Source organism: Zea mays, chromosome 1 (genome assembly GCF_902167145.1).
Source record: "Zea mays cultivar B73 chromosome 1, Zm-B73-REFERENCE-NAM-5.0, whole genome shotgun sequence".
NCBI lineage: Eukaryota > Viridiplantae > Streptophyta > Magnoliopsida > Poales > Poaceae > Zea > Zea mays.
Window position 1 is genome coordinate 304,197,045 of NC_050096.1, and position 71,578 is coordinate 304,268,622.

Below are 71,578 nucleotides of genomic sequence, written 5' to 3' on the forward strand. Positions count from 1 at the left end.
GCCACTGCCTTTGGCTGCTCTAGGGCTAGATAACCTTTCTGATGTCGAGGAGGCGTCCTTAGCCCATCTCGACGAAATCCTTATGGAGTTTGAGGATGCTTTAGTAAGCGATGCTCAGGCGTAATGTAATCTGTAGTTTCTAGTATGCTGTAACGAACTTGCTTGATGAATGAAATAAAGATGTTGCAAAAATGACATATGCATAGTAGTGATCCCTTTTTCCTCTGGCAGATGGCCTCGGATAGGACAACGCCTATAGCCTCAGGAAATGGGGCAAGGATCCACCTAGGCATCGAGGGAGAAGATAGGGGGAAGGAAGCGAAACCTGCCTCCCTGCACCTCCAGAAATGCCGCTAGACTTGGCCCAAGTGCTAGCCAACCAGACCCGACTCATTGAAGTCCTCACCAGAAGCCTAGATAATCAGCGTCCGAACGGAGGAAGACCTCAAGATAGAATGGGAGAATTCTTAAGGCTCAAGCCTCCCACGTTCGCAGGATCAAGCAACCTGCTCGATGCTGATGATTGGCTGCATACAGTAAAGAGGAAGCTGGAGGCAACCGGGTGCCCTGAAGATCAACGTGTTCAGCTGGCTGTCCACCAACTCTCTGGGATGGCCCTATCCTGGTGGGACACCTTCAGCGCTGCCGTAGGGAATGCCTCATGGGCAGGATTCAAAGCTGCATTCCGTGAGCATCATGTGCCCGTAGGGATCGTCTAGCTCAAGAAAGAGGAATTCCACGAACTGACCCAAGGAGGGCGAACTGTCAGTGAGTACATCCACAAGTTCACTGAGTTAGCCTGTTATGCACCGGAGGATGTGAACACGGAGGTCAAGAAGATGGCCCATTTCCTAAAAGGGCTAAGGCCAGAACTCAAGACTATCCTTGCCAGCCAAGACTTTCGCAGTTTCTCCCACCTGTCAAACAAAGCCATTCAAGTGGTAAGAGACTGGGAAGAAGAAAGAAGTCACCTCAAGAGGAAGTTTCAATTTCTCAGATCTCAACATCAGGAAAGGCACCAGTGAAGTCACCTCAAGAGGAAGTTTCAATTTCTCAGATCCCACCCAAGGGGCAGAACTTCAACAAGCCAGCAGGGTCTGCTCCATCATGTTACAACCAGCCAAGCCAGAATTCTTTCCACACTCAGTCAGTAGCAAGCAACCATCCTCCGGCCAATGCTTGTTGGCACTGTGGTGATCCCAGCCACTTCAAGAACAACTACCCACAGCTGAAGCCCGCGGCATCAGCCTTCTCCAACTCGGTGAATGGCCTCAAGAACGTTCCAGCGCCAGCATCCAAGGCACCTTCCACCAACAGCCAGGTGAGCAAGCAGCAGTTCCACAACAGGGCCTGAGTGAATCACATCGACGCCCAGGAAGCTCAGCAGGCACCTAGAGTAGTACTCGGTGAGTTTTTGGTAGAATTTACCCCTGCCGCAATACTTTTTGATTCTAGAGCATCTCATTCTTTCATAGCCACTAGTTTTGTGGAAAAGCATGGCATTCCAACCGCACCGTTAAAAGTTCCCTTGATCACCCGAACCCCAGGATCAGACCTTATATGCCACCTTAAGTGTTCCCAAGTCAGAATTCTTTTAAATGGGGTAGTGTTCCTGGCAGACCTAGCAGTAATACCTTCACAGGGAATTGATGTAATCCTAGGAATGGACTGGTTATCCCGGCACAATGGCATCATTGGGTGCACAGACAAAACGGTTCTTCTCACCGATCACCAAGGAAAGTCAGTTTCATGTCAATCCCGACCAGCAACTCAAGACCCGATGATGTTCAGTTTAGTAGCAGAAGGCATATCTGTGGTTGAAGAATTCATGGATGTATTCCCAGAGGAATTACCAGGAATGCCTCCAAAAAGGGAAGTGGAATTCTACATTGACCTTCTCCCCGGAACAGCACCAATTGCAAAAAGACCGTACCGAATGGCACCTACAGAGTTAGCAGAACTAAAGATGCAAATTACAGAACTTCAGCAGAAAGGCTTCATTCATCCCAGCTCATCACCATGGGGAGCTCCAGTCTTATTTGTCACCAAGAAGGACAGAAGCATGAGGATGTGTATTGACTATAGGTCTTTAAATGAAGTCACAATCAAGAACAAGTATCCCTTGCCTCGGATCGATGACCTCTTCGATCAACTCCAAGGAGCCCAATATTTCTCAAAGATCAACCTGAGATCAGGGTACCATCAGCTAAGAGTCAAGGAAGGAGATATTCAGAAGACTGCTTTTGTTACTCGCTATGGTCAGTATGAATTCACAGTAATGCCGTTCGGCCTGACCAACGCACCCGCTTTCTTCATGAACCTCATGAACAAGATATTCATGAAAGAGTTGGATAAGTTTGTCGTAGTCTTTATTGACGACATTCTAGTCTACTCAAAGGACCAAGAAGAGCATAAGCATCATCTCCGAGTCGTCCTTGGAAGGCTCAGAGCACATCAACTCTATGCCAAGTTAAGTAAATGTGAATTTTGGCTAGAAAAGATTGCCTTCCTCGGGCACATCTTGACAGCAAAAGGAATAGAAGTGGATCCTTCTAAAGTGGAAGCAGTATCCAAATGGAAGCAACCTACCAACGTCAGTGAAATCCGAAGCTTTCTGGGTATGGCAGGATATTACCGTCGCTTCATCAAGGGATTTTTCAGCATTGCCAAGCCAATGTCAGAGCTTCTCAAGAAAGGTAATAAATTCTTTTGGACCCCGAAATGTGAAGAAAGTTTCCAAGAGATAAAGAAAAAGCTTACAACCTCACCTGTGTTGGCATTACCAGATATCCACCATGGTTTTGTAATTTTCTGTGATGCATCAAGGCAAGGCTTAGGATGTGTACTTATGCAGAATGAGAAAGTTATTGCTTATGCATCCTGGCTACTCAAGCCACATGAGCAAAATTACCCGACACATGATTTGGAGCTAGCAGCCATAGTGTATGCCCTAAAAATATGGAGGCACTACCTAATCGGAAACAAGTGCGATGTATTCACGGACCACAAAAGTCTGAAGTACATCTTCACTCAGCTAGATCTCAACCTCCGTTAGCGAAGATGGTTAGAGCTGATCAAAGACTACAACCTCGAAGTGCATTATCACCCAGAAAAAGCAAATGTAGTGGTCGATGCCCTCAGCAGGAAGCCTTTCGGGATAAAAGCAATAGGTTTTCTTGAAGACTGGAAGCAAGAATCCGCTCAGCTTAATGCATGCTTAGGAGAAAGTAGCAGTTTGGAAGTCCAACCCTTGCTAGAAGACTGCATCTGCAAAGCTCAGCTACTAGATGCAGAAGTGATAAAGCTTGTAGAAAGAGCCAGCAAGGAGCAGCCCTCAGGCTTCAAAACAGATGAAAAAGTAGCTCTGGTTCAAAAATCACTTGTGCATACCAAAGGGGGAAACCCAAAAAACTCTGCTGAATGAAGCCCACAGTTCGGCTTACTCCATTCATCCAGGAACTACCAAGATGTACCTAGACCTCAAAACCAGGTACTGGTAGAAAGGGATGAAAAAGGACATAGCTCAGCATGTAGCCCAATGTGACACCTACCAGCGAACCAAGGCAGAACATCAGAAACCTGTAGGACTTTTGCAACCTCTCCCAATACCTGAATGGAAGTGGGAAGAGATAGGCATGGACTTCGTGGTCGGACTACCCTGATCCCCAAAAGGGAATGACTCCATCTGGGTCATAATTGACCGATTCTCCAAGGTGGCTCACTTTATTCCAGTAAAGACTACCTACGGAGGAGTCGCACTTGCTCAACTATACCTTAAGGAAATAGTCAGATTGCATGGCATTCCATGAAGAATAGTATCAGACAGAGGAACGCAGTTCACCTCAAAATTCTGGATGAGTCTGCAGCAAGCCATGGGCACCAAGCTTGATTTCAGCACTACATATCACCCTCAGTCAGATGGACAAACAGAAAGAGTCAACAAGGTCCTTGAAGACCTGTTGAGAGCATGTGCTCTGACCTTTGGTAGAAATTGGGAATCCAGTTTGCCGTATGCAGAATTCTCCTACAATAACAGCTATCAGGCCAGCATCAAGATGTCACCCTTTGAAGCTCTATATGGGAGAAGATGCCAAACCCCACTGATGTGGTCTAATGTAGGAGAAAAGGCCTTGGAAGGACCTTACTTCATCAAGGAGGCAGAAGAGAAAGTTGCTATGATCTGCAAGAGATTACTCGAAGCCCAGAGTCGGCAAAAGAGTTATGCTGACAACAGAAGAAGGGAGCTCAGTTTCCAGGAAGGAGATTTCGTCTACCTCAAGGTCTCTCCAATGCGAGGTGATACGACCACGCCATTAAGCAACACATTACAACCCCCAAGTTATACTACATCAACTCAAGTACAACCAACATCGTCACCAACCCGAGTCTTTGATGGACCAATTACACGTAGCCGAGCTAAGAAGCTACAGCAAGAGGTGCACGCGCTAGTCTTTGATGGACCAATTACACGTAGCCGAGCTAAGAAGCTACAGCAAAAGGTTCACCAAGAGGAAGGACAAAACATATCAAAGGCGAATCAGCAAGAAGAGCTACGTCCGAGTCAGTCCAGCGCTACAGAACCGTCCAGAAGAAACAGTCATAACTTTTGATTCCCAAAAGCTATGAAGGCCCATAAGTACTTTTTGGAAAGCTCTTGAAGTCTAGTTTCCAATGCTTCTACAGCCGACTTAACCACATCTACCAGAAAGGCAGCCGACCTACTTTAGTGCTGACTGGTCAGAAGGTCAACAGTCTGCTTGATGACCAAGTTTTCATATTAAACTGCATCATTCTACGAAGTTTCATTAAGCATGCTATATATGGTGAGAAAGCTTATCAAGTTAGCTTTCCAATGCAACCAGCCCCACGTCATTTGAAGATTCCTAGAAGAAGTTATTGTCAAAATACTGAAGGCTGCGCAGAAGTCAAACAGCCACACGGAAATCAGCTCTGCAGATCTCCCGAAGAGGCTCCTTCACATTAGCACGTGAAAATACTTTTGTTTTGTGTTTATACCTCGCTAAGGCTGGTTGTTACTAGTATAAATATCCCCCTATGTCTATGATGTAAGGCAGCTTATGATAATCTAAAACAGAACCCCTTTGTTCAGTTGTGTGCTAACAAATATTGAGAGTGATCTCTACCCCTTTGCTCTTGTGAATTCCTTCGCGGGATTGCAGAAGCGGCGGCTTCATCCGCTCCCAATTGGTGCTCCTACTCCCTTCGAGGTCTCCTCGATTGATTGTAGGCTGTGTTGGTTGGTTCTTTGAGAGTGTGGTTGGGCGAATCCTCGATTCAGGCTGCCGGTTAAAGACGGTGGTTGGCTTCGAGTTTTATTTGTCAGGTTGCACTAGTTATCGCTGCTTGCAGCAAGTTATCTTGGCTTCTTTGAAGCTAGTTATCTGAAGATTGATCCTACGTCGTGAAGATCGGGCATCGTGACGCATCACGAGGTGTCAAAAGATTTCAAGCAAAAGGAAAGCTAGCCCCGCGATATGTCGGCCCCTACCCTATTATTGGTAAGGTAGGACCAACAGCTTATCATCTCCAGTTGCCAGAATCAATGTCAGACATCCATAATGTATTTCATGTATCCCAGCTCCGGAAATGCCTAAAAGTACCAGAGAGCCATATCGCAAAAGAGTTAATCCAGATTCAGGAAGATCTGCAATATCGGGAGAAGCCAGTGAAGATTCTTGACTCAGCTGTTCGAAAGACCCGAAACTCAGAAGTTAGGCTCTGTGAAGTCCAGTGGAGCAGAGATGGTGAAGAAGAGGCAACCTGGGAAAGTGAGGACTCTTTGAGGAAGGAATATCCTTACCTTTTCTCCAACCCAGCCTGAATCTTGAGGGCGAGATTCCTTTAAGTGGGGTAGGTCTGTAACGCCCTGGTTTTAGCTCCAGGTTTGAAAACCCTAAAACCCCTTAACCCCCCCCCCCCCTTATTTGTTTTAAAACTTTTGAGCATTCTATTTCTCATATGCATCGACCATGTTTGCTAGAAGCACATCACATGAGTAGCCTCACCTAGCATTTTGTTATACTCCTAGAAAACCTTTTATATGTATTTATTTGCATAAAGGAAATAAAAATGGGAAAAGAAATTAGAAAAAGAAAAGAAAAAGAGAAAACCACCCCCCTGACTGGGCCGATTCCCGGCCCATACCCGCGGCCTCCCTCTCCCCGCGCGCGCTCTCTCCCTCCCCTCTCGGCCCACCTCCGGCCTGCCCTCTCGCGCCCGCCAGCCCGCGTGCGCGCTCCCTCGCTGCCGCCCGACCCCACCCGCCAGCCCGCACTCCCCCCCCCTTGCTCTCGCGCCCGCGCACCACTAACAGCCTGCCCCGCCAGTCAGCCACCCCGTCTCCCACGCCCGCGCAGCTTCAGCGCGATCACCGCCGGCCGCCGTCCTCCCTTCTCCTTCCGCCTTTACTCGCCCGCACAGTGAAGTTGGGCACCGCCCCGTCCTCCACCCGCTGTGACCGTGTACCCGCACGCCACCGTCTGCCCCGCGAGGTCTCGTCGTCGCCGTTGTACGCCATTACCGCCGCCACTGTGAACCTCACCGGCGCCCGCCTAACCTCGCCGCTTCCCTCCCCTCGGGCGCCTATAAAAGGGCCGCCCCGAGCTCCTCTACTCCCTGCACCGGCCTCGGACTCTCTCCCCCCCCCTCCCCAAGCTCAATTGAGTAGCGCCGCCGCCTCGTCCTCCTCTCTGGTGAGCTCTCCCCTCCCCTCTTCAGTGGTCCATTGCCAAATCAAGGTGCTCAGTGAATTTCACTAGGTCCCCGTGAACTCAGAGCGCCACTCCCTCACCCCGATCATGCTCGGAACCTCGCCGGCGATCACACACCCACGCGGAGCTCCGCCACCCCGCCGTGGGCAGACCATTCCAAGCCGCCACCGGCCAAATTGACCTCACCGCTATACTCGCCTGCCCCTGCTCATGCTAGCCCACCCCTCCGACCCACGAGAACCGAAGCCACGGCGAAGAACCGCCGCAGAACCTCGTCGGCGGCCGGTTTCTCCCCCGACCCCGACCGGTTCACCCCCTCCCGCGGCTCGTCACCGCTCGCCCGCGCCGTCTCCCCCCCCATGGGCCGTTTGGGCCGGCTCAGCCGCGCGCCCGCGCTCGCCCTCGGCTGGGCCGAAATCCCTCCCCCGGCCCGCTTAAACCGAGAAATCCTTTTCTTTTTCTATTTCTATTTTCCTTTTTCCCATTTTTCATATATATGTATATATGTTGATATTTTATGTACCAAAAATAGTTCAAACACTTTCTAAGACCCATAACATGATAATATTAAGAATTTGACACACTTTACTTAGCACGACCAATGCTTGATGTACTGTTTGTTGCCTCTTTTGCTAGAAGAAGCGGGGACCGATGATCCGGAACCCGTAGCTCCGGAAGAAGGGCAGGAGCCCGACCTCCCGGAAGTCGAACTCTCGTGCCTCGAAAGCTTTGACAAAGGCAAGTTCATCCTACCCTTGATGCATAAAATACCTGTTCTTTCTACCACTACCTAAGCCGGGTTACGGGATAGATTTTATGCATTGCGAGCTGAGAGTCAACCTGCATTAACGATTACCTTTTGCTACAAAAGAAAAGCGGGTTTGGGTTATGTTTTAAAAAAAAGATGTTTTCAAAATGTGTATGATGAAGGGTTATCACCCTCATCACCTTTTGAGGGGGATGATCAAGGACTTCCCTGGTTTGGGGAAGGGCCTTAAGGTGTTGGCTCAGCCAGGTTAGGTGTGAGCACGAAGGATTGTCCCTTTCGCATAAGGACCGATTTGTCATCCTTCACTACTTGTACTCTTATCAAGTACAACCACTCGAGACTGTGTGGGCCGTCACTTAATCTGAACTTGCTCGGTCTGCACCCCAGGGTTATGGTGGCTGGGGAGCACTGGGAGGACAAGGAGGGGGAAAGTGTGTCCTGGTTTGGGCATGGTGGTGGCCTTGTTCCTTTCGGTATAACCGATAAGGTAAAGTCGTGCAAGGAAGGAAAGAGCTTCGGTGTCGGATCTCATGGCAGTGAGATCGCAGAGCCAGACTAGTGGGTAAAGTGTACACCTTTGCACAGAGTTTGAAACCTATTCAAATAGTCTGTGTCCACTGGTATGGACGAGTCTGGTGTGGTATGACAATTAGTATTTTCAAAACCAAAGGGATGGGAATGTGTGTGTGTGTATGTGTTTTGGAAAGAAAAGATGAGGCCACGGGAGCGGGAAGCTCAGTGGCGGTTGAGTTAAAAAGTACTCCCCTCTCCTCTATTCTGGGACTATACCAAGATGATACCCCTTTTTCTGAAAAAAAAGAGCGACTTGCAACTCCACTATATCCAGCATGTACCTTATAGGTCCATCTCTCTTTACGGGTTAGAATGGGCTTGAGGAATACGTAAGTATTCACCCAGCTCTTTTTATGTTTTTCAGCAGCTGAAGACTTTTTTTCTGCAATGTTCGACTAGAAGGGGGCTGCGTCTGCACCCAGTCTGCCTGTGGCTTGGGCTGGTTCTCGCTCCACTGTTTTCCTAGCTCCCTAGAGCTGATTTTGGTACTGTAATAACCTATGTCTTGTAAACTCTGAACTATCTAATGAAATAAATGTGTGTACTAGCCTTCTGGGACTAGTAATTGTATCACATTTGAGTCCCAAAGGATTGGGGCGCTTCAGCCGAGGACTATCACAGCCGCCGAGGACAAATTGTTCCTTCCACAGCACAAATTGTTCCTACCACTGCCACCGAGGACTACAGCTACAACTTCGGTTAGTACTGCTCTGATTGACTTTACGATTTTGGTTAGTACTGCTATTCTATCGTGATGGTGTAGAAGAGATATGCAACTCTGGATTGATGCTTCTAATACTAGATCTATTATACTAAGTATTTTCTCTGGTTTTATAAATTTTGTAGAAACCACTTCTCTCTAGCCATCTACAGATCAAAGGATTCTGAGCATGATGCATTTGGCATAATTCCCATGACTATAGTCCATTCTTATAATGGGATTATCTGATTTCTCAAATTTTGACCCATTAGTGTGTAATAATATTTCTGTTAATGTGATTTGGACAGTGAGAAATCCCACCTGAACAATTTATACCATTAAGGATTAGCCTCTACTAAATCATAATCATTATATTTCAGCCAAAATATAATAAATAGATTTTTCTAACAACTTCCATTTTTCTCCAATTTTAGTTTGCAAAGCAGTTTTTACAATGAGTCCAGTTTAATAGCACTAATAATAATATTGGTTGCTTCATGTGCTTTTTTCTGCATTCCATTTTGTCCATCTTTCAGTTTACAGAGTAGCTTTTATAATGGTTACAGTTTAATATTGATAATACTACAATGAATTCCCTGTTGCACTTCTTCTTGTGTAAATTACGCTCCCTTAGTTATTGATTTACTAAAGTATTTCTTACAGTTTTGTCAAAACAAATAAAACTCTTTCTATTTTATCCTCCCTGCTGTGCTAAAACTGTATCAGTTTTTAGTTAAAACTCTCTCTATTTTGCCTTCTCTACCATATTCAAACCCCCCATCCAACAAAGCGACACGACCAAACAGTCAGACATAGAATGGGGTGATCTGTCACATCGGCACCTTAGTAGCAGTTTAACTGACACTGATGATAGTTGTGCATTACACAAAACTGACACTGAATAGAATTGTCCCCCAAACTAAGAGTCGCACAACAACATGGGTACTGTTGCTGATATGGCAAGTATGAGTAATGGTGGTGAACTGGTATGCTACCGAATTTTATAGTTTGTTTGAGAGTTTTATGGTTCTTAAGTGTTCACCTGCATCCTCTTCCTCATTTGTACAAAAGGCCGTGTACCCTCGCTATGACACCGTGTTCTTACTTTCTCAAAATGGCTCAAGTAAAAAAGGGAACACTGAGTGCAAAATTCCGTACCAATTTACCAATTCACAATCATGTGATCAATTGCTACAGGTTATTCAATGAATAAATGTCTATGTTCAGGTATTAGCATATGGACGCCCTGGTCCTGTGTGAGTTGGAATTGATTATGTAACATTTTTTTTTGTTTTTCTGCTGCTACTAATCTAACGACAAATCCCTTATCATCTTTTTTTGTGTGTGTGTGTGTGTGGGGGGGGGGGGGGCAGAAGAAAAAATGATTATGCTAAGGCTGTGTCCAGCAAGGGACGGTAAACCGTCCGGTACCCTTAATATAGGGTTCAGACACGTCCTCAACGCGCCCAGCAACGTACTCTATATCGCACTCTAAATTTTAGAGGACGCCACACGCACCCTAGATGTGGAGAATTCCAGACGTCCGGTATCCGGGCTCAGGGTCGGGCTCGCGCGGTGGTGAAAAATCCGGAGCCGCTGTTGTGCCGTCGCTGGCGACTTCCATCCAAGTCGGCGAGGGGGGCTCGCGGCGCTGCTCCTCGGCGGCGTCGCCCAAGCTGGGCTCGAAGAGGCCGTGCTCGAGCGGGTCCGGAGGCGGACCGCTCTCGGTGGCTGGAGGCAAGGAGGTCGGCGCCGACGACTCAAAGATCCAAGGAGCGGGTGGTTCCGTGGGTGTTCGTCGTCGTCGAACCGCCATCGCCAAGAGGCTGAGAAGATCGACGGCGCCGACGAAGGAAGCTGGGGAGAAACGCAAGCGCATCTCGACGCCACCTTCTTCATCGTCTTCCATTAGGTCGGGTGGTCCAGATCCGAAGAAAAAAAGGTAAACATTGAAGATCGATTTTGCTTTCTATGATTCTAGTACTTGAAATGGTACAACTCGTCCAGATCTAGGGTTACGGATTTAGGGTTATACATTCGATGGATGTAGGATTCCTTGACCATTATGTTTTGTGTTCATAAATTTGGTTCCCATTACAGAAAATTTTATTGTGGTACAAGAATTCTCTGTTGTAGTCATCGATGTGTATTTACAAATACATGGGGACTGTTTTACACAGACTGAATCATGAGCACTATGCTATCTCTTGATAATTGATGTTCACATTAACCAAATATCTTTGTGGTACAAGCTTTGTTGATATACGAATCGAAGTGTATTCATAATGACTTGGCCAATTCTTTTGACACACTCAATGATGATTTTGTCTTCATAATTCATGTTCATTACTCATGTGCTGATTTCAACTGCCTACTGCCAATACTAGCTCAACTAAAGCACGATACATAAAATTATCACCTACATATATTAACACAACCATATGTTTTATGTAGACCATGGATTCGGGGAACGCAAAGCTCCGAAGAGCACTGGCTCATTTAATCAGAGTAGTGGAGCAGCGTTGTGCCGACATCGTCGATGTCGTCCACGGTGCCTTCCAACCAGTTAGCGGACCAGTCCTCAATGAAATGAATCGTGCTTTAGTTCAGATCGAGGACCTCGCCAAGGACCTTGATCACCTAGCTCTGGAAAAAGACTGGGAGATGGAGCACATGGCCCCTTCTCCAATTGCCTCATCATCAGAAACAGAGGATGAGCTTCTGCTTGATTATGATTCAGAGTTGAATCCTGACGATATCGTCGGCTACGACGATGGACGCGACTACTCCACCGACGACACCTATCCCTACTAGATTAGCATGCACCTAAGGAATATGTGTATGTGTTAGGTTTATGTGAGTCCAAGTAGTCTTTTGTATGTGAACACAACAGATGTGTGTCACAAGTGTGTGGTTTAGTTTATGTCATGTTTATGATGTCGACAACTATCCGCACGCGATGTTGATGACATTTTTATGTTAACGTGGTCTGTTAAATGTTATGAACTTTGCAATATATCTAGTCTGCACCACTTCTGAGTTTCTTGTGCCTGTCCTGTTAACATTGACATGGTTCTGCTTTCATTTCACATGGTTCTTATTATGTGACTACCTTGAATGTACAGCATGGGTACGGACTGGAACCAAGTTATGGCACAATATGGCAGTTTCCTATCCGAGGATGATGGCACTCAGTTTGACAACACTGCACTTCCTCCTCCGCCTGATATACCAGCCCAGGCCTCACCAGCAGCACCTCCAGTGAAGAAGCCTCCTCAACTCACAAAGCTAGCCAATTTTACGTCTGAAGAGGATATGAGGGTTTGTCAAGCATGGTTGGCTGTCAGTTGTGATCCGATTGTGAACACTGGTCAGAAGCGTCAAGGATTTTGGAATCGGATTACAGAGGCATACAACTCTCGTAGAGGATCAATGCCAAAGAGGTCTACGAAATCTCTCATGAGCAGGTGGGACAGTATCAAAACTCAATGTTCTACCTTTGCTGGATACATGATGGTTGTGCTTCGACAAAACCCAAGTGGCATGACTGATGCAGATAAGGTACGTACATGTTCGTAAATGTTCAGAAGAAGCTACCAACCTTTTGTAAGTAAATGTTCGACAAAACCAACTCATTTTCTTTTGCAGACTTCGCTTGCGGCTACTCGTTTTGCTGCTGTCGAAAAGAAGCCCTTCCATTTCTTACATTGCTGGTCCATATTGAAGGATCAACCTAAATGGATGGACCAGCACATGAGCACCCAAACTCCTCCACCCAACCCAATTGGTACCCAATCAAATACTATTGACTGTGATGCTGCTGAAGAATCAGCTCCATCAAGCTTTACTTCGAAAAGGCCGCTTGGTCGTGATTCAGCCAAGGAAAAGGCAAAGAAGCAAAGATCAGAGAACACATCATCCACTGATTCGGAGTACCTAACACGGATGGGTGAGCTCTCTTTGGAACGGTTATCTGTCTACAAATCAGTAGCTTCAACTGAGGAGAAGAAGTTGGAGTTCATGAAAAAACAGGAGAGGCAGAAACTGATATTGGAGAGGAAGAAGCTAAATTTAGAGAAGATGAAGATGGAACGACAAAAGGTGAAGGAGGACACGGAACAGGAGGTTCTCATATTGAGCATGGATTTGACAAAATGTAACCCCCTTCTTCGCCAGTACTACGAGGCAAAACAACAGGAGATTCTGGCAAGGGTTACTGGAAGCTCGTCGTCAAGCAAGTGAAAGTTCATTCTAGTGCTTGAGGAAGTACTCTTATTTGTTTTCGAGAACAATTTTATGTTTCTACACTCGACAATTTTATGTTCTGTGATATTAGAACTCAGTCATGTTGCTTAATAATAGTAGACTTCTTATATCATTCGTGAATTATAGCATTACACATTGGCCAGCTTCGGTTTAGTAGAAACATTCATCTGTTTCTATTATTCATATTTTTGCATTACACATAGTAGAAACATAAACTTCATCATACTTAACACATACTAGCTTCGGAATAACGGAACCGACGACATGACAAACTTCATACTTAACTCATACTACCTTCGGATTAACAGAACTGACGACATAACACACTAGACATGACAATGACAAACATACTTAACACATGGCAGACATAAACTTCATACTTAAGCAGCTCCGGATCCAAGCCGCGCCCAGTGGTGGTGGATTAGATCAACCTGCAACTGATTATATTTGACTGGATCATGTAGTTGGTCGTACCTATTGTTGATGTACTCATTGCGCTCCGAAATGGAACCATGACTAGTATCCGCCAAAACTCCGATGTTGTCGAAGCTTGTGTTCAAAGACGAAGGTCCTTCATCTTCTACGATCATGTTGTGCAATATGATGCATGTTTTCATGATATCTCCAATGTGTTGTGGAGACCAACCATATGCAGGACCACGAACTATGGCCCATCGCTTCTGTAGTACTCCAAATGTTCGTTCAATGTCTTTTCTAGAAGACTCTTGAACAGTGGCAAAATGTTGGGTCCTCACATCATACGGATGACGGATTGTCTTGACAAACGCTGGCCAGTCCGGATAAATACCATCTGCTAGGTAATATCCCATGTTGTAGGTGTGTTCATTGACGGAGAAACTCACTGGTGGACTATCACCATTAAGATGCGAATCGAACAGGTTTGAACGCTGAAGAACATTGATGTCGTTACAGCTACCGGGCATGTCGAAGTATGCATGCCAAATCCATAAGTCATATGAGGCAACAGCTTCGAGGATCATTGTAGGGTGTTTACCGCGACCGGTAAACATCCCCTTCCATGCAGTTGGGCAGTTACGCCACTCCCAATGCATGCAATCGACACTACCAAGCATACCAGGGAAGCCGCGTGATTCTCCAACTTGGAGAAGCCTAGCGATATCAGCAGGAGTAGGTTTCCTAAGATAGTACCCCCCAAAAGCAGTTTGTATGGCAGTGCAAAAGTGTTTCAAAGCCTCATGTGCTGTAGATTCTCCAATTCGTACGTACTCGTCAACGGCATCCGCAGGAACACCGTATGCAAGGATACGTACGGCAGCAACAACTTTCTGAAGGGCAGATAGGCCTAGCTCACCGGCACAGTTTGGACGTTGAACGAAGTACGGATCCACTTGTTGCACAGCAAGAACGAGACGCTCGAACACATGGCGACGCATGCGAAACCTATATTGCAAACTTTTTTTTAGTACAATTATCAAGTACGTAATATGGACGTTAATAGATGTGCGTATGAATAAACATACCTCCTCCGAAATTGTGCATCCGTGTAAACCGGTTGGGCGCAAAAGTAGTCGGCTCGGATTCTTGCATCACCACTGATATGGTCACGATGGATTCGAACACGACCGGGAATGGAACCAGCGTACCGACGCTCGTTAAGTGCACGACGCCTACGATGTTGGTACGTCGCAACCTCGAGCTCATGGTCTTCATCTTCCATGTCTTGTGCCATCCTAAGAAAATATTGGAATCTACGAACCGGTCCATTGTTGTGGATGAGTGTATGCCAAGTGTGAGTGAAGTGTTGAAGTAGTGATTATTTATAGAAGGGATAGGCTTCGGAGAGAAGCCATGCTCTTATCGTGCAGCCGAAGCTAGACAATGGCTTGTTGAAGAAGTGTCGTGGCTTACGGTGGAAGCATGTGAATTCGTAAACATTTTTTCGTACGATTCAAATATTGTGTGACGTTTTTTGCACAATAATTACACACAACGTAAAATGCAATGTTATTTATTTTGTACATTTCGAAATTATTAATGAACCATAGTTTTTAGATTATTATTTGTAATATTATTGATTACAAATTTTTTAGCATCCTTTGAGTACCATTAAATGGGTACAAAACAAAGAAAACAGAAAAACAAAAGGAAAAACGAATTCTGTTAACACTGTAGCTTTAGGGGATCGAATTTAGGGGACGTTGCTGGAGACACAGAAGATATAGAGGACAGAATCTTTTAGAGTGTCCTGTAAAGTACATGGAATATTCCTTTAGGGGACGAAATTTAGGGGACGCTGCTGGAGACAACCTAATGTAGTAAAGATTTGTGCATTCTTAAATGCATGTGATACTATCTTAGTGCTAAACATCACTTGTGCAGGTGTGGGCACGAGTTCTGCTACTCCTCTAGCCATTGTTTGGAGCAGTTTTCCTAAAGCTTCTTTTAGGTATATTCTTAGTCTTTTTCAAAACAACGCCATAACCTACTAATGGTTGTTTATCACTAGATTCTTTTGTTCTCACAATTCCTTGTTGTTTACTAAAAGTTATACTACATGGAATTAAAACATGCAGTGTGTCAAATATAAAAAGTGGTGCCCTAAACCCTATACACTGATGAATCTTTGATATTGATGCCTTATCAGCGCTTATGTAATACCAGTTAGGGTCATAAGGAGGGATCCCCTTGAACCTCACACTCTTAACAATGTCAACCCACTCAGGGAGCTCCATCTAACAGAGAAGACATAGAATGTTTATTGTACTCAATACTCAGGAGTTGGAGTAGTTGTTTGGTTTAGTTAATCTTAAATGGACTAAAATAGTTGTTTGGTTTAGGTAATCTTAAAGCGTCTGAATTACATTCTTTTTATAACACATGTTCTTATTCTATATATCATTGAAGCAAACTGTTCTTAGTGTATTATTGCATTAATCTTTTGCTGTCAACACCTCATATTTTTTCCAATTAATATGATATATTGCTTAAATTGGATGGAACACTTCTTAGGCGATATACATAGTAGTAACATAGAGAATACAAGTAGAAGCTGTTTCAAATGGTAAGAACACCAAATATCATGTTAAAACTCTGGAAATGAACAGCTCTTCACAAGATATTGCTTGAGAATAAAACGATCAGAGATCCTAAATTGTTTTGTAATCAGATCTATTCCTACATACTAAATCTCTAATACTTTTAAGTACAATCTATTTATTTCCAGAGTAATGTACTTCGTAAACCTTTGTAAATTAGTATGTTTTCTTTTGTTTACTATTATATGCTAAGTAGTAGATCGTACCACTCTAGGCTCACCCATTCTTGGATCCACTGAAGCATTTTAGAGGTGATTTATCTAGAACAACCTTTGGTCTTCCCATCAATGAGGTCAGTCATCCTCTATACAATTTCATTCTATCTTATTGTATGGTTTATTAATCCATGGTCATTGAATATTTGAATGCATGTTCTACTATCAAAGGTTTAGCATGTCTTATTATGCCATGATTCATTATCAAATGTAATTTGACATTATCTTTGCTTAGTATATGTTCATTATTTATCACTAATCAGTAAATGGTTGATAAGTAAATACATGAATAATAATGAAGATAAAAGATAAAATTAAAATTAATATATGACATAGGTTAATTAATATAATGCCGAACTTGTGTATTGGGGGTATTTATTGGGGTATAAATTTCATATGCATGCTTCCGGTATATAGAGGTTGATGCTAATTTTTAGATAAAATGATAGTGGGAAGGCTTAGCTGGTAGTATACTTTGAGTACGGTGCACTTGCATCCATTCACAACTCTCTTTCTCATCTGCTTCTCTTCCTGCTTCTTTTCTGGATCTACCACAGCAAAGTAACATATCACACCTATAAAATTAAATAATAACTCAGCAAATTTATGAAGAGAAACACAACTTTCTTCTCCAACACAATAAGTCCTAAAGTAGGAAAGATACAATCAAGGACATTTTTTGACAAATCAAGTAGTGCACAGTCAAGTTATATTATATTCCATAGTCTATGAATAAGCATAAAAATTAATCCGTGAAGACCAAAGAGAAAGGGTATCAACAAACATGCCTGGCAATACTTTCAAACACATCGATCAATGCAACTGTTCTCACCCATATTGAGAACAACTTCTTTATACCTGAAATAAAACGAATACACAGGAGAAAAAAATCATTGCTTAATCTAACACATGGTAGATCCTTCTTGACTATCAATTAGCAGCATGCCATGAGAAGTTTCAAGCTTGAGGTGTAATGTATTGCAGCTTAGTTAAATTATTTGATGATTATCCATATTTAACATCATGGAACATTATGTCCATATATATACAAAGAAAAAAATAAACAACTTTCATTGTTAATTAAAGATACATGTCCAACAATTATGATCTATGTTCTTTTTAGCAAAAGCTGACCAAGAAAATGCTAAACCATACACTTGTTTACTGAATTTTCCTGCGATGCCCGTCATCGCTGAGTCCATAAAATGCTTCGAGCACCTGGCCCCTTTTTGCCAACTTGTTTGTAGATGTGCTGCTGAGCAACTTGTTTGTGCTACGGTCATACTTAGCTGAATACACTACATAGTGGGTTAGTGCCTCAATGGCAGCGACTGTTCTTAAAATCTGCCTACACATGTTTCATGGCAAAACTCCATCACAGTGAACCAATTGCATCATCAGTAACTCAATGAGAATGGCATCCCATCAGCAACAAACAACTCTAGAGTAGACATGCAATTCTAAATCCAATGTTGCATGAAAAACTTATAAAATGGTATAAGCACACCCCATCTTGAACCTAAAACTGTGCAATAATCTCAAAAGGCAGAGCATTTCCACATGGACCATTTCATAGTGCGCCAAATCACTCACTAAATGTCTAGCCCAACCAGTGGAAAAGCAAACAACTCATACTTGGTGCAATCCAAGGGAATAAACAAAGTGACCTGCATATCACACCGGCCCCCCGGCAACAATAAACAAAAACAAAATCGGGTGTTCCATCACCCCTACGACTTCAGGTTGTTCCATCACCTCTACTCAGTGGGCAAAAATAAATGAAAACAAAGCTAATTTGTAGTTAGATTACATGTGTTCCATTTAAATTTTAATTTTAAACACTGTTAAAGGATACAAGGTTTTGATGGAACCGGTCATATTGAACCGCGAAAGAGCCACAGCGGACCGCCTAAAAAGGATACCTATGTAAGTTACATTAATAGTTACACAAGATTTGTCTATCAAAGTTATGACTGATATTTAGTCGCATGTTTAATATAGCTTCAGGTTGTTCGATGACTACCGGGATGAAGATTTTTATGGGCTATCGCGGAAGTACAGTATTGTCGCTCGAGCAGAAGTTAAATTCCCGATTGAACCACGTTATCGTGACAGGCAACATTTTGTTTTGTCTGACATCAATGTAAGACAACATTTCTTAAAGTTTCATTTACAAAATTATATGATCTTCATACCACCGCCTCTTTTCCTACTGAAATACTATTAGGGAGCCAAGATTGAGGCCATGACAACTCGGTATGAGATAGTCAAACACTTCAACAGTTTGCTCCATGAAAAGCATGTGTATAAGATGCATAACGTAGAGTTTGGTCTTGATCCAGGTGAATTTCATTTTCGACATATGAGTGGTCCCATGGAATTGTATCTCACCCAACAAACTCTCATGGAGCCATACACTGTTCTAATTCAAATGCCGCCATTCCCAAAACATATATTCTTGAACCTTGCTGATATTGCCGAGTTGCCAAATAGGACTTTAGTTGGTAAGAATATATCGATCTCCTAAAATTATTAAAACATCCCTTATGCAAAATTCAGTATTAATCCATTTTTCATTATGATTTTTGTAGACATTATGGTTATTGTAGTCCACTTGGATACAATTCATCGCACAATGTGGGGCCCATTCAGGAAGATTGTTATAATAGATGCTAGGTATATTCCATTAATTATCGATATGATGTAAAATCTATATAGTACTAACCTATTCTTCACAAAATCAATGTCTTAGGTGGTCTTTACATACCATTAAAGTTTGGGACGACTTACTAAACAAAAATACACTTCGCTGGGCGTTGGCTAAGGAGGATTATGGCATAATAATTGGGACTATGTTTCGGCTATTCAGAAGACAAGGTACAGCATATGTTTACGCCTTGCAAACACATCCATCACTATTTTTTGCTTTATAATGATTCGTAATGGAGATTTAAATGTGCAATTCTAGAGTGCCTCAAGTCTTCGGATCAAACAGCAATACACTTCAATCCGTTCCATCACAACACCCATTATTTTGAATGTAAGTATTTTAAAAAATTACTTACATTGAAATTATTATAATTGTTCTCATTATATCATGAACTACGTATACATGTGACTAAATGTGGCATTCAATGCAGCAATTCAAAAAGCTTTGGTGGCACGGAACAATCGTCAGTTTGCTGTTAGATTTCTTGAAGAACAAAGGCATAGTAGATAGAGTCTAGAATTTCTGTAAATCTGTATTCTATGATAGAATACATGTTGTAGTGTTCTTGATTAAACTTACATGTGTCAAGATTTGTAAAACATTTTGTTCTATTAGGAATTGAATAAATAAGTGGATCATTAAATCTTTTAGTTATCTTTTGTGCAAATTGTCAAGCCCGTACGTTCTCCATTTAGACACCATTGATTTAATGGTGTGTCATGTTTGACATTAAAACCATAACTTCGCTTTTCATGCATACACTAGGTATGTGCCCAATGGAGGAGGGACACCGGAATTATTAGGCACCGGGCTTGGGCACGACCGGCCCAGCCTTTCAGTTGGATCTGCACAAGTGTTATTGTTTGATCATGTTTATGATGAGGGTCGAATGATGGCGGGTATCGTTTGGGGCTCCCTTTCTGCCAGTCGCATGATTGGATTTGTATTTGTGGGTCACTTTTTACGTTTTCGTGCAAAAGCAACAGGATCTGATAAGATTTTGGTCATACATGGCTGATCTAATATACACTAACTAAACTGAACCGCCTCATGCCTTTGTAATTGATGATTTATCCAAAATTTGATGTGCTACATAACCATGCCGGCAAGCCTCCCGATTAAAGGAATATAGATGCTCAAGTGCAGCTAATAAAAATATTAATAGAGCAATCCTCATCTGTCTAAAACTCACATTCCAAATTCCACGTGTTCTTTAGGCTAGCAAAGCGTGGCCTAAAAATGGTAGGAACAGGAATCACTTTCAGATGCTTACCGCTAGCTACACTTAAGATTATATCCTACCCACAGAATTTATTGGCCACGCGTTTGCTGCTTTCTATAATCAATGGGTGCATCCCTAGGATCTGCTAGGATATAAGGTAAGTAACATAAGATTTATTATGCAGGAAACAAGGTTATAGTAGTGCCACAATTAGAATCCTTGATACTGAAAACAAATAACCTAGCCTATCAGAATCGCAAAGAAACTTTCAAATGCATTGACTTGGATAATTTATTCCATTCTATTTACTACATTCGAAAATAGACTAAAAAACTAACCAAAATTGTTCACTTGTCTTCTCTCTCTAGGTCTTCTCACTTTACTCTCAGTTCTCCACATGATTACAAACTGCGTTTAGGTTTATAGCGCAATGCAGTCAAACCACAAATATTCACTCTACTACACTTTCAATCAAAATGGTTGCGGCATAACAGTACACTGGATCTCGTATACATTACATTAAAACAGGATCAAGATGACATGTGTAATTGGCTAACTGCATAATCATGGCTAACTACCTATTAATTGAGACTACACCCTCTTGTAGTGTTGTTTATATGCTCATGTTAACCATCTCGAATATATCAGTGTTATGGATCAGATGGGACATAATTGCAGATTGATCAGTTAACCATCTTGAATATATCAGTGTCTACTAGATTATCTGTTAACAAAGTGCCTAGCTCTTGCCTCACGACTATTAAAGATTGCCCAGTGCACATTTAGTTAAGTGGCTGAGTGATCCTTGTTATTTAGGACCCCTATCTTAGCCTGGTTAACAATGACCATTTTATTCTTGCTTGATGGTCAATCTGGTTAACTGGTTGATTGCATAAAATTCATCCGAACAATTCACTAATGTTATCTTCTTATATAATTCCATGTATTTGTCGGCCCTCTTGCAGTGTTGTTTATATGCTCATGTTTTCTAGATAACTGTTCTTGTTACTGATCAGATGGGACATAATGCTGGTCGCAAACCATTCACAGATATCTCAAACACCAGCATTAGAGGTAAAAGTCGGTACATTAGAGTCGATTGATGATTGAAACATAGTAAGTAGGGGAACACTAATACACAAACTTACATTATAGGTGAACAAAATGAATCGAACTTGCTTGGACCAATTGTCGATGCTAAGGAACGTAAGAGGAAAAGAGATAAGGAAAGATATGTCGTGATATCCATTGAACAAAAGAATGATAAAATTAGGATCCGTCTGAAGCACGTCAATGAAAATTTAAATTCCTAATTGTTATACCTACATGTCCCTACTATACAAAGTTGACATGTAGCCTTTTGTATATGGTTAATATATGAAGAAGACATTAATACGAACCAGACACATGAGGCGGTTAACATTGAAATAAGTGGAGATGTGCATCTTGGTTTAGGTAGATGATCATTTTACCAATAATTTCAATATATCCTTTTGTTGATTAGTGAGTATGTATTAATCCTATTTTTGGTTTTCATCGTGATTCGCAGTTAGCTTCCCAGATAAATGTATAGCACCATTGATTTCACAAATTTCGCAACACATGACATTGCAGGTATAACAATTCTTGCACGTGCGTTGTTTCATTGAACCACTGCTGCCTTTTGTCTATTATGTTAGCTCTTTACGTATGCTAAATAGATTTCTAGCCATGCAAATCATTGTACCACTATTGATTTGGCTAATGACTAGGATGATACCATGGAAGGTTCTAATAAAAACACTTCATCGACTGGTAATTCTATCGAACGAAAGAGGCAATGGAATAGAGAAAGGCGTGCAACAATGTCGGTTGAACAAAGGAACGAGTTCAATAAGAAGCATCGTGAAGCGTGTCAACGAAAGAAGGGACAAAATGTGATGACCAATGTGTCAGGAGGTGATGAAACCCGTCAAATTTAAATTAATATGTCTGTACATAAACCTACAATTGGAAAGTAATTGTGTTCATATTTTGTAGATGGAGACAAAAAAGTAAATGTGCATCCAGATGATGATAGAGAGCAGCTGCATAGAAATGGGACATTCTAGGCAAATGACATTGTCACAACGAGAGACCTTCTGACACCAGGTACATGATTGTTCACTTGACTAAATAAGCAAAAACATCATATTCCAAGCAATTTAAGCGAAGACATGCCTTATTCCAGGTAGTGTGCATGAAACTGTTCGTGGCATTGGGGAACCGGACCTAGGCATGAGGGACTATAGGCGTGAATGCCTTAGGTTGTAAAATCAGACACCAAGGTGGAAAGAGGGAAAGTTAGAGTACATAAGAAAACGTAGAGCACTGCAGGCTGACACTTTGAATCAGGGGTCCATTGCCCTGGATGACCCAACATATACCTCTAAGGTTGTACGCCCTACAGCAGATGCAACGAAACTTGATGGATCCGCAGTTACCGTCTGCGACTGGGTTATCTCTGAATTCATCGGGACACCTTTCCTGCCATCTTCAACACAGACCGAGGATGTCAGTTCACCCGATATGTCTACTGGGCCACTGAGACATGAGCAGCACAATAAGAATCCCACCAGTCAGCAGCGGGGCCAGTAAGGCGACCCGATGCATATAAGACCTTCTCCCTGCCAGTGCATTGGGCAATGTTGAGCATCTTCTCCACTGACTTCAGCCAATCATCAGCCTAGAGTGGATCTAGGGAGCTGGAAAAAGTGGGTGGCTTATGGCTCATGAACTCGCGATGCTTATCCCTGGATGGTGGCGGTGGTGGTGGATGCTGCTGATTGTTGTTGAGCTGAGCTTGCATGTTGGCTATTGCGTTAGCCATATGCTGTAGCAGGTGGGTCTAGGCGATGAAGAAGGCTTCTGCCCCAGCAGGTGGTGGATTTGGGGGATCCATCTGCGGTTCGGAACTAGTGGCCGCTCTCCTTCGACGGATGCGTGCAGGTAGATCGACACCTCCTCCCTTCCTGGTATTGACCATCTGGGTTAGAGACATAAGGTAAGATAGATTTGTAGATAAGACAAATGGGTAAATACGGAACATTTGACTTTTAGGTTACGATCTTTTGGGTCACAATAGCTCAATAGATTAGAGTGCCACCTACCCATCGTTACTACACTGCATCTATGTTGGTACATGCTAGAATGCACCTACTATACTAGGTTTTATTGTGGATATATCCCCACAGATATTTCACTCAATCAAAGATCCAAATCAAACAGGTATCATAAGAACAAGCATTAAAGCACATAAATATCTATATAAGGATTAGGTGTCCTATTCTTAAGGATCAGTTTGGGTGCAGGATTCCAAAGTGTGAAATCTCTCTTGTCTTTTGAGTAGAAGAGGTAAGAGTAGTCAGAGTAGAGCAGTGAAAGATGAGACAGGATCAAGGAAAGTATAGAAAGAACCAGAGTAGCAAAGGTAAGTAGGCAAGGATTGTCCAGGTCTGTCTAGGTTACGTCCTACAGTCAACATCGCCTCTGATACCACTTCTGTCACACCCGGATTTAAGGGCAAACCCGGGCGCGTCTCATATGTGCGCCAAACAAGATCAACACATACAATGACTCAGTGTATAGAGACGAATGTCATAATCTTTATTACTTAACGAAAATGCCTTAGAAAATAACTGATAATAAATAAATCGAGCTAAATCGAACTAATATTATTCCTCGGCGCCATCAAGCTGACTCGGAAACAACACCTAGATCTCGTCGAACTCGTCGTAGTAATCCTCCTCCGGTGGGACCTGCTCTTCACCTGTGGGGGGGGGGGTTTATTGCAAGGGTGAGCTCACAGATGTTCATCGCTCAGCAAGTGTGGGGAATAATGTGCATGAGCTCACTTACGGTGGGGCTCATGTGTAGTGTAAGGCTGATCAACAAATAATGGTTAGGGCTTAGCATTGCTTTTAGAGTTGGTCAAAATTTTATTAGCAATTACTAAGTATAAGTGAATACCATCCCAATTAAATAATTGAGCACAATTAATGATAAATCTCACAATGCGATGCAAATGACAGATTAAGTTTAATTTCATAAATTATTCATGTGAGGGTCCGAGCCGCTCATGACCGTGAGCACGGCTGATATACCAGTTTTACACTCTGCAGAGGTTGCGCATCTTTACCCATAAGTCGTGATCCCTTATTTGCCTCGGGTTGCGCAGACCCTTAAACACTGCCAAGGTGAGTAGGCAAGGGCACACTACGAGGCCTTTACAAAGTTCCACTAGAGGAGAGAACCCGCTACGGATTCCGGGCCGAAGGCGATATAGGAATCCCTCGTCCGAAAAGCTAAAAAGACAGTCCGACCCAAGGACCTCCCTATACCCGCACAACTCCACCCCTCTTGCCCCTTTCGGGAAAGGATTAACTCACACTAGCTTTCCTAATTATTCAGCCAAGGGTGTCCCATTAAACCCTTGTGGTAGCACTATTTTCCTGGGTGGTTCTTCATGTTCCAATTAAACAAAGTTATCTTATCATGAACAATAATAATCCAGCAATATTAAATTATATTGGAACATGATCAAAATTCAAATATAATATTAATCCCAAAACCAGGTAGAGCATAGCAAGACTACCCAATAATTCATTTGTATGCAAGGTGTGGGGTAAACAAAACTAGGGTAACCTACTAGGGTAACAAATGATATTGATAGGGGTATGGCTAGCGCTGACTCTGTTGGTAGCAGAGTTATTGTGCCCCCTTCCTTTACTGGAAGCAGGAGATATTATGTGTTGAACTACCAGGACACAATGACTATCTATAGAGTATACGGTCCTCCTGATCTCTTTGTGACCTTCACATGCAACACCAAGTGGCAAGAAATATCAGATGCACTATGTTTCAAGCCCGGACAACAGCCATGTGATCGATCTGAATTAGTTGTGCATATCTTCCATATGAAAGTTTCCGAATTCATGCCCGATATTCGAGAGGGGGCGACCTTTGGCCTTGTTGAAAGGGAAATAGGGTCAAACCTTTTCCTAAATGATTTTGGTGGTTGAATTTCCCAACACAAATTATTGGACTAACTAGTTTGCTCTAGATTATGAGTTCTACATGTGCCAAAAGTTCAACACAAACCAATAAAAAGTCCAAGAAAGGGTTCAAATAAAAAGAGCAAAAGACAACCGAAGGCTGCCCTGGTCTGGCGCACCGGACAGTGTCCGGTGCACCAGGGTGGATTAACTCAAACTTGCTAGCTTCGAAAATTCGGGGAGCCACTCCGCTATAATTCACCGGACTGTCCGATGTAACACCGGACTGTCCAGTGTGCCAGCGGAGCAACGGCTATCAGTGCCAACAGTCATCTGCAAAGGAACAGTGAAACGCTACAGTGCGCGCCTGCGCGCGCAGAAGTCAGAGCAGGCGTCAGAAGGCGCACCGGACAGTGAACAGTGACTGTCCGTTGCACCACCGGACTGTCCGGTGGCCCCACATGTCAGAGCTCCAACGGTCAAACCCTAACGGTTGGATGACGTGGCTGGCGCACCGGACTGTCCGGTGCGCCATACGACAACAGCCCCTCCAAACGGCCACTTTGGTGGTTGGGGCTATAAATACCCCCCAACCACCACACTTCAAGGCATCGAAGTTTTCAGCCAACATATTCAATACAAGAGCTATAGCATTCAATTCAAGACACAATTAGAGTGAATCAAAATCTCTCCAAGTCCCAATTCCACTCAAAGCAATAGTGACTAGAAGAGAGAGTTTTGCCGTGTTCTTTTGAGCTCTTGCGCATGGATCTCTTTTCTTCTTCCTCATTCTTGTTCCTGCAACATTTGTAATCAAAACAAGAGACACCAATTGTGTGGTGGTCCTTGTGGGGACTTAGTGTCCCGATTGATTGAGAAGAGAAGCTCACTCGATCTAAGTGACCGTTTGAGAGAGGGAAAGGGTTGAAAGAGACCCGGTCTTTGTGACCACCTCAACGGGGAGTAGGTTTGCAAGAACCGAACCTCGGTAAAACAAATCACCGTGTCATCCGCCTTATTTGCTTGTGATTTGTTTTCGCCCTCTCTTTCGGACTTGATTATATTTCTAACGCTAACCTCGGCTTATAGTTGTGCTTAAAGTTTATAAATTTCAGATTTGCCTATTCACCCCCCTCTAGGCGACTTTCAATTGGTATCAGAGCCCGGTACTTCATTAGAGCTTAACCGCTCGAAGTAATGTCGGGAGATCACGCCAAGAAGGAGGTCATGACCGGCGAGAAGCCTGCTACAAGCCACAGGAAGGCTCCATCAAGGGAGTCTGGCTCCAAAGGAAAGGGAGAATCACACTCTCACAACAAGTCGCATCGGAGTGGCGACAAGAAGAAGAAGATGAAGAAGGTGGTCTACTATGAGACCGACTCTTCGTCGCCATCTACCTCCAGCTCCGACGCGCCGTCCGTAACTTCTAAGCTCCATGAGCGCAAGAAGTTTAGTAAGATCCACCTACGCTATCCTCGCATTTCCAAACGTACTCCTTTACTTTCCGTCCCATTAGGCAAACGACCCATTTTTTATGGTGAAGATTATAATATGTGGAGTGACAAAATGAGGCACCATCTAACCTCACTCCACACTAGCATTTGGGATGTTGTTGAGTTTGGAGTACAGGTACCATCCGTAGGGGATGAAGACTATGACTCGGACGAGGTTGCCCAAATCCGGCACTTCAACTCTCAAGCCACCACTATACTCCTCGCCTCTCTAAGTCAAGAGGAGTATAATAAGGTGCAAGGGTTGAAGAGCGCCAAAGAGATTTGGGACGTGCTCAAGACCGCGCACGAAGGAGACAAGGTGACCAAAATCATCAAGAGGGAAACGATCGAGGGGGAGCTCGGTCATTTTATGCTCAACCAAGGAGAAGACCCGCAAGCCATGTACAATTGGCTAAAGACCTTGGTGAACCAAGTGCGCAACCTCGGGAGCACCAAATGGGATGACCATGAAATGGTCAAGGTTATTCTTAGATCACCCGTATTTCTTAACCCTACTCAAGTTCAATTAATTCATAGTGATCCTAGATATAAACTAATGTCTCCCGAGGAAGTGATAGGAAAATTTGTGAGCTTTGAATTAATGATCAAAGGCTCCAAGAAAATCATCGAGCAAGGCGCCACCTCAACACCCGAGGTGCAACCCGTTGCATTCAAGGCAATGGAAGAAGAAAAGAAGGATTCTACACCAAGTAGGATCCCCATCGACACCTCCAAGCTCGACAACGAGGAAATGGTGCTCATCATCAAGAGCTTCTGCCAAATCCTCAAGCAAAGGAGGGGGAAAGACTACAAGCCCTGCTCCAAGAAAGTTTGCTACAAGTGTGGTAAGCCCGGTCACTTTATAGCAAAATGTCCTATTTCTAGTGACAGTGACAGGGGCGACGACAAGAGGGGGAAGAAGAAGGAGAAGAAGAGGTACTACAAGAAGAAGGGTGGTGATGCCCATGTTTGCCGGGAGTGGGACTCCGACGAGAGCTCCACCGACTCCTCCAACGATGAGGATGCCGCCAACATCGCCATCAACAAGGGCCTCCTCTTCCCCAACGTTGGCCACAAGTGCCTCATGGCAAAGGACAACAAGAAGAAGAAGGTAAAATCTAAATCCTCCACTAAGTATGCAACATCTAGTGATGAGGCTAGCTCTAGTGATGATGAGGATGATTTGTTTACTCTTTTTGCCAATCTTAACATGCAACAAAAAGAGAAATTAAATGAATTAATTAGTGCTATTCATGAGAAGGATGAACTGTTGGATAGCCAAGAGGACTTCCTTATTAAGGAAAACAAAAAGCATGTTAAGGTTAAAAATGCTTATGCTCAGGAGGTAGAGAAAAATGAAAAATTGACTAGTGAGCTTAGCACTTGCCATGACACTATTTCTAGCCTTAGAAATGAAAATGCCAAATTAATTGCTAAGGTTGAGAAATCAAATGTTTGTGATGATTCAATTGTTAATCTTAGAAATGATAATGCTAGTTTGATTGCTAAGATCGACATGTTGAATGAATCACTTGCTAGCCTTAAGATTGAGAATGAAAAATTAATTGCTAAGGCTAAAGATCTAAATGTTTGCAATGATGTTATTACCAATCTTAGGGATAAGAATGCTATTTTACATGCTAAGATTGTTGAATTAAATGATTGCAAACCCTCTACATCTAGTGTTGATCATGTTTCTATTTGTACTAGATGTAGAGATATTAATGTTGATGCTATTCATGATCACCTTGCTATGATTAAACAACCAAATGATCATATAGCTAAACTAGATGCTAAAATTGCTGAGCATGAACTAGAAAATGAGAAATTTAAATTTGCTCGTAGCATGCTTTATAGTGGGAGACACCCTGGCATTAAGGATGGCATTGGCTTCCAACAGGGAGACAATGTCAAGCTTAATGCCCCTCCTAAAAGATTGTCTAATTTTGTTAATGGCAAGGCTCCCATGCCTTAGGATAACAAGGGCTATATTTTATATTTTGCTGGTTATCCTGAGGATAAGATTAGGAGAATTCATGCTAAGAAAACTCATTTTGTTTCTCACTATGCTTTTATTTATAAGAATGAGGCTTCTAGCTCTAGGCGTTCTACTCATGTTAAAATGCCTAAAAAGAAATCTCCTATTGCATCAAATGATCATAACATTTCATTTAAGACTTTTGATGCATCTTATGTACTCACTAACAAATCAGGCAAAGTAGTTGCCAAATATGTTGGAGGCAAACACAAGGGGTCAAAGACTTGTGTTTGGGTACCCAAGGTGCTTGTTTCTAATGTCAAAGGACTCAAGACCGTTTGGGTACCTAAGAACAAGGCCTAAATTTGTTTTGTAGGTTTATGCATCCGGGGGCTCAAGTTGGATCATCGATAGCGGGTGCACAAACCACATGACTGGGGAGAAAAAGATGTTCTCCTCCTATGAGAAAAACCAAGATCCCCAAAGAGCTATCACATTCGGGGATGGAAATCAAGGTTTGGTCAAAGGACTTGGTAAAATTGCTATATCTCCTGACCATTCTATTTCCAATGTTTTTTTTGTAGATTCATTAGATTACAACTTGCTTTCAGTTTCTCAATTATGTAAAATGGGTTACAACTGTCTTTTTACAGATATAGGTGTTACTGTCTTTAGAAGAAGTGATGATTTAGTAGCATTTAAGGGAGTGTTAGAAGGTCAGCTATACTTAGTTGATTTTAATAGAGCTGAACTCGACACTTGCTTAATTGCTAAGACTAACATGGGTTGGCTGTGGCATCGCCGACTAGCCCACGTTGGGATGAAGAATCTTCATAAGCTTCTAAAGGGAGAACACATTTTGTGACTAACCAATGTTCATTTTGAGAAAGACAGGATTTGTAGCGCATGTCAAGCAGGGAAGCAAGTTGGTGTTCATCATCCACACAAGAACATCATGACGACCGACAGACCGCTTGAGCTACTCCACATGGATCTATTCGGCCCAATAGCTTACATAAGCATCGGCGGGAGTAAGTATTGTCTTGTAATTGTGGATGATTATTCTCGCTTCACTTGGGTATTCTTTTTGCAGGAAAAATCTCAAACCCAAGAAACCTTAAAGGGATTCTTGAGACGGGCTCAAAATGAGTTCGGCTTAAGGATCAAAAAGATTAGAAGCGACAATGGGACGGAGTTCAAGAACTCTCAAATTGAAGGCTTTTCTTGAGGAGGAGGGCATCAAGCATGAGTTCTCTTCTCCCTACACGCCACAACAAAATGGTGTAGTGGAGAGGAAGAATAGAACTCTATTGGACATGGCAAGGACCATGCTTGATGAGTACAAGACTTCGGATCGGTTTTGGGCCGAGGCGGTCAACACCGCTTGCTACGCCATCAACCGGTTATATCTCCACCGAATCCTCAAGAAGACATCATATGAACTCCTCACCGGTAAAAAGACCAATGTTTCATATTTTAGAGTCTTTGGTAGCAAATGCTTTATTCTTGTTAAAAGAGGTAGAAAATCTAAATTTGCTCCTAAGGCTGTAGAAGGCTTTTTACTTGGTTATGATTCAAACACAAGGGCATATAGAGTCTTTAACAAGTCTACTGGACTAGTTGAAGTTTCTTGTGACATTGTGTTTGATGAGACTAACGGCTCTCAAGTAGAGCAAGTTGATCTTGATGAGCTAGATGATGAAGAGGCTCCATGCGTCGCGCTAAGGAACATGCTTATTTGGGATGTGTGTCCTAAGGAATCCGAAGAGCCTCCACAAGCACAAGATCAACCATCTTCCTCTATGCAAGCATCTCCACCAACCCAAGATGAGGATCAAGCTCAAGATGATGAAAATGAAGATCAAGAAGATGAGCCACCTCAAGAAGAGAACAACGATCAAGAGGGAGATGCCAATGATCAAGACAAGGAAGATGAACAAAATCAAAGACCGCCACACCCAAGAGTCCATCAGGCGATTCAAAGAGATCATCCTGTGAACACCATCCTCGGCGATATTCATAAGGGGGTAACCACTCGATCTCGAGTCACTCATTTTTGTGAACATTACTCTTTTGTTTCCTCTATTGAGCCACACAGGGTAGAGGAAGCACTTCAAGATTTGGATTGGGTGCTGGCGATGCAAGAGGAGCTCAACAACTTCACGAGGAATGAGGTATGGCATTTAGTTCCACATCCTAACCAAAATGTTGTAGGAACCAAGTGGGTCTTCCGCAACAAGCAAGATGAGCATGGTGTGGTGACAAGGAACAAAGCCCGACTTGTGGCCAAGGGTTATTCACAAGTCGAAGGTTTGGATTTTGGTGAAACCTATGCACCCGTAGCTAGGCTTGAGTCAATTCGTATATTACTTGCCTATGCAACTTACCATGGCTTTAATCTTTATCAAATAAACGTGAAGAGTGCCTTCCTCAACGGACCAATCAAGGAAGAGGTCTATGTTGAGCAACCTCCAGGCTTTGAAGATAGTGAGTATCCTAACCATGTTTATAAACTCTCTAAGGCGCTTTATGGGCTCAAGCAAGCCCCAAGAGCATGGTATGAATGTCTAAGAGATTTTCTTATCACTAATGGCTTCAAAGTCGGAAAAGCCGATCCTACTCTCTTTACTAAAACTATTGCAAATGATTTGTTTGTGTGCCAAATTTATGTTGATGATATCATATTTGGGTCTACTAACAAATCTACTTGTGAAGAGTTTAGTAGGATCATGGTTCAAAAATTCGAGATGTCTATGATGGGGGAGTTGAAGTATTTTTTAGAATTTCAAGTCAAGCAACTCCAAGAGGGCACCTTCATCAGCCAAACGAAGTACATTCAAGACATACTCACCAAGTTTGGAATGAAGGATGCCAAGCCCATCAAGACACCCATGGGAACCAATGGGCATCTCAACCTTGACACTGGAGGTAAATCCGTAGATCAAAAGGTATACCGGTCGATGATAGGATCTTTACTATACTTATGTGCATCTCGACCAGATATTATGCTTTCTGTATGCATGTGTGCAAGGTTCCAAGCCAATCCTAAGGAAGTTCACCTTAGGGTCGTGAAACGAATCTTGAGATATTTAGTTCATACACCTAAGTTTGGTCTTTGGTACCCCAAGGGATCCTCGTTTGATTTATTAGGATATTCAGATGCTGATTGGGCAGGGTGTAAAATTGATAGGAAGAGCACATCAAGGACTTGTCAGTTTCTGGGAAGATCCCTGGTGTCTTGGGCTTCAAAGAAACAAAACTCAGTAGCTCTTTCTACCGCTGAAGCCGAGTACATTGTCGTAGGCCATTGTTGCGTGCAATTGCTTTGGATGAGGAAAACCCTTAGGAACTATGGCTACAAATTTAGCAAAGTCCCTCTCCTATGTGATAATGAGAGTGCAATCCGCATGGCGGATAATCCCGTTGAGCACAGCCGCACTAAGCACATAGCCATTCGGTATCACTTTTTGAGAGATCACCAACAAAGGGGGGATATCGAGATAACCTATATTAACACCAAAGATCAATTAGCCGATATCTTTACCAAGCCACTAGATGAGAAAACCTTTACCAAACTTAGAAATGAGCTAAACATTCTTGATTCTCGGAATTTTGATTGATACTTTGCACACATAGCTCATTTATATACCTTTGATCATATTTCTTTTATATGACTAATGACTTTTCAAGTGTAATCTTATGCTTAGTCATAGAATTGAAAGGGAAATAGAGTATTCGCCAAAGACGACGCTTCCACTCAACTCCATCGGTATTATCTACTCTTTGCCGGTATTCCGCATAGTTCTCCACTTTGGTATAATCTTCACTCATATCTATTTGTTTGCCATTGGGGAGAAAGTAAAAGGGCTTATATTTCACTCACAAGTATCCGTTTTTGGCGATTCATGCCGAAGGGGGAGAAAGTATTAGCCCAAAGCAAAAGGACCGCACCACCACCAAATTTTAAAAAAATGAAGTTTTCAAATTAGTATCTTAATGTGTCTTCAAAAGGGGGAGAAAGTTCTAGTATCTTCAAAAAATTGTAAAACCCTCTTGAACACTAAGAGGAGAATTTCATTGAGGGGAAGTTTTGTTTAAGTCAAAGGAAAAGCATTTGAAACAGGGGGAGAAAATTTCAAATCTTGAAAATGCTTCTTTTAATCTTATTCATATACCTTTGATTATTTGCAAAAAGTTTTGAAAAGAATTTTACAAAGAATTTGCAAAACAAAACTTGTGGCGCAAGCATGGTCCAAAATTTTAAATAAGAAAACCATCCATGCATATCTAGTAGAAATAAATATTGGTTTCATTCCAAGCAACCTTTGCACTTACCTTATGCAAACTAGTTCAATTCTGTACTTTTATATTTGCTTTGGTTTGTGTTGGCATCAATCATCAAAAAGGGGGAGATTGAAAGAGAAATAGGGTCAAACCTTTTCCTAAATGATTTTGGTGGTTGAATTGTCCAACACAAATTATTGGACTAACTAGTTTGCTCTAGATTATGAGTTCTACAGGTGCCAAAGGTTCAACACAAACCAATAAAAAGTCCAAGAAAGGGTTCAAATAAAAAGAGCAAAAGACAACCGAAGGCTGCCCTGGTCTGGCGCACCGGACTGTCCGGTGTGCCACCGAACAGTGTCCGATGCACCAGGGTGGATCAACTCAAACTTGCTAGCTTCGGGAATTCGGGGAGCCACTTCGCTATAATTCACCGGACTGTCCGGTGTAACACCGGACTGTCCGGTGTGCCAGCGGAGCAACGGCTATCAGCGCCAACGGTCGTCTGCAAAGGAACAGTGAAACGCTACAGTGCGTGCCTGCGCGTGCAGAAGTCAGAGCAGGCATCAGAAGGCGCACCGGACAGTGAACAGTGACTGTTCGGTGCACCACCGGACTGTCCGGTGGCCCCACATGTCAGAGCTCCAATGGTCGAACCCTAACGGTTGGGTGACGTGGCTGGCGCACCGGACAGTGTCCGGTGCGCCATACGACAACAGCCCCTCCCAACGGCCACTTTGGTGGTTGGGGCTATAAATACCCCCCAACCACCACACTTCAAGGCATCCAAGTTTTCAGCCAACACATTCAATACAAGAGCTATAACATTCAATTCAAGACACAATTAGAGTGAATCAAAATCTCTCCAAGTCCCAATTCCACTCAAAGCAATAGTGACTAGAAGAGAGAGTTTTGCCGTATTCTTTTGAGCTCTTGCGCTTGGATCGCTTTTCTTCTTCCTCATTCTTGTTCCCGCAACATTTGTAATCAAAACAAGAGACACCAATTGTGTGGTGGTCCTTGTGGGGACTTAGTGTCCCGATTGATTGAGAAGAGAAGCTCACTTGGTCTAAGTGACCGTTTGAGAGAGGGAAAGGGTTGAAAGAGACCCGGTCTTTGTGACCACCTCAACGGGGAGTAGGTTTGCAAGAACCAAACCTCGGTAAAACAAATCACCGTGTCATCCGCCTTATTTGCTTGTGATTTGTTTTCGCCCTCTCTTTCGGACTTGATTATATTTCTAACGCTAACCCCGACTTGTAGTTGTGCTTAAAGTTTATAAATTTCAGATTTGCCTATTCACCCCTCCTCTAGGTGACTTTCACTTGTGCGTGCTGGTGAGATAACATCGTTGCTTTCCTTACCCTTCCAGTCTATTTGCTAATCTGTTGTGGCTCACCATTCATTTTGCCAACTCTATGCAGTGTTGTACATTATTGAATTCCAGAAACGTGGTCTGCCGCATACACATTGTCTTGTGTGGCTAGTAGGCAACAAATCGGAGTTCAGTGCTTCAAACGTTGATGACATCTGTTGGGGACTTGTTCTCAAATGCTAAGAGTTAAGAACAAGGCAACATAAAAAGTGTTAAATGTTAAAATCCTTTGTCCTTCAAAACATTATCTCCCTTCGGATATAATGAATTCTGGACGAAGGTTATGAAGAACAAACCTTCTTAAACACAATAGATGTTGAAGAAGAATTCATACACAAGATATGAAAAAGCAATATAAACACTTTAAATGTTATTACCAACTTATTTTTATTAGCGTGACTGTATCGATAATAACAAATTATAAATGTACCTTCGGCTCGAAAGAAAGCAGGGGTACAAACGTGACGCGAAAGTAAATGCCAAGTCAGCGTGAACAGTACAGGAGTACTGTTCATCTATTTATAGGCACGGGACACAGCCCATGTAAAATTACACACATGCCCTTTACATTTGCTAATAACGCTATAGCAATCCATTGGGGTCCAAATAGCATTTTCCCTTTTAAGTCGGTTTCTTTTTCTGCTATCACGCCGAAGCTCCCCTGCGCATAGCTTCGGCTCTGCGCCATCCTTCATACTCTTTGTGCATCTTCATGCTATGGTTTTGATTTGTGTCCGAAGGTACCTGTTTACACATTATACTCCAGAGACATAGTTAAATCATGTTTTTGAGGACCTTCGGAAGCTGAAGGCCCCCAACAGTAGCCCCTCGCAATATTAATTTGTTAAAGTAATAAATTCAGATTGCGACATGGACGAAGGCCTTAAGCCGAAGGTCCGAAAAAACACCTTCCCTTTGCTAGAATAGCAACAGTCATTGACAAGCGGGACCCTCCAGATTTTAACGCACTAGGCGTATAAATAAGAGCTCACCACGAGTTCATTTGGCACGCTTTCTCGCCATCTGCTTCTTACCCATCCAACTTTTAACCCTTGCATACCAACACTTGCTTGGCTTTTTAAATTTTTAGGCTTCGGTTTCGAGAGCACTTTCTCAGCATTTTCAAAGATGTCTGAAGATAAGAAAGCTGTCGCTGAATCGAAGCTGAGTCTTTCCGAGGAGATGAATCTCGGCTTTCTTGAATCAATAGCAAAGAAAAATACAGAGAAGATTACTAGGGAGATCTTAGAGGGTTTATCTGAAGACACTGGTGATAGTGACAGCTATGATGTAGAAAGTGGCGGTGAAGATTCCGAAGATCGACCCTGGCGACCAAGTCATGCAATTTTTGGAAAATCAAGCATAAAGCAAAGCCATCTTGTCAATATGAGGGGTAGATATTTTCGGGATTTATCTATTGTGAGGGCTGACGAAGGAGAGAAAACTTGTCCAACTCCCGAGGAGAATGAAGTCGTGATATTCCGAAGTTTCTTCAAGGCTGGACTTCGGTTTCCTTTGAGCAACTTTGTGGTAGAAGTTTTGAAGATATTTGAAATCTGCCTTCATCAAATTACTCCCAAAGCAATCATAAGGATGGGAATCTTCGTATGGGCCGTGAAGAGCCAAGGTTTGGAGCCAAATGCAAAAAGTTTCTGCAGTATGCATGAGTTATTATATGAGACGAAACCATGGGGTAAAGAGCAATATCATAACAATTTTGGCTATTACAGCTTCATTGCCCGCTCTGGGTCAAGTTGTCCCGTGCCAACTTTTTGGAAGAGATGGCCCGGAGACTGGATGAAGGAATGGTTCTATGTGAAAAACAACTTGAAAACGCGAGAAGATATTAAAGATATCATCATGCGCCCCATCTGGCAGCGTTTTGGCCTTCGGAAACCGAAGGTGGATATTGACGAAGTCGCCGAAGAATGTCGGAGAGCCTTCGGGGTAGTTTGCTCTTTCATTGGGACGAGGGATTTGATCCAGGAACACATTGCCTTCAGAGTGTGGCCACTTGTAGAAGATTGGGAAATGCCAAAGGAAACCATCAGTAAACCTGACGAAGGTGGACTAGTTAGGTTAAGATACACCTTCAGATATGGAGATAAGTTTGTCGAGCCAGATGATGACTGGTTAAAATGTATTGAGGCCATAAGCGATGAACTGCTTGGACCATACTCGAAGGCAGAAGATACTGCACTGTCTGCGGCCTTCGGAGGCCGGAAGAAGAAAAGACTCAATCGAGTATTTGATGCCATTGGGTTCGTCTATCCTGACTATCATTACCCAACATGGGGTCAAAAAAAGAAAGATACAGCTTCTGTGAAGGAAGTTGCTTCAACCGCTCCTAGTGAGCCAGCGCCAAAGAGGAAAAAGATGAAGGTTCTTACACACCGGCCACACTATATTGAACCGGCCACAGTGCCTGAGTTTGTCGGTGAGACCTCTTCGGCCACCGAAGCCAAGGAGCCGACTCCCCTGTCAAATATTGAAGAGCCGGCCAAAATGTTGAAGATGGAAAAAATAAAAGAAGTGAGAGCTGAAGAAACAAAGACATCGGAAATTTTAAGTCCTTCAGCAAGAGTTGAGGTGCCAATGCCAATGCCGATGACACAAAAAGACCTTACTACAACCCCCAAAAGGAAAAGAATGGTTAATGTGCTAGATGTACTGGAAACGATAAAATCTTCAAGCTACTCCGAAGATAGCTGCCGAAGTTTCAAAGACACAAACTGAGGCCGAAGCTGTCAAAAGTCAAGAGGAAACTAAAACTAGGCTTTCAGAGCCTACCAAGAGGGAATTCTTGGAAATTGAAAAAGAAACGGAAAAAGAATCTGCAGAAGAAGCTTTATCTGAAAAAATCGCCACACCTATTCCCGAAGCATCTTCTGAAGCTTCTGACTATGTATTACGTCATGCTTCGGGTAAAAATTTGAGCGAAAAAGAAAAAAGAGAAGCTCAATTCTATGCGCAAAAATTGAAATATCCAAAAGGGGCGCTGATATTCAACGGCAGCGGAGAAGAAGACTTCTTGTATTGTCTCCCTGACAGCAAGGAAATTTCTGTCTGTCGGGAGATGAGCAAGAGCTTCGGATTCCCAACATTAGAAGACGGGCTCTCGGTGTTGTCAAAGGACGAGCTGGCCGACAGCTTAGCGTACAATAGTTTAAAGGTGAAAAAATGAGATCTTTGTATTATTCCTTGAAACCAAAATTTTTCATTTGCTTAAACTTATTAACGCATTTTTTACAGGGCCTTATACTTAGCAATGCCCTCAGGGCACAAAAAGATGCCGAAGATGAAGGGTGTACCATAGCCTTGAGCAACCTTCGTTCCGAGGTAATTGAACTAAGGAACGAAGGTCTCGAAAAAGATAAAATATTACATTCGTTGATGAATAAAATAAAAGAAGACGAAGCTGCTTTCAAAGCTCAAGCTGAGGCTCAGAAGCGCGAACTTGAGGGTCTTCGGAAACAGCTAGCCAGAGCTAAAGAAGAATGCACGGTTGAAGAAACAAAACGAGAAATTAGTGAACAATGGGCAAATCATTTAGAAAAAAACGTTGAAGAGCTTCGTGCATCCAAGAAAAGGTGTTATGAAAAATCTATAGAATGTGTTAAGAAAATAAGAACCAGCTTCGCCAGCGTTGGCGCGTTCTCAAGTTAATAAAATTTCATGAGGGGCGACCCCGAAGGTCCAATTGGGTGGATCAGCCACGAAGCTGAAGCTTTTGAAGAAGTCTTGAATAGCCGCGGAGACATATGCGCCTTCTCGGGTGCTAGGGGGATTGCTACTGTTTTGGAGAAAAAAGGCTGCGATCACGTGAAAGCCTTGGCACAGACCGAAACCGATTTATCTTCTGAAGACATAAAAGACCCTTCGGCCGAGGCAAGTTTGGTTGGTGGAAAATTTTTCACCGATATCTGGGAAAATGGTGGCCGGGAGATGGCTCAAGAAATTATACGAAGAAGCGAAAAAGGTATTCATGACGCTAGAAAAGTAGCAGAGGCCACTGAGAAAAGTTCGGATCTCGAAGGGCGAATAGGTATTAACTACTAGTTTTTGGGTTTTTGCTGTAACTTTTTGATTTCGAACTTGCCTACACTTTGTAACATAGCCGCACCTTCTCCTCCCTCAGAGCCCGCCGAGCCATTAGCGGACCCCAACGTAAAGGGGGATGACGAGATTAGAAAAATGGCCGAAGCTATCATGGACAAAGTTGTTGATCAACTACTAAACGAAGCTGCAAAAGTAGTTCTAAGGGAAGATTAGATGTTATTGTGAAAACATTTGGAATGTAATATTTGTTGAACAATATGTGTAATATTTTGTAACTTTGAATGTAATATGTAAGCTATTTATGGTTCAATTCTTTACGATGCATGAAACTTTACATACATACCGTTTTTGAGCCTTCGGCGAAAAAACACCTTCCCTTCTTTTCATGCTTCGTAAATGATATCCGTATCTTCATAGAAAACATCCAATCTTCGTAAAATCAGTAACCAATAGATCTTTTCATTTCAGAGTTTGACGAAGGTATGCTTCTTCAATAATTATTTTTGTGCCTTGGGACTGTTTCTTCGAAACAATCTCCGAATATTAACATTGAACCCCCTTCTTGCGTCATTGATGCAATATGATGTATGATGTTATGCTATGCACATGATGTGATGTTATGCAAAATGACATTTGCCGAAGGTCGACGTTTATTTTTCACTGTAAGCCTCCCTTAGGAGCTTCTTCGCCTTTTACTTCAACGGAATCAGCGTTTATTTTTCGCTGTAAGCCTCCCTTAGGAGCTTCTTCGCCTTTTACTTCAGCGGAATCAACGTTTATTTTTCGTTGTAAGCCTCCCTTAGGAGCTTCTTCGCCTTTTACTTCAGCGGAATCAGCGTTTATTTTTCGCTGTAAGCTCTGCATTCCCTTCGGAACGACTTTTGAGCAGAAAACTTACGCTGCTCTCCCTTAGGAACGACTTTTTGTTATTCCAGAGGTTCTCCCTGTAACCATAAGTTCTTATGCTTCGTAAACTTTTTAGACTCCGTTATTCTGTGGAGAAAGTATATTTGTACTATGGCAAAAGCGAAGCTATTACAAGAAATTGAAAACGACAAAAAACACTTAGGCTTTCAATAATTGTTCCTTAAAGAAAATGATACTGAATGCAAAAACTGCTGCCGAAGTAGGATATTTGTTAGTAAATGTGCTTTGATTTTGGCATAGTACTATTGACTGTGCGAGCTTAGGACTCTTCTCTGAAGTCTCGTTGGTGTTGAGTATGCTGACTCCCTTCTGGCTGCTGGCCTCGTTGCATTGGTGGTGGGGGCGGAGGCTGTTGTCAAGATGCCTAAGATTGACTTGCCGAAGCAACAGAAGCAGCAGGGTGGTTGCCCACATACTCTGGGATATAAGGCGAGTGGTACGAAGCAGTATGCATAACTTGCTTCGGCTGGGTCTGTTGGGCTGCAGCTTCTGCTATTTCCTTTTGTTTCTGGATAGTGACATGGCACATCCTGGTGGTGTGGCCCTTGTCCTCACCACAGAATAGGCAATAAATTTTCCTGGGCTGATCCCCAAATCTTCCTCCGAAGCCCCTGGCACCTCTGCCCCTTGGAGCTGGAGGCCGAGGATAGGTCTGCTGCTGCCCCAAAGACTGGGAGGAATATTGCGGCCTCTGCTGCTGGCTTCCCCTGTCATCATTCTGAGCGGAATGAATCGATCTGACATGTCTAGGATGAATTCTTCCTCTGAAGCCCCTGGCTATTTCAGAGAACCTGTAAGCTTCCTCCCTTCTTTGCCGAAAGTCATTGTCAGCGCGGATGTATTCATCCATCTTCTGAAGCAATTTCTCCAAAGTATGAGGGGGCTTCCTGGCAAAGTATTGAGCTGAAGGTCCCGACCGAAGCCCCTTAATCATGGCCTCAATGACAATTTCATTGGGCACTGTTGGCGCTTGTGCCCTCAGGCGTAAGAACCTTCGCACATACGCCTGGAGATATTCTTCGTGGTCTTGGGTGCACTGGAATAAGGCTTGAGCGGTGACCGGCTTCGTTTGAAACCCTTGGAAACTGGTGATCAGCATATCCTTCAGCTTCTACCATGATGTGATTGTTCCTAGCCGAAGGGAGGAGTACCAGGTTTGTGCAACATTCTTGACGGTCATGACGAAAAACTTCGCCATGACTGCAGTATTGCCACCATAGGAAGATATCGTTGCTTCGTAGCTCATCAGAAACTGCTTTGGATCTGAGTGTCCGTCATACATGAGGAGTTGAGGTGGCTTGTAAGACGGAGGCCAAAATGTTGGGGACTTGTTCTCAAATGCTAAGAGTTAAGAACAAGGCAACATAAAAAGTGTTAAATGTTAAAATCCTTCGTCCTTCGAAACATTATCTCCCTTCGGATATAATGAATTCTGGACGAAGGTTATGAAGAACAAACCTTCTTAAACACAATAGATGATGAAGAATAATTCATACACAAGATATGAAAAAGCAATATAAACACTTTAAATGTTATTACCAACTTATTTTATTAGCGTGACTGTATCGACAATAACAAATTATAAATGTACCTTCGGCTCGAAAGAAAGCAGGGGTACAAACGTGACGTGAAAGTAAATGCCAAGTCAGCGTGAACAGTACAGGAGTACTGTTCATCTATTTATAGGCACGGGACGTAGCCCATGTAAAATTACACCCATGCCCTTTACATTTGCTAATAACATTATAGCAATCCATCGGGGTCCAAATAGCCTTTTCCCTTTTAAGTCGGTTTCTTTTTCTGCTATCACGCCGAAGCTCCCCTGCGCATAGCTTCGGCTCTGCGCCATCCTTCATACTCTTTGTGCATCTTCATGCTATGGTTTTGATTTGTGTCCGAAGGTACCTGTTTACACATTATACTCTAGAGACATAGTTAAATCATGTTTTTGGGGGCCTTCGCCAACTGTTGGGACCATGCTTCGTCGCCGAAGGTCCTGCAGGAAGAAACACCTTCGGCAAATCTGTTTATACGTGATACCGAAGCTACCGCTCATGAAGCTTCGACACTATAGCGTATCCAAAGACGAAGGATCGAACCGACTTAAAGATGGAATGACTTTTTAGTCCATAAGAGTCTGAGTTATAATTGTGATCTTCTATAAGGGGCATGATTGTAATTTCTTACAGGCTGCGTCCTGTGCCTATAAATAGGTGAACAGTACTCCTTTACTGTTCACGGAATCCTGTAATTGCTAACGCAGTATTATGGAATTATTGTTTTCTGCCAAAACGAAGGTATAAATGTACCTAAATATTATGTTTTAATATTCGAGTTCACATTATAAAATAAATAAATAATGTTATTTATTCTTGGTATTCTGTAACGTTTTGTACTTTATATTGCATTATTTTATCTTTGATCACGAAGATGCAATCTTCGTGATATATTATTCATATCCTTTGTCCGAAGCTCATTAAATCCTTCGGGAAATAATGCTTTAGCGGACGAAGGGCTTTAATATCTAACATTCTATGTTGCCTTGTTCCTAACTCATAGCATTTGAGAACAAGTCACCAACATTGGCGCCCACCTCCGGTGAACTCACTTCCACTTTTTGACCTGATGGCTTCGTTCAAGAACCAAGCTCGAACAGCTTCGGCTCCGAAGCTGATTCTTCCGATAACAGGCGGTTCATGCTCAGAGCCGGCTAACAAGAAACAGAAGAAGGAGGCACAAAAAAGAGTACAACATGTAGGGGTACAAGGACCCTTCATCAAGTCAAGATGGTCTCACATCCCAATTACCTTCTCTCAAGAGGATCTTCAGCTCAAGGATTACCCACACAATGATGCTATGGTTATCTCTTGTGTGATCAAAGGATTTCTGGTCCACAATGTTTTGGTTGATACAGGCAGTGCAGCGGATATTATATTTGCTAAGGCCTTCAGACAAATGCAAGAGCCCAAAGACAAGATTCATGATGCTACGCACCCTCTTTGTGGCTTCGGAGGAAGACAGATTGTAGCGCTTGGTAAGATTACCATGCCAGTGACCTTCGGGTTCGTCAACAATACAAGGACTGAGCAAGTTGTGTTTGACATTGTCGACATGGAGTATTCCTACAATGCTATCATTGGTCGCGAAACACTCAATGCTTTCGAAGCAATTCTTCATCCAGCATATCTTTGCATGAAGATACCTTCGAATCAGGGACCTATTGCTATTCATGGGAGTCAGGAAGCTGCCAGAAAGGCCGAGGGGAATTGGACTGATTCAAAGGCAATCGACAATATAGATGAAGCCGAAGCTTGTGAGCAGTACAAGTACAGAAGGGAGAAGGCTGCTTCGGCCGATCAGCCGAAACCCATGCTTTTATGCGAAGATATCGCAGAGCAGAAGGTGCTGCTGGGATCTCAATTGTCTGAGGAACAAGAGAAAACCCTGATAAGATTCCTGTTCAACAACAAAGATGTCTTTGCATGGTCGGCTAACGATCTCTGTGGCGTCAACAGGGATGTTATTGAACACTCGCTCAATGTTGATCCATCCTTCATACCCAGAAAGCAGAGGCTTCGGAAGATGTCTGATGACAAGGCCGAAGGTGCTCGAAGTGAAGTAAAAAGACTCCTCAGCGCCAGAGTCATCAGAGAAGTAAAGTATCCAGAATGGCTGGCTAACACTGTTATGGTAAAAAAGGCCAATGGCAAATGGAGGATGTGTATTGATTTTACTGATCTCAACAAGGCTTGTCCGAAGGATGAGTTTCCATTGCCAAGGATAGATTCCCTAGTTGATGCAGCAACTTCATCAGAACTCATGAGTCTGTTGGATTGTTATTCAGGCTATCATCAAATTTGGATGAAGAAGGAGGATGAGCCAAAAACCAGCTTCATAACCCCTAGTGGAACATATTGTTACCTTTGGATGCCTGAGGGGCTCAAGAATGCTGGAGGAAGCTTCAGCAGAATGATAGCAAAGGTTCTTCATTCTCAGTTAGGCAGAAATGTGCTAACTTATGTCGATGATATCATTGTAAAGAGCACGAAACAAGAAAATCACATTGCTGATCTGCAAGAGACTTTCGCTAATTTTAGACAGGCCGGTCTAAAACTGAATCCAGAAAAGTGTGTTTTCGGAGTAAAGAAGGGGAAATTCCTTGGTTGTCTAGTTTCAACAAAAGGGATTGAGGCTAATCCAAATAAAATCGAAGCTATTCTCCGAATGGAACCACCAAGCACAAAGAAGGGGGCTCAGCGATTGACAGGAAGACTGGCATCCCTCAACAGATTCATATCTAGATCAGCAGAGAGAAATTTACCATTCTTCGAAGTGCTGAAGTCAGCCGAAGTTTTTCAATGGGGACCAGTTTAGCAGAGAGCCTTCGAAGAGCTGAAGCAATATTTGATAGACCTAACGACGTTAACTCCACCAACGCCAGGGGCTCCTCTGTTGTTATATGTGGCAGCCTCGCACTCAGCGGTAAGTGCGGCACTTGTCCAAGAGAAGCTTGAAGAGCAAGTCAAAAAGCAAGCCCCAATATACTTTGTATCTGAAGTTCTTAGTTTATCAAAGAAAAATTATACAGAATTGGAGAAGGTGCTATATGTTGTTTTGATGGCTTCCAGGAAGCTTCGGCACTATTTTCAAGCATACAATATAATTGTCCCTTCTTCACAACCATTGAAGGATATTATGAGAAATAGAGAAGCTACTGGAAGGGTTGGAAAATGGACTGCGGAACTTAACGAGTTTTGCATTGATTATGTGCATAGATCTTCGATTCAGTCTCAAGCGTTAGCAGACTTCATTGCTGACTGGACGCCAGGGGCTCAGGAAGAAGCGAGTAAAGATGCCGAAGCTTGGACATTATTCTGTGATGGTTCTTGGGGAACCTTCGGGGCAGGAGCAGACGCTGTGTTGGTCGCACCATCCAAAGTTAAAACTTGCTACGCGGCAAGACTTGATTTCAGCTGCACAAATAACATTGCTGAGTACGAAGCTTTACTTTTGGGTCTTCGGAAGTTAAAGGCAATGGGAATTATAAGGGCAGTTCTTAAAACTGATTCCCAGGTTATTTCTGGTCATATTGACAAGAGTTGTAAGGCAAGAGACCCGAAGCTGGAGAAATATTTAGACATGGTCTGAAGGATTGAAGCTTCCTTTGAAGGGTTTTCTGTCAAAAATATTCCTCGAGGAGAAAATGAACATGCTGATTTGCTAGCCAAGTCAGCAGCACAGGGGCTGCCCTTACCTTCGGAAGTATTTTTCGAAACAATAAAAGCACCTTCGGTTGAACTCCTTGAAAGAGCAGTCCTCAATATATCTCCTGTTTATAGTGAAGACTGGAGAACTGAGATCATCTCTTACCTTCAGGGTAACTTCCTTTCAGATGACGAAGCTTATAACAAGAGAATAGAGGCAAGAGCTCGACCATATGTAATAATAGAAGGGGAGCTGTACAAGCATGGGGTCTGTTCTCCACTACTCAAATGTTTATCCAGAGCCGAAGGTATAGAATTGATGAAGGAAATACACGCAGGCCTGTGTGGATCTCACATTGGATCTAGGCCTTTGCTGAGAAAAGTTTTTCGTCAAGGATTTTATTGGCCAAAGGCAGCTTCGGATGCAGCGGAATTAGTCCAAAAGTGCGAAGGCTGTCAGAAATGTGCAAGAGATCAAAAACAACCTTCGTCTTTAACCCAGTTAATACAACCCACTTGGCCATTGCAAAGGTGGGGCCTTGATTTGTTAGGTCCGCTACCACCAGCACAAGGGAACTTAAGATATGTTGTAGTGGCAGTGGAATATTTTTCTAAATGGATTGAGGCAAAGCCTTTAGCCACAATAACTTCGGTTACTATTCAAAAGTTTTTCTGGCAAAATATTGTCTGTCGATTCGGAGTGCCGAAGGCCATCACTGTGGACAATGGAACACAGTTTGATTCCGAAGCTTTCAGAGAATTTTGTGAACAAATTGGCACGAAGATCCATTTTGCATCAGTTCGACATCCGGAGTCAAATGGACTTGTTGAAAGGGCTAATGACATCATAATGACAGGAATAATGAAGTTAATCTTCAATCAGCCCAGGGGAAAGTGGCCAGATGAATTAATCAAAGTGGTGTGGAGCCACAACACAACAATATCATGATCAACAGGTTTTACACCTTTCAAATTGTTGTTTGGTGACGAAGCAATAACTCCGGAAGAAGCAAAAGCAGGATCAATAAGAATAGTAGCTTCGGCAGAAGACAAAGCTAAAGCCGATTATTTTGTGGAAAAAGATGTCATAGAAGGGATCAGTCTTCAAGCTGTGGAAAACATCAATAAATACCAAGCTAAAACAATAAAATGGCGTGATAGAAAGGTTCGCCTAAAGAATATTGAGCCAGGACATTTGGTGCTTCGAAGAGTAGCCAACCCAGAGACAGTAGGCAAGCTACAGCTGAAGTGGGAAGGACCTTTTTTGGTAGTATCTTCTTCAAGACCCGGTTCCTACAGATTGAAGGATATGGACGGCAACGACATTCCTAGATCATGGAATGCGGATGAGCTTCGGCGATATTATGTTTAGCTTGATGTAATTTTTTCTATTCTTTCTTGTGGCACCCTTTTCCTTTCCAAAGGGGGAGAAAGGTTTTTAATGGGGCCACAACATGTAATTTTTCTTTTTCTTATTTCAACTCTATAAGAGCAATATCCCCCAAAGATGTAAATGTAAAAGCTGAGAAAAAAGAAAAGAAAACAAGGAGAAGCTCAAAAGTCGTTCCTAAGGGAATGCAGAGCCTACAGCGAAAAATAAACGCTGATTCCGCCGAAGTAAAAGGCGAAGAAGCTCCTAAGGGAGGCTTACAGCGAAAAATAAACGCTGATTCCGCCGAAGTAAAAAGCGAAGAAGCTCCTAAGGGAGGCTTACAGCGAAAAGTCAGCGCTGATACACCGAAAAGTAAACGGTGAAGCCGAAAAATAAGCGGCAAAAAGATTTGAATCATTTCTAAAGGAATGAAGGCTATGATTATGGTTTCGAATATATATCCGGACATTCATTTGCACGATACATCACATCATGACATTTGCATTCATAAACATTCATTTAGACATACATAGGATCATTATCATCATATCATACAAAAAAGGCAGATGCTCCGGCTATGAGGATAAAGCTTCGGAGAAAAATAGAAAGAAGAAATTTTTATGGGACTTGTTCTCAAATGCTAAGAGTTAAGAACAAGGCAATATAAAAAGTGTTAAATGTTAAAATCCTTCGTCCTTCGAAACATTATCTCCCTTCGGATATAATGAATTCTGGACGAAGGTTATGAAGAACAAACCTTCTTAAACACAATAGATGATGAAGAAGAATTCATACACAAGATATGAAAAAGCAATATAAACACTTTAAATGTTATTACCAACTTATTTTTATTAGCGTGACTGTATCGACAATAACAAATTATAAATGTACCTTCGGCTCGAAAGAAAGCAGGGGTACAAACGTGACGCGAAAGTAAATGTCAAGTCAGCGTGAACAGTACAGGAGTACTGTTCATCTATTTATAGGCACGGGACGCAGCCCATGTAAAATTACACCCATGCCCTTTACATTTGCTAATAACGCTATAGCAATCCATCGGGGTCCAAATAGCCTTTTCCCTTTTAAGTCGGTTTCTTTTTCTGCTATCACGCCGAAGCTCCCCTGCGCATAGCTTCGGCTCTGCGCCATCCTTCATACTCTTTGTGCATCTTCATGCTATGGTTTTGATTTGTGTCCGAAGGTACCTGTTTACACATTATACTCCAGAGACATAGTTAAATCATGTTTTTGAGGACCTTCGGAAGCCGAAGGCCCCCAACAATATCATTTGTGCTGAAATTCCTGATATTAATGTAGACCCGCTTGGATACGCTTTAGTTGACGAATTCATGATGCATGGTCCCTGTTGTGTTTACAATAAAAGATGTCCCTGTATGAAAGACAACAATGACGGCGCTCTTACGAACGAAGACGGTGACGACTCCCCGATTACCCTTAACGACGGTGCATCAACGTACCGGAAGCTTCCCCTGGCTTTTGAGGAAGGACAACGGGAGGCGAACGACCAGTAAAATCGCTGCCGCCGCCGTCGAAGGAGAGGTAGCCCCTCGCTAACCTCGTCCCATCCCATCTCTTTCATCTTTTCCTTTTTTTATCTAGGTGCCCGTTCGAATCGTGCGCCATCTCGAAGCCTCCGGTGGCCTCAGCCTCTATGTTGTATGGCTCAAGCGACCCTGACTCTACATCTCAGACCGAACGACGTAAAATAATACAAGCTACGTGGACAGACTACCCGTGCGTCTTTGCGTTGTGGTTCTAATCGTGCGCCATCTCGAAGCCTCCGGTGGCCTCAGCCTCTATGGTGTATGGCTCAAGCGACCCTAGCTCTACATCTCAGATCGAACGACGTAAAATAATACAGGCTACGTGGATAGATTGCCTTTGCGTCTTTGCGCCGGTGGCCTCAGCCTCTATGGTGTATGGCTCAAGCGACCCTGGCTCTACATCTCAGATCGAACGGCGTAAAATAATACAGGCTACGTGGACAGACTGCCCTTGCGTCTTTGCGCCGTGGTTTAATATATAGAATAGAATATGTTGTCGTCTTCATGACAGCCGCAATGGTACCAAGTCAACTTTCTATAAGAAGTCCATGTCAGTTTCTATTCTATGTGGCAAGAAATTAAATGAAGAGAAAGAGTGTTGTCTATAAACCTAGAGTGAGTCTATACGAGCAAGTATAATAAGAGGTTGTAAGCAGACTAAATGTTGATATGGATGAAAGAGAAGAGGAGAGAGAGGAGAAGCGGGTTGTAAACTTACAGTCGGCTTGGACACAAGAACCAAGAAATGTTGTGAGAGAGCAAGTGAACCATATATTAATTGTGAAGAGCTAAACCACTATATGGATGGGTTGAAAGGTAGACTGTAAGGATCCTTATAGCCAGCAGCCGGCTACATTATTAAACTTGCTCTACGCAGAAACTGAGGTGGTACAGAGCGTGTATGTAAGTATTAAAAACAGTTATAGATTTCTATATAGATACATTGTTGCAAAGATTCACTATAGTACAATATTGTAGATAACATGGATGTTGATAAAGAGTATATCATTGCGTCCGCACTCATTCTATCTTCTATTTTGAGCACTCATTCTATTTTCTATTTTAAACTTTTCTCTGTTAGAGCATCTCCAACAAGAAGTCTTATATTTGAGTCCTCAACATTAAAATAGAATATGATTTAAAGTGTTTAGGTCCACAAAAATGTTTGCAGCTCCAATAATTGAGCCCTATATCATATTGTTAGGAAATAAATCATGTTAATTAGGAAATAAAATGTTAGGAATAGTGTACAAAATAAGGATAGGACTCCAGTATATGGAGTACTATATTTAGGACCCGAGAGACCGAGCCCTATAATCGTTTGATGAATTTTTGTAAAATAGGGCCCATGTTAAAGTATGTTTATGGTGTTAGAGCCCTATATTTTAAAATAGGACCTCGTTTAGGGCGCTTGTTGGAGATGTCTTAGGCCATGTTTGGTTTCTTTAGTCTAGGGACTAAAGTTTAGTTAGGGGACTAAAGTTTAGTCCCTAATATGTTTGGTTCTAGAGGCTAAAAATAGTAAGAATATACTAAATGACTCATAAAAAGACTAAAATGACCTTTAATATTCTTCTGCTATTAGTATAATTGAACTAAATGAGGGGTAAATGTGAAATTAATATGGTTTAGTCCTTTTTAGCACATATGTAAAAGACTAAAGACTAAATCATTTTAGTCTATATTTTAGTTCTAATATTTAGCAAAAATGGAATTAAATGGGACTAAAAACTAGAGACTAATCTTTAGTCCCTCTAACCAAACAATCCTTTAGATAGGAGTAGACCCCAAGCCCCAAACAGCTAGCTCTTCCCCACTTCGCCTGCGGCGGCGCTCCCTCCCGCCGGTTTGCTCGCTGGGCCCTGGCGCGTTCGTCTCAACGAAGCACTCGCACCGCCGGCCACCCCGAAGCAATCGCCACTGCTATCTCGGTGTCCTCTCCCTCCACCCGGACTCGGATTGACTTCCTATCTCTCGTCGGTAAGCAACCCTAGCCCATTTGAATCACTGGTGATGACTGTATCCTATCGTCCCCAAGAGTTTGTTCGCGTGATTCCGCCTCTGATTGGGTCGTGGATCAGCAGGGGGCCAAGCATGATGGAGGTGGGTTTGAACCCGGGGGAGGAGCTGGACTTCGGGGACAACCAGGAGGACGACGACGACGCGGGGGACATCTCACCCGCCAGCAAGGAGCTGGCCGCCATGGTGGCGGCGGCGGCGGCGGCGGAGACAGTCGAGCTTGACGACGGCGGCGCCGGTGTCGAGGCGGCCGCCTCCGCTGCCGCCGCCGCGTCGTCGTCGTCAGCGGCGGCGCGGTACGGGGACGACCGCACGCCGCGGGACGGGATGGTGTTCAAGTCCTACGAGGAGGTGCTCAACTTCTACAAGCGCTATGCCCTGCGCACGGGCTTCGGCGTCTGCGTCAAGAAGTCCTCCTTCACCAAGGCCGGCCTCTGCCGCCGCCTCGTCCTCGTCTGCAACAAGTGGGGCAACGGCAAGGAGGACGCCTGCTACCAGGCCAGGCCCACGGCCAAGACCAACTGCCAGGCCACCGTCGTCGCCAGACTCCTGGGGGACGACTTGCTGCACCTCACGGATGTGAACCTGGAGCACAACCACGCGCTCAACCCATCCGCCGCACGCTTCCTCAGGTGCTACAAGACGCTGCCTAGCGGGTTGAGCAAAGATCTCGTGGTGAGGGCTGCCAGAGGGGAATGCTCGGTGGCGGGTGACATCGATGTCCCGATATTTGATGAATGGGGGCGGCTTAAGACCGGGCAAGCTGATGTCCTGGCCATCAACGCTTTCTTCACCCAGATGCAGGCAAAGCTTCCAAACTCCTTCTATGTCATGGACTTCTATGTGGAGGGCCATCTGAGGAGTGTTCTCTGGGCTGATTCCAGATCCAGGGCAGCGTATCAGTATTTCAGCGACGCTGTTTGGATTGATACGGCATGCTTAAGGAACAAGTATCATGTCCCGCTTGTTTCGTTTCTGGGTGTCAATCATCATGGTCAGCTTGTATTGCTAGGCTGTGGATTGCTGTCAGATGAGAGCACAGAGAGCTTCTTGTGGCTGTTCAAGTCATGGTTAACTTGTATGAAGGGACAGCCTCCAAATGCCATAGTTACCGATGAATGTGTGGCGATAAAAGCCGCAGTTCGAGAAGTGTTTCCGAAGACACGCCATAGAATAAGTGATTGGCATGTAGTGAGAAGTATTTCAGAAAAAATAGGTGACTTGCCAGAATATGAAGCGATGAGAACCAATTTGGTTACTGTAATATATGATTCTTTAAACGACAATGAGTTTGAGGCAAGGTGGAAGAACTGGATTGATAGATTTAGCCTTCAGGATAATGAATGGATCACCTTTCTGTATGAGAATCGGCACTTGTGGGCCCCTGCCTTCCTTAGGGACACTTTCTCAGCTGGGCTCTGTACTGTTAGCCAGCGTGAAAGTCCAAGTACATTTTTTGAGGATGCAGTCAGTTCAGAGACCACATTGGTGACGTTCCTTGCCAGCTACATGACACTTTTGGATAACAAATACAAAATGGAGCAACAAGATGATTTTGATTCATTAAATAGCAGCAGGCTCCTGATATCAAAGTACCAAATGGAAGAACAGCTATCCAGATTGTACACCTTGAATATGTTTATGAAGTTCCAGGATGAGCTAAAGGCAACCATGCATTGTCAAGTTCAGCTGGATGGGTCAGCATCTTCTTTTATAGTTATTGATTTGACTGAAGCAGGGAGTGAAATGCTGAATAAAAAGTACGAGGTTGTTCACTGCATGGCGACAAACAGGATGGAGTGTAACTGTGGCCTATTTCAGTTTCATGGTATCGTTTGTCGGCATGCATTATCTGTGCTTAAATGGCAGCAAGTATACGACATCCCCCCTTGCTATGTACTTAACAGGTGGCGGGCTGACTTCAAGCAGTTGCACTACCTAGATAATCCATCAAAGGATTTAGCAACAAGTAATCATGTCGAGCGTTATGATTATATTTCTTTGCAGTTTCTTCGTCTCGTCGAGATTGGGATGGTATCCGACGAGAAGTATAGGCATGCAGTAAGGCTTCTTAAAGACATGAAAGAGACTCTTCTTGATGATAATCTGTGCCGTGATTTGGAGCAGAAGCTTACACCAGCTGAGCGTGCAATTGTGAATGGTGACAACCATACACAACCTGGTTCATCTGAGGGCGGTGCTGCAAAAAAGCGGCGAGGCCGTCCTCCTAAAAAGAATAAAGAGATAAACATGGATTCCATGGTAAACCCGTATGGAAATAAGGTGTTTCCTTAATTGTATTGTATTACGTGCACTCTTTCCATCATTTTGTTGCTGGTGCTAACAGGGTTTTATTTTGTCGTTTGGCAGGACCCTTTACTAGTATCCTCGGATGTAACTCAGAAGGACACTTTTCATTCTGCTTCAACTACCTCAAACCTTGGCACTCATGTCCGGACGCATGGCATTGTTGATCTCATGGTAATTTTTTTCGTCATAATTGGTTGCCAATCATTTATAAATAAAATGGGATTCTTGATAGCATATTTGCTTTTAATTGTGCGTCTTGCAGGAAGAAGTCAATCCAAGCGAGCTGTCATTTGATAGCCGTTACGGGGTGCAATCTGGCCACTCGCACCATTTTGGTAATAACCAACTAAATACAGGAAACACACTGCGGGTTTGTTCTTTGTGCATTTCCATTTCCATTTTTTTTTTCTTGAACAAAAAGAATGTGCAACAAAGGAAAAGACTTAAAGTAGTTTCTCCAAATTGGGCAGTTTGGCCAATCTACATCAGCAGCAGAGCAGTCTAGGGTTCAGTGGGTGTTTCATAATGGCATGTATCAGGTGAATGAACTCTGCAGTTTCCTTAGTATGTTTTAGAGCTGACTGAGGCAAGTCACTGAACTTTAGTGATTAGCATATATATACTGACACATTGCATAAATGTAGGATGACCAAGTGACTTACGGCAGACGGACATCATAACAATTGGACTTGTTAGGCTCCAGGGTTTGCCGTTTCAGGTTTCTTTCTCTTGAGATTTTATTCCCGTGTGTGCCATGATGAGGTGATAGATAGATCATGTCTTTCTTGCAAGTTAATATACTAGCCATTGCTTCTACAGATAGAGGAGTGACTGAAACTTTGTTGAGAAAATATAGCATTTTACATAAGAACCCTGTGGAACAGGAAGTCAGGAAGGCCATGAAAATCTGCTTAATAAGAGCTCCATCGGCATACAGTATTTGTTATGGAAGCTTTATGTGTTTAGGCCTTGTTCGTTTAGGAGGTGGATCGAGGGGAATTAGAGGAATTGAATAGGAAGGGATTTGATCCCCCTCAATCCCCTCCGATCCCCATACAACCGAACATGGCCTGAGTAGAAAGTTTTCGTCTAAGCGGCATTCAGTGATGAGCTATATTTCCAAATTTTCATCTGTCCATTTTCTGACGATTTTATTTCATGCCACATGTCCTGCATGGAATGTGCAGGAAATCGGGTCAGGGGTCCTCGGTTTTTGGACTTTGGAGCACCGATGACTTAAGTGATCCTCCATTGTGCTTCGAACGTTGAGCCTTGGGAGATGCATGCTGGAACTGGCTGCTGGTGATGGTGGCGGCGGCGGCATCTGAAGGCAGGATACACTGTAGAAACAGAAGTTTGCCACTAAGCCAGCCGAACGCTTCCATAAGCCATCAATGTTAGCCAACTAACTGACATGTGTATATACACACACATCATCTCAGAAAGAAGCCGTCATTCCGTGGGAAGTGCTGCGTAAACTCCTGATAATAGGCGTGGTCAGCGTCGGACAAGAAATTGAGAGCTTCATTTTCTTTCTTTCACGTGGGAAAGATACAATTTTGTTGCCTCCTGACGATCAGCTAAAAGGGGGAGGAAATATCCATGCTCTTCATCTGGGAAAGATGCAAAAACCATCCAGCTTTATCATCTTTGCTCCTTCAGTACCGTGCCTGGAATCCTGCTTTACCAATTTTTAGCACCCAAAAAAAGAAAAACAAAAAAAAACTATCTGTGGCGCCCCTTGACACAAACTATTTTCCCGGTTCTAAACTATTAAGAGATGTAGTAATGCAAACCATGAAAAATCCACGGAGGCCAGAAATCTTGCGGACAAATTCTGTGGGTCTGTTTGTCGGCTCAGCCATGAGGCGCAACTTTAATGACTGACACCCGAGTACCAAATGCTCTTCTCTCCATGTACGACAGGAGTGGAGTCGAGGCTGGTCTTGTTAGTGTGGGAATGGGAATGCACTAATTAACATGTATTCCAAGCTAGTGTCGGCTTGCATTTGATGCCATGGTTCGCACAGTGCATGCCAAACTAAAAATTGTTAACCATGGGTCTTCATGAATCATGATGGAATGACGAAGGGGAGGCTGGGTTTCCCAGTATTGCTGCCATGCCATGCCATGCATTAATATTTAATTAGGCACGCAAGAGCACACACGGACAGGAGACGAGGACCGTGCTAGTGCATGAGTGCGATACGATGAATCGACAGGCACACAGACACGCCGGGCCAGGCCTGCACCTGCACTGCGGTGATGGCAGTGCCGGCGCCGGCCAGGTCCTCGATGTCTCAAACCCGGCAGTGGTTGGCGTGCGTCAGCTCATCGGCGGGGTGCAGTGGGGCCTGGCCCCGCCGTCGCCAGCTCCGGCACACCCCCGCCCGGCACTTCGTCGCTAGAGGTTTCTTGAGCTGGGAGCCGCCGGAGAAGCCCAACCTCATCTTCGACTACACGCACGTGCGTGGCAACTGATACATACGCTTTTATCTTTATTTCATTTTTTTTGTCAGCAATAACTTCGTTCATGCACACACTCCTCACAAAAACCGGGTCTATTGCTATTCGGACATGTAATGCACTTGATTCTTGGGCCTGTCGCTGGGAAGCAACCAGGCCAAAAAACCCTTGTGCGTTTCTCCTCCCAGCCTCTGAGATGAGTACTCCATGAGCATATGCCACAACTCGCCGACCGTCCAGCCATGAAGTCGTATCCACTGGATCACCTGTCACACCAACGACGATACAAGGTCAAGGGAACATACATATGTAACAAAGAAACCTAGCAGAACGGCATTGTGATCAAGAATTTGACTAGCACGCCAAATTTGGTTGTGCATCCTCATACATAGGGCGAGAACACTTCCAGAATCATGTAGCGCAAGCAAAGCCTGTGCAAGGGATACAGTACCTCCTCTAATCTTTGCAGAGACACGTCCTCAAAAGTGTAGTAATTAACAAAAGGGCGAAGAGCCTGCACGATTTAGAGCGTACAAATTTCAGTTCCCAAAAGAAAACGAGGCGCACAGATTTATTTGGTCCCCATGCGACAACCAGCCACTTGCATCTAGATGGAAACAAATGTAGACAGACGTTATATTTCACTAGTTACTTGTCCATATATTGCTACAGTTTATATATATCATATAAGTTGACCTTGCTTAAACAAGATATTTATTCAAACACGATTGTTTTTTTTTCAAATTATTAGTATATATGTTTACAATATCTCTCCTTCATATAACACAAACATACATGAGTTATAGCTCATTTTTTAAAAAAAATTCTGCGCGGGAGGGGAAATTTATTCGCTCGCTCTGAGGAGGTGACACACAACGAAACTCCTGCTTTATATTAGTAAAGGTTTCTCCTCTACCTGTGATGCAGCAATCCACTGAATCATGCTCTTGATTTCAGGGTTTCCACCAAAAGCACCACAACCCCAGTTTCCTGTTGAAACTCCTACGTACTCACTGGAATTGATGCTTGAAAAGTCATCCTTGTTGTGCAAATCCTGAACAGTGTTTCCAAAAAAAATTGAAAACAAAATCAGTACATATATGTGTATGTCATACTTCTGATGCTATGCATATAGATAGATCCCAGCTTAATGTTCGGGCATTTCTTCAGATTATATATCCATGCACCAGAGTGCCATTTTTCGTCGTCATTTAGTTGCATCATTGGCAGAACAAAAGAAATGAAACTAACTACAGGCTGCAATGTTGACTAAGGCCATATTGGCTATTGGATGAAACTCAATGGAGTGATTAGTTAAACAACCTGGAAAAGCTTCGCATAGAGATGGTGTTTCGATTGATCGAAAAATCCACAAAATGCCTTGTTCACTTCCCTGAACAGAAGATAATTATAAATAGTAAAACCACAAATAGTATTTGCTTATAAAGGATGTCATCAGTGACGAATGTGACTTCAAAAAAAGTAACTTGACTTTACCTTAGGAGACAGCCAGATTCGTAGTGTAACCTAGCTGGACAGTCCAAAGCATCGATAGCCACAATCCTAGTTCTCCGTCTGCCCATCGAATCAAAGGGTTTGGTATCTAAATAGTCACCGACAAAGCGAAAGGAGGAACCATAACTGCAAGGAGACACAGGTACAAGATTCATAGTAAACTGTAAGGAAAATCATACATGGATCATATCAGTTACTTCTTGAATCTATGGACTAAATTAAGCAAAGGGTGGGTAGGGTTTTCACTAACCCCATATACTGTGAGAACCGTTCTGCACCAAAGATTTCTATAGCCTCGTTATCTTCCATACAAGACAAGAATAGCATACCCACAATCAATTCGGGGTTTATCATGAAGCGGATCTCTTCCTGTACCATATAAGGAAAAAAAATGGAGTGGTTACACAAAACAACAAGAGAATTGTAACATATATAATCTACCCCTCCATCCCATAAAATAAGGCATATAATGTTTTAGCACGGTCTTTAAACGGAACTTTGACCATTTATTTCTTTTAAAACATGCCATCAATAAATACAAGATGAGCATTATATTAAAGTACTCTTGAATACAAATCCAAATATATAACATGCATACACTAAAAATATATGTTTTGGCTGAATTATTAGTCAAAAGTTTTAAAATGTTGCCTTTTGAAAAAACATGCGCGCCTTATTTTGTGGGATGGAGGGAGTATTTGAGTAGTCATTTCAATCCACAGCAGAACGCAAAGGACCTTTTTAAGCACAAATAGGAAATGGTTGACAAATTGAAATTCATACTGTGCAGATGCACAAATTCATCTGAAAACTGCTGAGAAATGAACAGCATCACATGATCATGCAAACCATAACCAAAGTAGTTGCTACGAAATTGAAGAATGAGTGAAATAAAAATCTGCCGATCAAAAGAAAGGTACCTGCACACAACCCCAGGAAAGGGCACCTCCCCCCAAATATTTATTTGCAAAGTCAACTTGAAGGGCTTCTTGTTCTTCATCTTCTATGAAACCTGATGAAAATACCTACTAATGAAAAGGAACAGATGATCAGGAAAAAAAATTATAATAAACTTGAAGACAATTTTATAACCATTAGAACACAGACAGATCCCCCCTAGACGCATTTCCCCCTTTTATGATCAGAGACCTCTTCCATGTTACTAGTGTATACTTGAGCATTTTTCCATTTCTAGTTTGGTGGCAATAGCAACACCAGGAAGTAAACCATTTATCAAGTTGCGCCTCAGCTCCAAAATCTAGATAATTCAGTATACAGTGGTCTCTTACCGTGAATTGGCAGAGTGGTGCACTAGATGCCACCCACGCATGGATGTCAGGATAGGGAACGCCATCAGAGAACGCTCGGCGGGGAAGAACTTTGCGTTCAAACGAAACTAAACCAGTAGGCATAGAATCAGTCACCCTCTCGAAATAGTGAACAAGGCACCTCACTTTCTGCTCCTGGCTTTGCCTCGCATTGTGAATCAGCGGCCTGCGATCAGTGAACAAAACATGGGTAATCCAATCTTAGTTCTTTTCTCACTCATAAGCGAAATTACACAAAATGCAAAGAGGACATACGCGAACAGGCCATCGAAATTGATGGTGGGAAGGCACGCCTGGGCCCTACCGGCCGTGGGGAAGAGGCAGAAGAGCGCGCAGGTGAGCAGCGCGGCGACGAGCTCCTGGCTGAGGAGCACGACGCCCGCGTCCTGCGACGCCATGACGCGGAGCCCGGAGGCGCCGTGGCCAGCCTTGGCGTAGTGGTCCTCGAGCAGGGTGGGGAGGCGGAGGAGGAGGCGTGCGAGGTTGGGGACGACCTCGGAGAACCAGCCCCGCGCCTGGGCGCGTGAAAGGAGGTCGTCGAAGAAGAGCGCCAGGCCGTCGGCAGCGCGCGGGGGCAGCGCGGGCAGGGCGAGCGCGAGGCGGAGGTCGGTGAGCGCGTCGGCGAGAACGTCCCCCGAGGCGACGCGGCTGACGTCGGGGCCGAGCGCGAGCGCCCGGAGCGACTCCTGCGCCGCCGGCGGCCAGAAGAGTGCGCCGCCGCGGAGGACGACGGGGAGGAAGGGAAGCGCCGAGCGCAGGTCGCCGCGCGCCTCCAGGGCAGAGGCCGCCGCCGGCTCCTCCATTGCGGCGGGGGCGGAGGAGCGAGTGGGTCTGGGTCCGGCTCGGTCAGCTCGGCCGCGAGCCCATGCGGTTTGGGCTTCGGGCCGCCACCCCCACCCGAGCGGAGTCCACACGGTTACCGCGTCAGGCTGACGACAGCTTGGCGGAAATGGCGGGGTGGGAGGACAAGGTTGACGTCGGCAACACCGACGGTGCGCGGCGACGAGATCCACTAGGATTCGAGTCGGGCCTGTTCGCTTCTTTCGGAACGACGGGCCGGAATAATTCTTTCACTAATTTATATAGTTTTTATAAGTTGGAATAGTTTTAAATGTATTTCAAAATAACCGAACAGACTCTTAAGTTATTTCCAACCATTCCTCCTCCTAAATCCCCATATTAGTACTTTCTATTCATATTTAAATACCTCCCCGTCAACTATTCTTCCCCTATTTCTCCTTCTCTCCAACTATTTCCCTTATTCAGCTCCCCTTTACTCTTTAGCTGGGCTATTTGACTTTTATACCTTAGTTTTTGGAGTTTTAAAAAAATACTATCATATTTGTAGTACCATAATACATATTGTTATCTGCTAATTACACTCAAAGAAGGTTAATTTTACACTAAATACAATCAATTAGTGGAGAGGAGGAGCTTCCACGGGGGAAATCCGGCTTCACCCTTGCATGCAGGGCCCCGAGGGGGAGCCATTGGGCGGCGTCGGGGCGTCCCTGGCCACCCTCGAGCAGGCAGGGAGAGGGGGCCAGGAAACCGTTGGAGGCAGCCTGAGAGTTAAGACATTTGATAATTTTAGCGACGAGTGAGATGCACCAGCGGTTCACAAACTAGACACGTTTAAGCTCCGAATTCAGAAAACCACAAAACATGTACTCAAACTTTATCTGGCCATGTAAAATCGTCCAAAACTTTATCTGTCCATACAAAACCGTCCAGACCAAGACCATGGATAGCACAAACCTCCTGCCACAAACTTGATCTTTTCTTTCCCACCAAGCATGGATAGCACAGTCTCCAGCGAGCCAAACATGACCATTGGTGAGCTGGCCTAACCTCAAGTGGGCTCTCTATGCTTTAAACTTTCCACATTACCGAAAAGTACTGCAAGATAGGAAAAACAGTAACAACGTAGACAAATAGCAATATAGGGTTCGAAATAATGTTCAATGGTTTAAAAGTTCATGATATGGAAATGACTAGTAAATTCCTAAAGGAATGAGCCTCCCAAACAATGAGAAAAGGCTTATCTAGATCCATACCTTATATACCATGTAAAATTGTGACTGCGCATAAACCTGACTACCAAAACATTTCCAAACCCATCACGGGCTTGACCAGTGATGCGTCCTCTTCTCTACATGTTGACGTCGATTTGGGCGCCAAACACCGGAGATGAACTACCTGGCGGTGCTCTCTGCGGAAGCGCGGACAGTCTGTGGCCCTGGGTCGGACGGTCCGCGAACTAGGCACAAGAGCGGCTGCGTACGTCTGGACGGTCCACGCCTGGGGCTCGAACGGTCCGCGATAGTGTAGAGGGTCGTCTTCTTTGCAGCAGACCTAGATCTCGTCTCCCGGGAGGGACCCCGTCTGGGAGGAGAGATCCTAGAGTGTGTTTTGGAGTCGGCAGGCCACCCAATACGTCTCTAGTCGACGTAGAGCCGAAGAGAGGTGAAGATTTGAGGTAGAGAAAGGCTAAACTAGGGCTACTCCTAATGCATAAGGTAAAAATGATAAGTAGAATTGATTGGATCGATTGTGGGGGTTCAATCGACCGTAACCCTTCATCTATATAAAGGGAGGAGGTCTGGACCCATTACAAGTCGGTTCTCGAGTTAATCCTGCATGTTTAGCTAATAAATCCCGCAAGAAATCTGGAACCCTAACTGATTCTGCGCACGCGTGGACCGTCCGTGCCGCCACCGCGGACCGTCCGGCCCTAGGGGCGGACAGTCCGCATGCCAGTTTCGGTGCTCAACATATGCCCCCTGTCTTTTGGTGGAGGTTGACGAACCAAAAGCATATGTACTGATAGCATCCTTCGGGAAATAATATATCTCACAAGTCACTTTGTTCCCGAAGTAAGAACTAAGCCTGATGCAAGTCACCGGCTTTTCAATCCGATAAGGTGATCATTCAATAGAGCTCTAATGCATAAGGCCGTTTTGGATTGTATCTTTCTCGGCCATGGCCATTCGATCAATGGATCAAAAGGTATAGAATGGAGGTGCCCCCCAGCCTGAATAGGCAAAGGGACTATGCATGTACCATGGGTTCATCGTCGTACCATTCCACATTTGAATAGGATAATATATCAACGATGAGTAGGCGGGTGGAAAGTATCCTGGCATCACTGGATGAATAGGCAATGCCTGCTGCGTCGCTTTCGGGCCGTTTTATTCGGTCGTTTTGTTTTAGTGGGTGGCTAGGGTTTCTTTGGTGGCCGATCGCGTAGAACGACCTTCTTGCTAGCATATTTGGAGAGCAATTGATCAAAAGTAGGGCCGGCTTTGACCAGTCGGCCATGTGCGTTATATGTGCTTTGCCTCTGCGTCCCCTTTTTCGCTTTGTGTGGAGGCTGATGCCTCTGGCCATGGGCGGACTGTCCGGCTGAGTAAGCCAGACCGTCTGCATGAGCACCGGACTGTCCGCGCGCATGTGCCGGACCATCCGCGATGCTCGAGTCAGGGAGCTTTGCTCGGCCGATCGATTGAGCCCGCCCCCCGACGCCTTCGGACTTGTTAGTCTTTTTCTCTGGAGCCTTCTGAGCAATCCCTCCTTGTGATATATTTGATGTGCGAGGATCACCAATGACGATGTTTTTGCCTTTGCCTTTATCGGCCACTTCAAGCCGAACCAAGACTCTTTTGTTTGCTAGTTCTATTGTATTGATAGGAAATGGTTGCGTGTCCACTTACTTCTCCTGAAAAATCAACCGGTCCTCATTTATGGCCGATTGTATCTGTCGACGAAAAACATTACAATCATTGGTGGCATGGGAAAAAGAATTATGCCACTTGCAATAAACACGTCTCTTAATTCATCTATAGGAGGAATAGTATGTGTTAATTTAATGTTGCCATTTTTTACTAGCTCGTCAAATATTCTATCACATTTGGCAACATTAAAAGTAAATTTAACTTCTTCTTGCTGATTCTTTTGAACCGGCTGCAAAGAAGAACATGCAGAAGGTTTGGCTTTCGTCGGCCAAACAAGCTCAACGGTATATATATATATATATATCTATGGATTCATCATCTGAACTATCGTGTTCCAATAGATGCACATTATGGCTAGCCGATTTCGATGTCTCTTTACTTCGGCTTTCACAGGCCAAAGCCCATTGATGTAGCTGAGCTATCGAAAATAACTGGGTGCCATCCAATTTCTCTCTTAAGTAGGATCGCAACCCATTAAAAGCCAGCCCTGCTAGCTCTTTGTCCGCGACATGAATCTGAAAGCATCGGTTTCTAGTGTTCCGGAACCTCCAGATATATTCATTAACCGATTCTTCGCGTCCCTGTTGGACTGAGGCTAAATCAGCCAACCCTAACTCATATTCCTCGGAAAAGAAATGCTCGTGAAATTTACTTTCTAAATCATTCCAGGAATTAATAGAATTAGGAGGCAGGGCGACGTACCATGCAAAATGGTACCAGTAAGGGATAAAGAGAATAAACGAACACGAAAGGCTTCCCCATCGGCCAATTCGCCTAGGTGTGCTAGGAACTAGCCTACATGTTCGTGTGTGCTTCTACCACTTTCACCAGAAAATTTGGAAAACTCCGGTATTCTTGTCCCTTGCGAGTACGGGACAGTGTCAAACCGGTGATCATATGGCTTTTGATATGATTGCCCTACTCTGGCTACACTAACTCCGAGCTTATCTCGAAATAGTTCAGCCATTTCTTCCCTAATTTTCTCCATTGCGCCCGGTGGCAGACCACCGAACCCTAGGCTATGGGGCTCATTCGGTCGGGCATTGTTATGCCGGCCTTCTAGTCGTGGCCGATCGAGAACGTTGATCGGCCTGTGATCATATGGTGCGTTGTGGTTTAAATATGTAGGGAGAGGAACGTACTGCTGTTGTGGTGTGTAATAAATTGGTGTATAGTGTGCAATAGTAGGCTATGCGTATGCGTATTCAGAATGTCCGGCCCAGATGACCGGACGGTCCGACGCGATGTCGGACGGTCCAATGGTAAATCCGGACTGTCCTATTGTGTTCGCTACTATCAGGGCGCCACGTGGTGGTCCTGGTGCGGCCCCAGACTGTCCGACATGGAAAGCGTAACGGTCCGCTTAAGGCCCAGACGGTCTGGGCAAAGGCTCGGACGGTCCGATCGTGTCCAGGGGCACCGATTTGCCAAGCAGGGACGACGATGGTGGTATTTGCCCTGGATATGAGTTCATCGGCATACCATATGATGGCTGGGGCTGTGAATCCCCATTTGTTGCCGATGTATTAGACATAGGGCCTGTTTGGTTCAGCTTTTTTCTAAGGAGCTTTTCTGAGAATCTGGCTGTGGGGAGAATCTGGATGTGGAGAGAATCTGAGTATCGTGGAGAATACGTGCGGAGAAAGATAAAAGAGTCCATAAGATTTAGGATGTAGAAAGTGACGGTTTCCTACTATCTCAACGACTTGACCGATTATGTGTTCACGTTAATTTTTAATGGTTTTTACTAAAGTGATTCTCATAGAAGCTGACTGAAAAGCTAGGTGTTTAACAGTCTACAGTAGCTTCTGGTGGCCAGAAGCTAAAAAAGCTGAAACAAACAGGGCCATAGATATCCTATTACTAGTTTCAAATGATGGAAAACTAGGAGCAACAGATTTCTCCAACGAACGTGTTAATTTTCTAACTAATTCTTCTAACCCTCCAATCTGTTGTTTCATTTGATCTTGCTGTTGATGTACATACTGTTTAATAGATTGGATGTCGTCAGGTTTACTTACATTGGAGTTTTGAAGCGAAGGTAGAAGAGATGCGACCTCGGTCTCTCCATGTTTGACAACCTTCTGATGATGATCCACCGTGAATTGTGACAAAAATTTCTCCTTCGCTTGACGCATGAAGTCTTTATATTGCTGTTGCTCATCAACCGACAGGCTTTCAACAACCAGCCTAAGGATATTGTCTGGGAGATATCGGTGTGATCTTTAGAACCGGCCATTTGAGGGCCTGATTTTTAGTAGATCTAGACACCTGGTCCCTAGCGGAGTCATTAAAAAGTGTGTTGACGCCGATTTGGGCGCCAAACACCGGAGATGAACCACTTGGCGGTGCTCTCTGTGGAAGCACGAACCATCTGTGGCCCTGGGCCAGACAGTCCGCGACCTGGGCACAGGAGCGGCTCCTTCTCTACATACGTCCGGACGGCCCGCGCCTGGGGCTCGAACGGTCCGCGATGGCGCAGAGGATCGTCTTCTTCTTAGCAGACCTAAATCTCGCCTTCCGGGAGAGACCCCGTCGGAGAGGAGAGATCCTAGGGTGTGTCTTGGAGTCGGCATGCCACCCAAGACGCCTCTAGTCGACGTAGAGCCGAAGAGAGGTGAAGATTTGAGGTAGAGAAAGGCTAAACTAGAGCTACTCCTAATGCATAAGGTAAAATTGATAAGTACAATTGATTGGATCAATTGTTGGGGATTCAATTGGTCGTAACCCTTCATCTATATAAAGGGAGGAGGTCTGGACCTATTACAAATCAGTTCTCGAGTTAATCTCGCAGGTTTAGCAAACAAATCCTGCAAGAAATCCGGAACCCTAACTGATTCTGTGCACGCGCGGACCGTCCGTGCCGCCACCGTAGATTGTCCAGACTGTGGACCGTCCGGCCCCAGGGGCGAACAATATGCATGCCAGTTTCGGTGTTCAACACTACGCATCCCATTTATCTCATTATATTTGTTCACAGGGACATACCATTATCGAATTGGAATATCCACCATGATATTAGGACTTCATCACCACACTTAGTTATTTATTGTTGTTATTTAGAATTTCCTTCTTATAAAACTATATTCGGAAGTAAAACTTTGCATAACCTTTGGTACCATCAGATTCCAATCCTCGTGTTATTTTTGTTGTTTACTCTTCACTTTCTATAAAGGTCATGTTACTTTTGCATTATCTATACTACCTATTAAGGCTCTAAGGGGTAGGCTGCCTCTGCTTTGTTCTGCCTTCCGACGATCTCAACCGTCCAATACGCTCTAGAGTCTCTCAGTCGTCCGATGCGCGCACTCTCACCCCCACGCGTCGCCCCGCCCCCACCCGGTCGTCCAACCATGCGAGCACCCTAGCTTTGCCTCTACACTCCTCCCGCCGCCTCCTACCCCCCACGAATCCCACCTTCGCGATGGCCGATATGCGACGAGCACAACATCGACCACACCGGAAAGTACGCCGGCGACTCCGACCTCCAGCTCGAGCGTGCGCTCGTCTACTATCAGGTGCGTTGAAGGATACAATTTGGGGCTGGTTGGATCTCCGCGCCTACGCCACCTCCTCTTTTTCCTTGTGATAGTTTGACGGTGCTCTTGGTTGTTGTTGCAGGCTCCGGGCTGGTGGCGTCGCCGGCAAGCGCAAGAAGGCCGCCACGAGCGGCAAGCCCAAGCGACCGCCCTCCGCCTTCTTCGTCTTCATGTGAGTTCTCGCTGCCTCGGTGAGTCATTTACTCAGATCTCTAGATCTATGCTCTAAGATCTTGTACCACCCACTCGCCCGTCCGCGCTGCGCGACGTAGTCATCCCTGTCCGCATCCGCCTCGCTCCCTCTGCCACAACAAATTTGTACTCCTCCTCCCACTCGATGGCCATGGGTGCGTCCTCCTCGACCGACAACCCGTCCCCAGAGGCGCACGAGCATCAGGAGCAGGAGACCCTCGCCTCGCCGCTCTATCCCTCCCGTTCCTCTGTGCCGCCTTCTCCCACTCCGCCACTAACGCTCTACCGGATGCCCTCACACCACCGCCTGCCTTCTTTTGTCTGCCCAGATCCCCGCAATCGCCTCCCAAATCTTCGTTCGGCCATGGAGGCGCCGCAATGGAGGGGAGTGTCGTGTGGGTCCAGTTCCTCAGAGGGTTCAACCGCTACTGCGCGCGCATGACGACCTCCCGCTCCCTCGCGTGTACGTCGCTGCCTGCGTGGCGCGGGGCGCCCTGTGGCATCTAGCTCCAGTCGGACGAAGGGGGCGGTGACGAGGACGGGAACATCATGGGGAAGCTGGCAGCAGAGGAGATCGTGGTGTGAGGGCCGGCTGACCCCCCATCTCCCCCGCTGTTTCTTTGCTTTGCTTTCTAGGGGTGTAGAAGCTGGAGCGGGCTGCCACTGGCAACTCTACGAGAGAAGCTGCCCAGGTTCCTGCAGAAGTGCGCTTCGAGTCTGACCCCCTCCGCCCATGGTTCTGTCGCCTCCAGATCTCTTGAGATGGCAGGGGAGGAGGAGAGGAAGCAGGTGCTCCTCTCGTACGTTGTCCCCACAGTCTCCTCGTGGAACACTACAACCTCCAGTACTACGGGTTCTGGTTCCAGAATGGGACACAAGCGAAGTAGAAGCGTGTGGGCTAGATCAGCGGAGGAAGAAGATTGCCGCCCCAACCGCGTCTATCTTTGGTTTGTTGTTGTTTTTACTTCAAGAGTCTACACAACAATACTCCAAGATCTAGGTACTGATTTTCTAATTAATGGTCAAATGGCAAAGAGGGAGGCAACCGTGGTGGACCGGACACGATCTCCATGGAGGAATCATCTTTCGAACGGTGAGTGGAAGAGGATGGATCCGGTGTGTCCACGGAAGCCTGAAAAAGGTCCAGGCACAGTGAAGAAAAAAGTTCTGGTGCGTCCATGCCCACCTAGAATCTTGCAAACAAAGAAGCCAGGTGTAGTGTCTCCTTAAAATCTTGCAGTAGGCGGCTAGGCACCACGAAGGTGCTAGATGCAGTCCCTCCATGAAAGCCTGACGAAGGCCTAAAAAGGTGCACATCAAGATTGTTTCCAGTTGATGTCAGAAATGTGGATATGAGGATTGCCGGCAACAACTAAGTATCGGTAATTTTGAATTCTTTTTATGATAAATCTACAATATTATCCTTATGATGGAAATATATATACGTTGGTATATTGTGGAAAATTTCAAACTTTACTACTCATTTTCTAGGACTGTTTCCAGTATTTGATTTAGATTGATGAATATGCGCTTGTTAATAATTGTTTTATATTATTGTTCCCATAATGACACACCGGATGTTTTCTCATGTCATCAGCATATGTAAATCTACATTGCAAGAACTACTTCAACTTTACAACCGTGCTTTGAGAAGGTATGTTTTTTATTCTATATTTCTTTATAAATCGTTTTCAAATGGTAACTATTCTTTCAAATGGTAAATGTTCTTGTAACTACATCTCCATTTTCTTAATAATCTCTTAATGCTGAGAGAGAGGGATGTAGGGACATCAACATTTATTTGTTTGCCTTGAGATATATGTGCTGAGACACTTTTTTGAGTGTCTTTATAAAAAAAACATAGTTCCTCGTTGACGTGGTTGCCTGCATCCACCACCACGCCTCTGTGCTCGCCTTCAACCTCAAGTCCCTACTGGTGACGTGAGCACCCCCGACCCCGTATCGTCTTGGTGCCTCTGTTGTTCTAATGCTCGCGCTTAGGTTTTGCACCAATTTCTGCTTCTTGCTTGCTGCACAGATCATGTTTGTACCAGCGTACCTGATTTGATATACTTATACATGATCCTATAGTAATGGCAGATCACAGTTCATAAGAGTGCTATAGCACACTGCAACTTCTATGCTAAGATAGCTTCACCATTTCATATCTAAATTACTACATGAACTGAACAATATGTTATGCCACTTCAAGGAGTAGAGCAGTCACCTGAAAAATTGCTCATAACTAATTGTAAGTTTGCAACAACCATTAACATCAGAAATAGTAGACTTCACAACACTTTCATGTATTCCTATAGAAAGAATGTTGCTACACAAAGAAAGGGAATACAACCACATGTGTGCTGTTCGATGCAATGCACCCCCCCTGCGTGGAGAGCAATAATGGTATCCCCTTCCTTCCTTCCTGTACATCCATGTGTGTGCTGCTTAATTTACAAATGACAACAATGTTGACAAGAACTGGGAGCTTCAAATTTCTTGAACAAATCAACAGTAGGAGTAGAGGGCTCAATACTACTATTTATTTATATGTATTCCTGAAAGCATACCAGCAGTATCATAGAAGCTTCACTTCATTGAAACTTTGTTGACATGTGATGTTTTCAGAATAAAATTAGAAACACATGCTCCCTCTATTCCATTTTTATATATTGAACCTAGGAGTAAAGCTTGTTCCTATTACTAAACGCGGGAGCAAATCTCACTCCCTCTGCATCCATGTAATTTCTCTTCTATAAAACTATAGCCACAAGTCACGCTCCATCATCATATCCTTTACTATTTGTGAGAGGACTCGTGAACAACAAGCCAAAAACTAAGTCTTTCACCATGCAAACGATTATTTCGTGCATAGGTGTGTGGAATTCTAATGACGTGTTTTAGAACATCACTACAAACATGTTGCATATTCAGTGAAATGAGAGTCCAGTTACCTTGTGTCTCAAAAATAAGGTACTCCAGTCATTCCTATAAATAATTTCAGACTTTGTTTTAAGTAAATATATTTTGACTTTGGTCAGCTATATAGAAAATAACAATCATGTTATAATACTAAAGGTCATCATTGTTCTATTATATAAAATATACGAGTCATACTTTACCTCTTTTATTATGTGATAATATACATGTTAATAGTACAATACTAAATGAGCATGACACCAATTCCAACTCTTTTTTGTGTTTTCGTGCTCTGATGCACTGACGTGCTCATGGTCTATTGTCGACTTCAATCTACTTGTATTTGTGTTCGATGAGGTCGGGCGGCCAACAGGGTTCGGAAGAGGGTGTCCACGTGCGCAGCAAGTTGGGATTCAGAGAAATCACCATACGAGACACTTGGTACGATCCTATGCTCTCTGTACTTTGTGCGATAGCTATACTATGCATCTGTTTTTTGTGAGTTAGTCCCCATGATCTACTTGTATGATGCTGGTCAGTTTACTATCCAATTATTTGATCCATTGTGGCTCCACCTGATCAAAATTAGGTGATTGGTTACACAAGTTTTATCATTCGTTGTTCCCATGCTTTTATGTTTCAGTTCTATCACCGAAAAAATGATTCAATTCTAAGTTGGGCTATTTCAGTAATAGTAACAATTTGATGTACCCCTATTTCATAGTTTCAGATGTACTGTGATACAAACTTGGAATTGAAGGTGAAGCTAATGTGTGTTATGTGTTTCATGCGCTTCAAATAGGTGAGTAGGGATACAAACGAGGAGACCATAAAGATTGCCTACACAAAATTGGCCAATTTCTATCACTTGATGGTTGGTTTATTCACATTTCTGAAATTTCCTAATATTAAGCATGACGATGTGGGATAGTGACAGATAATGCTAGAGAACCAGAGGAGTGGGGAAACAGACCAGAAAGTCAAGGCTGAGGGAATGCCGAGGGAACATAATGAGCATGTGTTATTTCCTAGATACTTCAATTATGTTCTTGATCGATTCATGTTTGCTTGTGATTTTGCATTTGGTAGATCGAATCCTGCCGTTATTGGGGATCATTGGGGGCGATTTTAGGATACTTGAGTCTAGGGCTAAGAAATTGTATGGCATCCTGGAGTAGGAGTTTCTTATAGGGAGATGCTGAGGCCAATTTAAGATTCTTGGTTGCTTAGAGTTGCAACGATCTTGCAGAGACTTGTAGGTGCATGTTCTTGCGCTATTATAATCAATATTTCTGTTTAGTTTGATGTCATGGTTTCATTTCATTGTCAAATATGTTAGGGCCCATCTCTATATTTATTTGAGATAGCATAAACCAATGTAGTTTCTTTATATCCTAGGCTCATACATGCATTGTTGGTTTTAACCCCTGCGTGGCTGATTTCTGGACTGGAGCATAATCATATTTTGATTAGCTGACAAGAGTCCGTAAGAGCCAATTTTGTTATTGATGTTCCCTTGTTTGAGTATTCGACGTTAATTTTGGAACAGGCCAACACTTTGGCCCAAAAAAGACACCAGTATGTTCTGGTTGAATACCCATAACTCTACGTGACTAATGATTTTTATTTCCTTTTTTACTGTTCTGATTCTATGTTTGCCCCCATCACTGACAAGCACTACTATATGTATTAGATATGGTATTATGGGATGTCAGTATCTTGTTCTGTTGTCACTGATGGCTTTTGGTGTTTTTTGCAGGTGACGAACAGGTAAGGGGTTTCGATCGGAGATGGTGGCGGCGGCGGCCGCACATAGAGCCAGCTTCCCGTTGCGTCTGCAGCAGATCCTTGCTGGAAGCTGCACCGTCTCACCTGTGGTCAAGGTCGAGTCTGAGCCGGTTAGTCCCCTTCCCCATCCCTCGCATCCGGGCTACTGTGATTGCCACCTTCGTTTAGGGATAGGGAATGGGTGGACATTGCAGATTTTGTGGGGTCCTAGATCCAGACGTCGGTCGACAGGTCGCTGGCGTCGGTGGACCACGTTGCCCGTCGCGGTTGTGGAGCGGAGCTGCGAGCAGATCCCAAGTCCAACGACGAAGAGGGAGTCTCGGTAGGGCGCGATAAGGCGCGATGAGGTCAGACACGGAGCGATGAGGTCAGGCACGTGTCCTCAGTCGTCGTTGTCGTGTGTCAGTGGATGCAGTCGTCACCGCCGCCCACAAGAAACCTCACTTCGTGAGTTTTTAGTCTGACCGGTCCAAAATTTGGTGTTTATTGTTTACGCTATCCTTCAACAGCCTTCACTTTCAATGGCGTGACCTTAGGCACGTGCACACTCTCTAATTGATATGAAGAAATCTATCATGCAGCGGCTTGATATTTTGTGTTTGTACATCCCCTGTTGGAATGTGGTCTAAGTACAACTTTTTGGTATTTTTAAAAGCAAATACAATTCTTGTAGCTATTGCCACTGAGCGTGAAAGAATTTTAGGTGCATCAGCATGCACAAGCTGGTCTGAACGGTCATATTCATTCATGAGAGGATTTTTTATTTGCAAAACCAAAAAAACATGTAGATAAAACTATGTATAGTAGAAATCCACTTATACTCTTGTTTTCACTATTCGAAGTGAAAATAATGGTCAGTTTGGCTTGCTTATTTTCTGATGAAAAACATATTTGCTTGTTCATATATGTTCAAGCAAACAAACGGTTACACTTGTTTCTCTGGCTTTATGTTTTTTGATAAATTAAGCAGCAACAATGAAGCCTATGCGTCCCTTCTTAAATAGCAAGGGATTGTTGGCGATTTGTTTAGTTAATTTGTTGCGTCTCCGGACTATATCAAATGTTTATTATCAATGCTGGTCCGGGCTTCCGACTACTATGAAACATCGTGAAGTCCTTGATCCTAAAACTACCGCCAAGATACATGTAAGTTTCCACTAAGGCACAAACTATAGAACTATTTTTTGCTTGATGACATTGCTTAGTGTATAAGACCTCATTATTATGTTTGTAGGCTCTTGGGAGCAAATATTAAAGTAAGCTAGACCACTGCTTCTTGCTTATTTTCACTGAAATGTCTTTATATATATATACATGTTGTTCTTCTGAATCTCCTATACAATGCTACTTTTGAAGAAATTAGTATTAGTAATCTTTGAGTAACTTCTTTTTATAAAGTATTAGTTTTCTTTATAAAGACTTGAGCCACATATATGTTGACGGGTTAGTACTTGTTTCATATATTTGTTGTGATACTTGACATCTAACGACATAAGACATTTTTCATTCCCTTTTCAGCTTCTGACTGTTCTGGAAGGTGCAGTAATACCCGATCGGAGATCGCCTCTCTTCCGATTTTTAAACAAGTGGATGTCTAATCTCACAGGTTATCGCACCCCAAAATCTTGTGTTAACCGTTAGATTTGCTTCTTTTCTTCGCCAAATGTCTCGAGGAAAGGTAATTTTTGTTTGTTCAGGAGGGCAGTTTATTGATTTAGACAAAACTGTGAGTAGTTTTCTCATTAGTGTTATCATTATTACTCCTGTTAACTTGTGTAAATGATTTTTTGCTTATGCATTTACAACAATAAAGAAAAGGAGAACTAAACCGCGGTTTGTTATAATGCTGAACTCGTCAATACTGTCCTTTTATGGGTGATTGTTGAAAGTTATTCCTCGTTTATTATTTTGTAAGAACCGTGCGTACACCAGAGGTAGCTCTGCCTCTGTCCAAGCTACATGTCAGAAGTTCGACTCCCCTCTCTCGCCAACAAAAGACCACTTGTTGTGCTATTTCCAATGAAATACATAGTCCACTGATGGTTGCAGGGTGATATGCTGCCACAGGCGTGCCTTTGCTGTTGGTGGCATGTCCTGGATAGCTAGGCTTAATGTTCTTACTGTTAATTATTTTGTATTATTACAAATACGCTGCAAATATAAATGTTGCAGTGTATACTCAGAACTTGTCCTTAACCACAAAACTGTCTAAGACCCACATTTGATGCAATTTTGA

The 71,578-nt window shown here is 43.7% G+C and overlaps 3 protein-coding genes across 10 annotated transcripts; 1 reads left to right on the plus strand and 2 right to left on the minus strand.

Annotated features, from left to right (window-relative positions):
* Positions 1–13,419: 13,419 nt before the first annotated feature.
* On the minus strand, positions 13,420–17,521 carry LOC103644316 (protein ALP1-like). Its single transcript, XM_008667517.2, has 5 exons — positions 17,497–17,521; positions 17,116–17,189; positions 15,680–15,753; positions 14,542–14,751; positions 13,420–14,461 (listed from the first exon to the last, which is right to left on the minus strand). The coding sequence occupies exons 1-5, from the start codon at positions 17,519–17,521 to the stop codon at positions 13,420–13,422; spliced, it is 1,425 nt and encodes a 474-aa protein (XP_008665739.2).
* Positions 17,522–49,279: 31,758 nt separating this feature from the next.
* On the plus strand, positions 49,280–53,522 carry LOC103644317 (protein FAR1-RELATED SEQUENCE 6). 8 transcript variants are annotated; one of them, XM_008667521.3, is made up of 7 exons: positions 49,280–49,512; positions 49,617–51,813; positions 51,922–52,032; positions 52,124–52,231; positions 52,332–52,400; positions 52,506–52,579; positions 53,049–53,522. In XM_008667521.3, the coding sequence occupies exons 2-6, from the start codon at positions 49,627–49,629 to the stop codon at positions 52,539–52,541; spliced, it is 2,511 nt and encodes an 836-aa protein (XP_008665743.1). In that variant the 5' UTR covers positions 49,280–49,512; positions 49,617–49,626; the 3' UTR covers positions 52,542–52,579; positions 53,049–53,522. The 8 variants fall into 8 exon arrangements, 6 of the variants coding, with proteins under 6 accessions (XP_008665743.1, XP_008665742.1, XP_008665740.1 ...); XR_002266600.2 differs by having other exon boundaries at positions 49,284–49,512; positions 49,617–51,834; positions 52,124–52,196; XR_004855671.1 differs by having other exon boundaries at positions 49,284–49,512; positions 52,124–52,196.
* An 818-nt stretch (positions 53,523–54,340) lies between these two features.
* LOC100280315 (Poly(ADP-ribose) glycohydrolase 1) lies at positions 54,341–58,141 on the minus strand. Its single transcript, NM_001153241.2, has 9 exons — positions 57,426–58,141; positions 57,132–57,336; positions 56,763–56,867; positions 56,093–56,211; positions 55,825–55,968; positions 55,651–55,720; positions 55,244–55,381; positions 54,779–54,841; positions 54,341–54,593 (listed from the first exon to the last, which is right to left on the minus strand). The coding sequence occupies exons 1-9, from the start codon at positions 57,971–57,973 to the stop codon at positions 54,429–54,431; spliced, it is 1,557 nt and encodes a 518-aa protein (NP_001146713.1). The 5' UTR covers positions 57,974–58,141; the 3' UTR covers positions 54,341–54,428.
* Between the last annotated feature and the right edge of the window lie 13,437 nt (positions 58,142–71,578).

What these genes read in the sequence shown, in the direction of transcription:
- LOC103644317 (XM_008667520.3), top strand. Translation starts at nt 49,627, where the DNA reads ATGATGGAGGTGGGTTTGAACCCGGGGGAGGAGCTGGACTTCGGGGAC. An exon ending in TAAACCCGTATGGAAATAAG is followed by an intron (nt 51,835 to 51,921) that starts GTGTTTCCTTAA and finishes GTCGTTTGGCAG; the next exon opens with GACCCTTTACTAGTATCCTC. An exon ending in TTCATAATGGCATGTATCAG is followed by an intron (nt 52,401 to 52,505) that starts GTGAATGAACTC and finishes GCATAAATGTAG; the next exon opens with GATGACCAAGTGACTTACGG.
- LOC103644316 (XM_008667517.2), bottom strand. Translation starts at nt 17,521, where the DNA reads ATGACGGGCATCGCAGGAAAATTCA. An exon ending in GGGCATCGCAGGAAAATTCA is followed by an intron (nt 17,190 to 17,496) that starts GTAAACAAGTGT and finishes GTTTTATTTCAG; the next exon opens with GTATAAAGAAGTTGTTCTCA. An exon ending in GATGCACAATTTCGGAGGAG is followed by an intron (nt 14,462 to 14,541) that starts GTATGTTTATTC and finishes TTTGCAATATAG; the next exon opens with GTTTCGCATGCGTCGCCATG.
- LOC100280315 (NM_001153241.2), bottom strand. Translation starts at nt 57,973, where the DNA reads ATGGAGGAGCCGGCGGCGGCCTCTGCCCTGGAGGCGCGCGGCGACCTG. An exon ending in CACCACTCTGCCAATTCACG is followed by an intron (nt 56,868 to 57,131) that starts GTAAGAGACCAC and finishes TTTCATTAGTAG; the next exon opens with GTATTTTCATCAGGTTTCAT. An exon ending in CTCTGCAAAGATTAGAGGAG is followed by an intron (nt 54,594 to 54,778) that starts GTACTGTATCCC and finishes TTGGTGTGACAG; the next exon opens with GTGATCCAGTGGATACGACT.